This window comes from Pelophylax lessonae, assembly GCF_965119305.1.
Source record: "Pelophylax lessonae genome assembly, contig: HAP1_SCAFFOLD_339, whole genome shotgun sequence".
NCBI lineage: Eukaryota > Metazoa > Chordata > Amphibia > Anura > Ranidae > Pelophylax > Pelophylax lessonae.
The window spans coordinates 30,563-102,651 of NW_028120005.1; the positions used below are offsets into that span (position 1 = coordinate 30,563).

The following is a 72,089-nucleotide window of genomic DNA, read 5'->3' on the forward strand; positions in this document are numbered from 1 at the left end:
ATCTCTGACCAAACAATCAGAAACAGACTTCATGAGGGTGGCCTGAGGGCCCGACGTCCTCTAGTGGGCGCTGTGCTCACTGCCCGGCACTGTGGAGCTCGATTGGCATTTACCATTGAACACCAGAATTGGCAGCTCCACCACTGGCACCCTGTGCTTTTCACAGATGAGAGCAGGTTCACCCTGAGCACATGTGACAGACGTGAAAGGGTCTGGAGAAGCCGTGGAGAACATTATGCTGCCTGTAACATCGTTCAGCATGGAGGGACGCACAGACCTCTACAGGCTAGACAATGGCACCCTGACTGCCATTAGGTATTGGGATGAAATCCTTGGACCCATTGTCAGACCCTATGCTGGTGCAGTGGGTCCTGGGTTCCTCCTAGTGCACAACAATGCCCGGCCTCATGTGGAGAGAGTATGCAGCCAGTTCCTGGAGGATGAAGGAATTGACACCATTGAATGGTCCCCACACTCGCCTGACCTGAATCCAATAGAACACCTCTGGGACATTCTGTTTCAGTCCATCCGATGCCACCAGGTTGTACCTCAGTCTGTTCAGGAGCTCAGTGATGTCCTGGTCCAGATCTTGGAGGAAATACCCCAGGACACCATCCATGGTCTCATTAGGAGCATGCCCCAACGTTGTCAGGCATGCATACAAGCATGTGGGGGTCATACACACTACTGAGGACCATTCTGAGGTCCTGCAATGACATTTCACCAAAATGGACTCGCCTGCTGCATCATTTTTTCACTTTGATTTTCGGGGTATCTTTGAGTTCAGCCCTCTGTAGGGTGATAATTTTCATTTCCATCAAACGATGTGGCATCCTTTCCTTCCTAACACATTACCCAGTCCATACCAGTATAGATCCTAGCACATTACCCAGTCCATACCAGTATAGACCCTAACACATTACCCAGTCCATACCAGTATAGATCCTAACACATTACCCGGTCCATACCAGTATAGATCCTAACACATGACCCAGTCCATACCAGTATAGATCCTAACACATTACCCAGTCCATACCAGTATAGATCCTAACGCATTACCCAGTCCATACCAGTATAGATCCTAACACATTACCCAGTCCATACCAGTATAGATCCTAACGCATTACCCAGTCCATACCAGTATAGATCCTAATACATTACCCAGTCCATACTAGTATAGATCCTAACACATTACCCAGTCCATACCAGTATAGATCCTAACGCATTACCCAGTCCATACCTGTATAGATCCTTACACATTACCCAGTCCATACCAGTATAGATCCTAACGCATTACCCAGTCCATACCTGTATAGATCCTTACACATTACCCAGTCCATACCAGTATAGATTCTAACACATTACCCAGTCCATACCAGTATAGATCGTAACGCATTACCCTGTCCATACCAGTATCTAGGTCCTGAATCTAGGGAAGCAACTGGCAACACTGAAAAGAATCTCCATACTGAAGGAGAGCTGGGAACGTACCCATCAGGTACAGGCAGGGGCCAGCACAGAGGAGGGCAGAGATACAAGGGTGAAGGCATCAGAGGGAGGGTAGAAGAGAACAAGGCACTTGTCATAATCTCACCACATAAGGCCGGCACTGTCATGCACCTGGGCTGGAGCACCCCAATAAATACGTCCCGTTGTGTGATGTTGGGGAATCCAGTCAGGGACAACATTGCTGGAGTAGAGCGACGCCCCTAGCTGCCAGGGGAAGAACTCCTCCAGTGGGGGCGGGAGCAAGGGAAAGGAAAGACAGGTTCTGGTGGTAAAGGACACAGAATGCAATCTGTCAAAAAGACCGTAGGTGCCGAGCTGTCTTTTTTTTTTCACTGGGTTCGGCACATCACGGATCTGTTGGACAGATTATTGGGTGGGGTTGGGGAAGACTCAGCTGTCATGGTACACGTGGGTACCAATGACAAAGTCAGAAGGAGATGGAGAGTCCTAAAAAACAATTTCAGGGACTTCAAAGTTAAGGACTAGGACCTACAAGGTAGTATTTTCAGAAATACTACCTGTACCTCGAGCCACACCAGAGAAGCAGGGGGAGATTAGGGAAGTAAACAAGTGGCTGAGGAGCTGGTGTAGTAAGGAGGGTTTTGGGTTCCTAGAGAACTGGGCTTACTTCTCAGTCGGCTACCGACTCTTTAGTAGTGACGGATTGCACCTAAATGGGGAGGGTGCAACCGTACTGGGTGAGAAGATGGCCAACAAGTTAGAGGGGCTTTTAAACTAGGTGATGGGGGAGGGTACCGATGTAGAATTAGCCAGCAGGGAGCAAGGTTCAGCGGGCACAAATGGGGACATTAGCGGTAGGGTGTGCAGAGTTCCTAAACCCAAGGTGGGTATGGGGAAAAAATCACAAGAGCAGCCTAAAAACAACATCAAATGAGGATATAGTATCAAACCGGTCAAAATTACGAGGTTTGTATACCAATGCTAGAAGCCTGGCCAACAAGATGGGAGAGTTGGAGCTGCTGATGTATGAGCATGACTAAGATTTTGTGGTGATTTTAGAGACTTGATTTGACAGCTCTCATGATTGGCTGGCGACCATTCAGGGGTACTCCCTTTATCGCAGAGATAGAGAAGGTAAAAAAGGGGGAGGGGTATGTCTGTATATTAAGAACAGTATACAGGTGGCAGTGCGCATGCGCGGCGCGGGACGGATGGCGGCTTGAACTTGCTGCTCCACTCACTCTGGCCGTGATCCCGGCTACAGGGGCCATATACCACCGCCGAAACTCCTTCAAAGATCACCCCCTGGCAGCCACAGTTCCTGTGCATGTCTTCCTGCAAGAGGAAAAAACGCAAGACTCCTCAGAAGTCCCTCACCCACTACCTCCTAAGAGCCCGGGAGAAGTTTAACATGGAGCAAGATGGCGCCACCCCTCCTCCTCCTCCTGTGCATGTCGGCAGCAACATACAGACCTCAGCTCCTAAGACTTCCTTGACCCCTGCAAACTGTGAGTACCCTGCTCCCCTCACAAAACAAGACCTTGATAATAGCCTGGAAATTATGTGCACTAAGCTGATGGCAAAGTTCCAGGCTGAGCTCCACAAGACAGAGGCCACCCTTACACAGGAGATCTCTGCCCTTGGAGGAAGAACAGACAGGCTGGAGGCAAAGCATGATGAGTTGTCCCTAGCTTACAGAGAGCTGAGCAGAGATCATGAGCTGTTAAGCTCAGAATTTAACCAGCTGCAGGCACATGTTGAGGATTTGGACAATCGCAACAGGCGTAATAATTTGAGGTTAAGGGGGATCCCTGAAACCTATACCGATCTCATACCCACAGTAAATCGCCTGTTTAAATCGCTTTTGCCTGAAGTAATGGAGTCCCAGTTCTCTTGTGATAGAATCCACCGTGCCCTCCGTCCAAAACCCCCTGCTGATAAACCACCAAGGGATATTATCTTATGTATGAAGGACTTCCTGACCAAGGAGGAAATCCTCAGGGCTGCGAGGAACACCCCAAATATCCTTATCGACGGCAATAAAATTCAGATTTTCCCGGATATCTCACAGGCTACACTGGAGAGAAGACGCAATCTAAAAGAAATCACGACAATCCTACAAGTTGCACGTATACGTTATAAATGGGGTTTCCCGTTTAAGCTTGTAATCCCTCACAATGGTTCCACGTACGTGGCTACTAATATCCCAGAGGGTCGTGAAGTCCTTATTAAGCTAGGACTGATGGATCCCTCTTCTAACCCCTCACCCCCCCCTGCTCCTAGACCTTCACCGCTTTGGCAAACCCCGGCTTCTAGAAGAGGAAACAGAAGACCACGTAATGACAGGATCTGAGGCTTTCTGCTATTTTTCACATCAACTGATTCTTAGGAATCAAGAATTTTGCGGAATTATACTTGGAGATTCCTCAAAAAAACATTAAGCATGAGATTTATCTGACGTACTTTCTTTATTTTAATCCCTCATATTTTCTCTTTTCTTCCCCGTCCTCTTTTCCCCATTTCCTTTTAATTTTTTCCCATGCAGTACCAATATACTCCACAGCACTATTCACTGTTCAGTGGACAAAGGGAGACACCTAATGGTCAAATCCTGAACTGCAAGGAATCCTCATCTGAAGATCATTGACTCCAATCAATCTTTGCTCCTAACATCTATCAAGATCTTTTGGTGTTCTCATCCTAATCCGCAAGTTATTTTTTCCATTTTTTTTCCTTCTTTTTTTTAATACTCCTTATATTTTTCCACACGATCTTGAATTCATATGAAGGAAATATAATTGATATGGATTTATATACTACCAAAATGTATGCTTTTTGATCCTTTTCCCTCCTTCCCTCCCCCTCCCCCCCTCCCTTCCACACCCGCATCCCTCCCCCCCCAACCCTCTTATTCTCCCTATCTTTGTTGGATTTTTCTCGATGTTGTTCCCTTTAGGTTCTTTTAGAACCACCTATAACCAGACATTGCACTAATTTTGTTCCCTTCTCTCCTCGAAGGGATCCTTCAAGAGGCCTAAATGAGGTCCCGTGCTTGTACATGTTGTACCCACTCAGTCGACCGGTGGCCACTGGTGGTCGCGGGGAGGTCAGGCCCTTTCTGATTCCCGGTTATGGGCCGATTCTCCTTCTGCTCTGCTGCTGGCTCTCGGTCGCCTGTTTAGAAGGAGTTTATCCTTCATTTATGTTACTCTTTTATCAGTACCTTAACGGTTTACTGATCCATGGTTTATCTTATTTGTTAAACTTTGACCTTTATAGTTTTGCTTTTTTTAGTTTTTCATATTTATTAATGTATATCCACAGACATTTCAATACCTACAGTTATCCAGAATGCCTTTTATTAACATGTGCTTGGGTTAACCTTTTCCGGACACAGGATGTCCCTGAGTTACACAACCTAGACCTTCATCCCCCGGGTCCGCCCTCACTTACTCCACGGCCCTTCCAAATTTTGAACTCCACGGGTGGGTTCTTAGACACCTCGATCACCCTAAAACCCCACCATAGCAAATTCCACTTTCTCGCCTCAAAATGACCATTAGAATAGTCTCACATAACGTGCAGGGATTTAATTCCCCTAATAAACGCAGGAAAGCTTTTCACCAGTTCAAGCGTTTAGACGCCAAAATCCTGTTGCTCCAAGAGACGCATTTTGCTGAACACAATCACCCCAAATACTTCCATAAGACATATAACCAGGCCTTTTATACCACACACTCCTCTAAAAGTAGAGGTGTAGCAATATTCGTTCATAATTCTTTCCCGCTGGATGTCCAAGAAGTATATAGAGACACAGAAAGTCGCTTTATAATAATTAAGGGACGCATTATGGGAAAGGAATTAACAATAGCTAATATATATGCCCCTAATGGAGCCACAGTTAAATTTTTCTCAGATTTTTTTAACATATTGGAAAAACATCACTCTTCCCACATTATCCTAGGCGGTGACTTCAATATGGTCTCTCATCCCACCATGGATAGGAGCAACCCAAACTCGACTTCCAAGACGTTCCCCAGATCCTTGGAGCGTAGACTCAATAACTTACAGTTAGTAGATACATGGAGGTGTCTTAATATGGGCTCCAAAGAGTTTACGTTCTACTCTAACCCGCACAATTCTTCAGCTAGGATTGACTACATTTATTGCTCACAAGTGGTCTTAGCCAATTCGATCTCTGCTAGCATTGTTCCATGCGTGTGGTCGGACCACCACATGGTGCTATATGACACATCAGGAATAGGTCTATCTCCTACTCCCTTCTCATGGAGACTTAATGACTCCCTATTAGCCAATCCGATAGACTCTCAGGAACTCTCCGATTCCATATCCGAATTTTTTAGATTAAACCCTACTGTGGACACCTCAATCCCAAACACATGGGTCACTCACAAGGCCTATATAAGAGGTAAATTAATCTCGTTAGCAGTTAGAAAAAACCGTGCACGTACCGCTAAGATTCAAGATCTCACCAAGGAATTACAATTATTGTATAGAAATCATATTACATTACATGATCAATCCACCAGGCTATTAATTGACCAAAAGAGAATAGAATTAAATAACATTCTCTCAGATAATGCAGAGAAATCCCTCAGACACTCAAGATCCAAATTCCTACTATATGGTAACACCGCTTCCACAATGCTGGCAAGGAAATTGAACCAAACGTTAAAACCTCCACACGTATATAAATTAAATACATCATCAGGAATGACCACTTCTCATCCCAAGGAGGTTTTGAGCATTTTTGAAAAATTTTATTCTACACTACTTTCCTCCCCCTCTGACGCCACACCAATACACTCTCAAATCTGGTTTGATGAAATCCCTATCCCATCACTCTCTCCCTTGGATATAGAGCAGTTAAATGCCCCCATTACAGAAACTGAAGTAACTAATATGATTAAATCCCTTCGTAATTCATCTGCACCGGGCCCAGATGGCTTCAGTGCTTCATACTATAAAAAGTTTACTCCTATTCTATCCCCTAAACTTACAATACTCTTTAATCACATACTTAAGGGCAACGACTTCCCAGAAGAAATGTCCCTAGCAAACATGACTCTTCTCCCCAAACCGAACAAGGATCTTTCTAGCCCCCAAAACTTTAGGCCAATTTCGATTATTAATAACGACCTTAAATTATTCAGTAAAATCCTCGCTTCTAGATTATCCCAAATTATCCCAAAACTCATCTCATCATCGCAGTCAGGATTTATCCCCAACCGTCAAATTACGGATAACATTCGACTTGCATGCAACATTATACAAGACGCAAATTTATCTAAAAAACAATTGGTACTATTAGGACTGGACATACACAAAGCTTTTGACAGTGTCACTTGGAGCTATCTTGGAAAATTACTACCCAGATTCGGCTTCTCTAACGAGTTTCTAAATGGCTTTTCTGCTCTATATAAAAATCCTAAAACGAGAATTAAGATCCCGGGCTGTAACTCATCTTTCTTCCCTTTGGGCAGGGGCACAAGACAGGGCTGCCCCTTATCACCACTTCTATTTGCCCTTGCCATCGAACCGCTCTCGATTGCGATTAAAAGACATACTGGAATTTCAGGATATAAAAAGAACTCCGAGACATTCAAACTAAACTTATATGCTGATGACGCTCTCATGTACATACCAGACCCTTTCACCACATTACCCAATCTATTGAATACTTTAGAAAGCTTTGCAGGAATCTCAGGTCTTAGCATCAATTTATCCAAATCGGTAGCCCTACCAATTAACTTCTCAGAGTCCGACACCATACATCTGAAGACCCTTTTCCCGTTTGTCTGGGCCTCCGAGAAGATTTCATATCTGGGAATACAACTTAATAAACATTACAATTCTATTTTTCAATCCAACTATCCTCCGTTGCTTGCCAAGATACGAGGTATGCTCCAAATGTGGTCCTCATACCAACTATCTTTTCTAGGTAGGATCACAGCGATCAAAATGACCATTCTTCCTAAATTTATATACCTGTTCCGTGCGCTTCCCATTTACCTTACCAAAGCATACATCACCAAGTTACAATCTATAATCAATAAATTCGTTTGGGGCAACAAAAAACCCAGGTATGCAGCGAGCATACTATATCATCACCAACGTACTGGAGGTCTGGGCCTTCCTAATATATGGTTTTACTATATTAGTAGTAGATTGGCCCAAATGGCCCATTGGCACGATCGTTCCTCAGATCTACCTTGGATTAACTTTGAGGAAAACTCAGTCGCTCCATACCACTTAGCAGGGCTACTATGGGACCACATAGTCCCTATACGCAAAATCTCCTCCCGTAATAAAATCGTTTCTGACGCTCTCAGGATGTGGAGACTTGTCATCAAAAAATGGTCCTTCGCATCTCATCCCCCTCTCGGCACCTCCTTTTTGGGAAACCCCAGATTTTCTGAAGCATTTATTACCCCTGAGAGATTCGCATGGTGGTCCGGTAATAATTTGACTTCATTACTAGACTTATATGATGGTGGGACTTTCCTCTCTTTTGAGTCGTTACTACACACCAAAAATATCCCACTATCGGAAAAGCTCAATTATGACCTTATCAAAAACTTCTTTGAATCACACTACCCTAAGCCTTCAGGATCTCCTCTCAGCACATATGAACATATTTGTCTAAAAGATCTCTCAAGTAGGGGACATATCTCTACAATATATTCCTCACTTAACAATTGTGATCCAGATACAAAACTTGGTTACATGGTTAAATGGGAGTCGGAACTACAGACTGCTATATCAATAGCCGACTGGCGAGACATGTGGATAAATATGTGTAAGACAACCAAATCCCTAGGAGTGAGGGAAACGGCTATTAAAATATTCACGAGATGGTACTATACCCCCAAAAAATTGAATAAATTCTACCCCGAGATCTCCCCAAATTGTTTCAGAGGTTGTAATGAAGTGGGCTCTCTGATACATATTTTCTGGGAATGCCCCAAAATTAAAAATGTCTGGCAGGAAGTATTCAATCTAATAGAGAGAGTTACAGGATGTAAATTTCCACTCTTGCACCTGCAATGTCTACTTTTCAAAAATATTCCAGAAATTACCACAGACCTCACACGCCTAACACATACCATTTGCATCGCAATGCTATGGGTTATCTCCAAACACTGGAAAGAAACTTTCATACCCTTTGATCAGGTCATCAGTAGAATAGAAGATATAAGACTAATGGAACAATACCATCACACCATCACAAACACTAAGATCAAATTTGATCAAAAATGGACTCCTTGGTACATATACAAATGTTCCCTAACCACATGAATATCACATCAACTTAACCAATCAACATATGTTGTCTGTACAATTACTTGATGTCTCTGTTTTCCACCACACCATGCCCATGGTTTATGTTAGTTAGACGCCTCTCACTGAGGCGAAAGAGGTAATCTACTTATTGACGATTTCCCACGTATTCTGTTAACTTGCTCACTCTACTCTTGGATATTTTATCATTCTTACAACGCTATATTACCATCAAGAACGGATATACATTTTATATTTTGTTTAATTATTGTTTCTTTTTTATCGTTTGTATGTTTTTTTTCACATGCCTATTACTTAAAATATTTTATTGATGAAACACCTTTATGTAAATTTTACATTTACTTTACTGTTTGTATTGAATATATTTTTCAATAAAAGTTTATAATCAAGAACAGTATACAGGTAAATATGAGGGACGATATTAATAATGGAGCTATGGATGAGGTAGAATTCCTATAGGTAGAACTTTAAAGGGAAGGCACTATGGGGAAAGTAATATTGGGTGTATGCTATAGGCCCCCCAACCAGAGGGAGGAGGGGGAGGCGGACCTCCTTTCACAGATTGGATTGGCAGCAAGGATGGGAAATGTCATTATAATGTGGGACTTTAATTATCCAGGTATAGACTGCGCAGAAGGAACCGCACATTCATCCAAGGCTCGGCAGTTCTTAAATGTTTTGCAGGACAATTTCATGGGTCAGATGGTGAATGCACCGACAAGAAACAATGCTGTACTTGACCTACTGATTACCAACAATACAGACCTGATCACGGATATAGAAATACGGGCCAAATTAGGAAACAGTGACCATAGGTCAATTGGTTTCAGTATTATTCATAGTAATAGGAAACACAAGGGTAATATAAGGACACTGAATTTCAAAAGAGCCAATTTCCCTAAACTGCGCTCTTTGCTAGAAAATATCAAATGGGATAGAACCCTGGGAACAAAGAACACGGAGGAAAAAGGGGAGTGCTTCAAGAGCATACTAAACAAAGGGATTGGCCAGTGCATTCCAAAAGGGAATACATTTAAAAGAGCAAAAATAAACCCAGGGTGGCTAAACTCCAACATAAAAATGCATATTAATACTAAAGAAAAGGCCTTCAAAAAATACAAGGCTGAGGGGTCATTGGCAGCATTCCAACATTACAAAGAGTGCAATAAGAAATGTAAAGGCAAAATCAAAGCAGCTAAAATAGAACACGAGAGACATATAGCGGAAGAGAGTAAAAAAAAAAAAAAAAACAAGAAATTCTTTAAGTATATAAATAGTAAGAAAGCGAGACCAGAACACATTGGCCCCATAAAAGACAGCAAAGAGAATCTGGCCACAGAGGACAGAGAGAAAGCGGAAGTGCTAAATAATTTTTTCTCTTCAGTCTTCACAAAAGAATCGGGGGGCTACACTAACCCAGCTTGTAATGCTAAATGAAATAATACACCTCAGGAAATACCGCCATGGCTAACAGAAGATAGACTTAGAACTAAACTAGAGAAACTTAACATAAATAAATCACCAGGACCGGATGGCTTGCAACCGAGGGTTCATAAAGAGCTCAGCCAGGTGATAACCAGACCGTTATTCTTGATCTTTAAGGGTAGTCTACAGACGGGTATGGTGCCAGCTGATTGGAAAAAAGCCAACGTGGTACCAATATTTAAAAAATGTCCGAGATATATCCCGGGTAACTATAGACCGGTCAGCCTAACATCAGTAGTCTGCAAGATTTTGGAGGGGATGTTAAGGGACCACATACAAGACTTTAGTAATGAAAACGGTATCAGTAGTAGTAATCAGCATGGATTCATGAAAAATCGTTCTTGCCAAACCAATCTATTAACCTTCTATGATGAAGTGAGTTGCCATCTAGGTAAAGGAAGGCCTGTGGATGAGGTGTATCTGGATAAAGGAAGGTCTGTGGATGTGGTGTATCTGGATAAAGGAAGGCCTGTGGATGTGGTGTATCTGGACTTTGCAAAGGCATTTGACACAGTTCCCCACAAATGCTTACTGTACAAACTAAGGTACCTAGGTATGGACCATAGGGTGAGTACCTGAATAGAGAACTGGCTCTAGGGGAGAGTCCAGAGGGTGGTGATAAATAGGAAGTACTTGGGAGGGTGTGGAAAGTGGGGTCCCCCAAGGATCTGTCCTGGGACCAATCCTGTTTAATTTATTAATAAACGACCTAGAGGAGGGGATATCTAGCACAATCTTTGTATTTGCGGATGATACTAAACTAAGCAGGCCAAATTCTTCTATGCCGGATGTGGTAACCTTACAAATGGACCTGAACAAAATAATGGGGGGGCAACTACATGGCAGATGGCAGTGGCCATTTACTAAAACTAGAGGGAAAACGGTTTAACCTTAAAATACGTAAGGGGTTCTTTACTGTCAGAGCAGTGGGGATGTGAAGTTCTCTTCCACAAGCAGTGGTATCAGCGGGGAGCATCGATAGTTTCAAAAAACTATTAGATGGGCACCTTAAAGACCACAACATACAGGGGTATACAATGTACGGTTAACCTAAAACACACACACACATCATAGGTTGAACTGGATGGATTGATGTCTTTTTTCATCCTCACCAACTATGTAACAGTATAGATCCTAATACATTACCCAGTCCATACCAGTATAGATGCTAACACATTACCCAGTCTATACCAGTATAGATGCTAACACATTACCCAGTCTATACCAGTATAGATCCTAATACATTACCCAGTCCATACCAGTATAGATGCTAACACATTACCCAGTCTATACCAGTATATATCCTAACACATTACCCAGTCCATACCAGTATAAATATCCAGCATGATATTTTTCCCGATTGAGATCTGATGTGTTTTCAAAGTGTTCCTTTCATTCTTTGGAGCAGTGTATGTTGGTTGAGCATTTCAAAGTGTAAAAGAGATCTGTGGTGGAACTGGGTGCAATCACAACACCAAACTATGACAACTAACCAGATCAATGATACCACCCAACCAAACATCACTAAGTAAGCTTTAACCCATTCTTCCATAATTACCCGAGCTGATATCTGGAGAAGTTTCTTCCTCTTTAACTGCGTCCATCATCCCAACCTCCTCTGTAAAATGCTGATCACCCCTCACATACGTCTTTTCCTTTATAACCTCAATTTGTACATTTATCAGATCTTCATCCTAAACCAACAAAATGGCAGAAATAATATTAAATACAAAATAATAATAATAGAAGAATGATATCTCTTAGGGCTTGGGATCACTTTCCTACATTCTCATTCCCATCTACCTGATGATGGTGATGGATGGTGTGACCTTCCTGTGTGGAATCCTGGGAATACGGAGGACGGGGACATCTCTCTGGTGCATTTCTGTAACTGGATGATTCCACCATGGTGTCCTGGTACTGCTTTCTGTGACCATTTGGAAACTCTGCCTCCTCCATTACAAAATCCTCATCATCCTCCTCTTTTATTTCTTCTTTAATGTTGACCTGTGTGGAATCCCGGGAATACAGAGGACGGGGACATCTCTCTGGTGGGTTCCTGGTATTAGGTGGCTCCATCATATCCTTGTGTCCTTCTGAAAACTCCTCCATCACTCCATACTCCTCATCCTCCTCTTTATACTCTTCTTTAACAACAATATTATAATCACAGAGGTTTCCACTCTGAATATATAATAAAACATTCATTGTAACAAACACACTTGTGTATAAATCATAACTATCAGTAATTGTTCCTCATCTACCTGATGATGGTGAGGGATGGTGTGACCTTCCTGTGTGGAATCCCAGGAATACAGAGGACGGGGACATCTCTCTGGTGGGTTCCCATTACTGGATCCATCTGTAGGAAACACACACACTGACTGAATACATTGTTTCTATGTGTTTATCAGATGATGGGGGATCTAGGTGGATCCTCCGTACTGCTCTCTCCTTTACAATAAAGTCTCCTCTTACCCGGTGATGTGAGGGGTGGCTGATTCTCCATCATGACGTCTTTGTAGAAGTGGATCTACAGATCCTCAAACATCAATCCATATACCCAAACAGTTTTTGTATTTAGTGGCCATCACTCACCTGTGCTGATATCTGGAGAAGATTCCTCCTCTTTAACTTTGTCCATCATCCCAACCTCTTCCCTGAACTGCTGATCACCCATCACATACGTCTCTTCTTCCTCTTTAATCTCATCTTTTATATCTATCAGATTTTCATTCTAAACAAAAAAAATAGCAGGGAATGGTTGCTTTAAAATGTGAGCACAAATAACCTTATACCTAAAAGTAGAATATATCTTCATACAGTCAGATCACTTTTATGATCTCGATATCCATCTTCACCTACCTGATGATGGTGAGGGATGGTGTGACCTTCCTGTGTGGAATCCCGGGAATACAGAGGACAGGGACATCTCTCTGGTGGGTTCTCATTACTGGATCCATCTGTAGGAAACACACACACTGACTGAATACATTGTTTCTATGTGTTTATCAGATGATGGGGGATCTAGGTGGAGCCTCCGTACTGCTCTCTCCTTTACAATAAAGTCTCCTCTTACCCGGTGATGCGAGCGGCGGCTGATTCTCCATCATGACGTCCTTGTAGAGATCCTTGTGCCCTATGAATCTTCTGAGAATCCTCCACACCTCTCTGGTCAGGTCTGTGTTTTACTAATAAAAATAAGAGTGATGTCATGTGACCTCCCAGAATCCTCCTCACCTCTCCGGTCAGGTCTGTGCTTTATTAATAGAGATAAGAGCGATATCATGAGAGACGCAAAAGAAACCACGGTGGCAGCATTGGGTCTAAGTGAAAAGTGGGTGACAGAAGCATCAAATATGGGGTGTGAGGAGTGGAGATCTGCAATGTTGAATAAGGGAATGAGGAGTGGGGGACAACAGTGTCAGTGGGGGTTGTGGAATATAGGTGAGCAGTGTGGGAAGGGGGGTGAGTAGAGGGGAACAACAGTGTTGGATGAGGGATGAGAAGTAGGGAACAGGGGTGATAGATGGGGGTAAGGAATGGGGGACAGCGGTGTTAGATGGGGGGTGAGGAGTGGGGGACAGCGGTGTTAGATGGGGGTGAGGAATGGTGGACAGCAGTGATAGATGGGGGTGAGGAGTGGGGGACAGCGGTGTTAGATGGGGGTGAGGAATGGTGGACAGCAGTGATAGATGGGGGGTGAGGAATGGGGGACAGCGGTGTTAGATGGGGGGTGAGGAGTGGGGGCCCAGTTGGTGATGGGGTAGAGGACGGGATTAATGTTAGTAGTGACAAGGTAGGAAACCTGCTGAATATTTCCAGAGGTGAGTGTCGGGGTCAACCCGAGCTCTGCCTCTTCCCCAGATAGATTATGAGTACCTCGGCTCTGCCTGGTGAGGGCGCTACAGGAGAGCTGGAGGAAGTTTTGCTGCTCATCCTACTTATGTGATTTCACCGGGGGACTGCAATCTGATTCTCAGTGTTATGCGTTCCTCTGTTTCTGTTCCCCCGACATAAAACTGAAGGAGAACATTTCATTTATGTAATTAAATATTATATATAGAAAATAATATCTTATTACCTCCTCTGCTGCCACTTCCAGCTACATCTCCTCTCTACTTTCTCCCGACTCGCCTCTGAAATTCCTTTTTATAGCTGACATCACTTCCTGTCAGTATCTTACATCACTTCCTGTCAGTATCTTACATCACTTCCTGTCTGTGCGTTCTATCTGAGAGAAGTCAGGTCACCACCTTGTGGACCATATTGTAAGGTGACCAGATTTTTAAAATGAAAACCGGGGACATTTTTTTTTGGCAAACTATTTTATAACCATATTTCCTTGAAATGATCTATGCGTTGTATGTGGGATGTGTTTATGGAATGATTGTATGATATGTATGTTATTTCTCACATTTCATCCATGAGAAAAAAAAAAGATAAAGATACTTTTTAGAATTTTTGGGATAGGGCTACCAAATGTTAGGAAGATAAGATAGAGGAAAAACTTGGAGGGGGGGATGGGGCGGCTAAATTCAAATCCAATCCGGGCAGGAGTGATGATGTCACCCTCTCTGCAAAAGGTAAGAAATACTGCAGAGCTGCAATGTACAAATAGTGGTGAATCACCCAATATATAATCATAATAAAATGTAAAATATGCACATGAATTGTACTATTTAGTATGATTATATAGGGGGGTCACAACTATTTGCACATTGCAGCTCTGCAATATTTCTTACCTTTTGCAGAGAGGGTGACACCATCACTACTATATTGTAATACATTGGTGGATTTGCACAGGATATTCATTTATAGGTTTTACCATTATAAGTCCATTTGTAGAATTGTATTGCTGAAGTGTAGGGCAGTGCTGCATTTTTTGTTTTTTATTGTTGCGCGTTAGATGAGGGAACCAGCTAACAAGATTCTCTTATTGCTTTTGGGATTTTTTTTAGTTGCATGGTAGTAGTTTTACTTGATTTGTTATGTCCCCTGTGGACAGGTAACCAGTGGCCCTGCATATTGGTGGTCAGTGTACCCCCTGTATGCTGGCAGTCAGTGTGCCCCCTGTATGCTGGTGGTCAGTGTGCCCCTGTATGATGGTGGTCAATGTACCCCCTGTATGCTGGAGGTCAGTGTTCGCCGTGTATGCTGGTGGTCAGTGTGCCCCTGTATGCTGGTGGTCAGTGTGCCCCCTGTATGCTGGTGGTCAGTGTGCCCCTGTATGATGGTGGTCAGTGTACCCCCTGTATGCTGGAGGTCAGTGTTCCCCCTGTATGCTGGTGGTCAGTGTGCCACTGTATGCTGGAGGTCAGTGTGCCCCTGTATGCTGGAGGTTAGTGTGCTCCTGTATGCTGGCGGTCAGTATGCCCCCTGTATGCTGGCGGTCAGTGTGCCCCCTGTATGCTGGCAGTCAGTGTGCCACTGTATGTTGGAGGTCAGTGTGCCCCCTGTATGCTGGTGGTCAGTGTGCCCCCTGTATGCTGGTGGTCAGTGTGTCCCCTGTATGCTAGTGGTCAGTGTGCCCCTGTACTGTATACTGGTGGTCAGTGTGCCTCCTGTATGCTGGTGGTCAGTGTGCCCCCTGTATGCTGGTGGTCAGTGTGCCCCCTGTATGCTGGCGGTCAGTGTACCCCTTTATGCTGGTGGTCAGTGTGCCCCTTTATGCTGGTGTTCAGTGTGCCCCCTGTATGCTGGTGGTCAGTGTGCCCCCTGTATGCTGATGGTCAGTGTACCCCTGTATGCTGGTGGTCAGTGTGCCTCCTGTATGCTGGTGGTCAGTGTGCCCCTGTATCCTGGTGGCCAGTGTGCCCCCTGTATGCTGGTGGTCAGTGTGCCCCCTGTATGCTGGAGGTCAGTGTGCCCCTGTATGCTGATGGTCAGTGTGCCCCCTGTATGCTAGCGGTCAGTGTGCCCCTGTATGCTGGTGGTCAGTGTGCTCCCTGTATGCTGGTTGTCAGTGTGCCCCTGTATGCTGGTGCTACATGCAGGGTGCATGAGGATTCTACATACTGGAAGATACTATGCACAGGGTGAAGGAGGATGCCACGTACAGGGTGAAGGAGGATGCCACATGCAGGGTTCAGGAGGAAGACAGGAGTTCAATTGTACAAGACACAGAGGAGTCAATGGACCCTTCTGAGGAGTGTGAGGAGTCTCAACCTAGTTGTAGCTCTCAAGGGTTGGAAAGTGAATCTGAACCCAGAGATGGTTCGTTAAGGCTACGAAGGGAAATACACCCGCCAAAGAGACTGACGTATGATACCCTAGGAGAGAGTTATGAAGACCAAATTGTAATGCCCCAACGCCCCACACAAGTAACTGCCTCTTCTGTTGGGATTCCCAAGGAAGACAATCTTATTCCACCCGCTGACACTATTAGGTTGGCCACTGATTTCTTGTTGGCCTATTGTGAGAGTGACTCAGACCTTTCTAGTAATTTGTATAGTCAGCTGTTCCAAGGTGCATTTATTGACCAGTTGTCAGCTGCTATTAGTTCCACACAAAACTGCTGTTAGTTTTAATTCTGTGGTACTTTATATCTCAATGGAGTCTCCCACTTAGGAGTCCCATCATCTTTGGGGACCAAAGACATTCAAGTGGGGGGAGGATGTAGCCAAGTGAAGAAATCGTTACCAGCATAGTTAAGGCTTATATACTGTTCAGTCAGTGCGGAGTCAGATGTTCGCTCTCTTGCCTCGGGGACCGCGTGCGGTGTGGATGTGCCGGAGAACCGCTGTGGAGAGCAGAGCGAATAGAGGCTGTGGCCTAGTGCGGAGACACCTTGGAGAGGTGGCGGATGTCACAGAGGAGTGACTGATTTAGAGCGGAGACACCTTGGAGAGGTGGCGGACGTTACAGAGAGGTGACCAGCCTGGTGCGGAGGACTGTCGGAGAGCAGTGTAAGAGGATTGGGTGAGAGATACCTAATTGTAGTGAGCACAGCAGCTCACGGACACAGTGAAAGGGCCAGTGACGCAGCAGAGACACAGAGAGGACTTTAATGTAGTGGAGCGGATGCCATGGGACACTCCTGATCTTTCATATTGCTTGGCGAACCGGGAGGCCTCATCTGTGCACATACAGTGGTTTATACTGACTTCATTTTAAACAGAGCCTGGATTACAAATACCCCTTTTTCTCTTTGGATTACAAATATCATTCACGGAATGATTAGAGCTCCTACTGCTGATGAAGATTAGCAAGGCCATGCCCAGGAAGAGACTAATTTAATTCATAGGAAAGGGGGCCCCCTATAGGTGATAGAGTGCACTCTTTCAGGTTATATTTAAGATTGATATGGATTCTCTTGAGATATATCCATGCAGCTGAGTTAGTCAGATCTGTTTTATCTACAGTTAATATAGAGTCAAACATCTGATTTGTCACTCTCACACATTTATAAGAGGAATTGAATCATTATTATATTCATATTCTTCTTCGGTTAGATATTGTTATATCTAGTTGTAGCTGACATTATTGGCGTATGAGATTCTGAGTCTTGGGCAAATCAGTGATTCTGGGACTTTAGGATTCAGAATCTCACTTTGATTCCTTACACTCATATTTCCTGCTGTGTTGAAACTATATCTGTTCTTTTCCTTAAGTCAGTAAACTGATATATTGTTATTCAAGTGTCATTGTTGTTTCTCTGAACTAACATGTCAGAACCCATAGTGTCAAGCGGGTTGGAGGTGCCTCAGGGTCAAGGGATTGTGGAGGAAATGAACATACTCAGCAGCCCCTGTGGGGGACGCGCTACATATATATATATAATCTCTGTGCGCCAGTATCTCCTTCCTCCATTAGCAGAAACACAGGATCTCCATCTTCCCTACTAACAGAACGGCGATCTGCTCTGTTTACATTGGCAGACAACTGTTCTGCCTCTCTCAGGAATGATTGCTGGGTACCGACGGACACCGTGTCCGCCGGATCCGCTGATTGGCTCCCGGGCACCAACGGCATGTGTGCACGCCCCAGACCCGGAGAAGCAGATGACGGACAGGTAGGTGATTTTGCGCAGAATAGCTGCCCTACCGCAGTACATGTATGTGGGGCAGTCAAAGAAAAAAGTCTCCCTGATAAAGAGAGAGGTTAGGATTTGGTGGATTACATGCGGAACTCCTGGACCCAGCTGAGGACATTTAGGGCCTTAAGATTGAAGATGTGGTGGATGTCTCCTTTTGGTTTGGGAACTGTGGACAGAGAAGAACTCCTGGAACTCTTCTGGCCTTAGCTCAGTGAGATAGAGTTTGGAAGACTAATGTCATAGACAGGTTGCCAAAAAGTTTAGGGCTTTAGAAAGGGCCTCCAATGGCTGTCAATGTGGTGCCTTCTCCACTCTCCATCTCACTAATAAAACCCCAATGGATGACTCTCTATGAACTGATCACATTCCAATCACTGATCATCTAATCATTGGTAAAAAAGAAGACTCGGCACAGAATATTGTACGAAGAGTTTTTATTGGACAAGATCAGAATAAGCGATTACCACACAGTAATGATATGAATAAAATAAAGCTTAAATCTTTTATAATAGAATTAACAAATGTGTCAAATGTATTAATAATCATACATTGGTTGGACCAATAAAAAGCCGGCTACTTCAATAAATCTAAAGGAGCAAAAAAATTAAGCAACCAATCATCAGGTATGCATTCTTGACCGTGATGCAATTGAGGACCCTATAATCAATGCAAGGTCTCAACTCACCCCCCTTCTAAGAAGGATCACCAGTGAAAGATAAATCCTGATTGGCTGCTGTGGGTTAATGCATGTTACAGTGATCTTTTTCCATCCAGTAGGTTAGATCTATATACATATTTATAAGTAGAACACAAAAAGAATGTATTGTCAGAATTGTTTGTCTGCTGCCCCATGTATTGTCATGAATGCCCACTTGTTGCCCCCATGTATTACCAACAGGTGCGCACACCGTGGTGAAGAAGCACGATATTACGTGTGAAACGCGTCCACCTTTCTGTATCCCGTATTGACTGTCTGTAATAAATATCATCCCTATAACCTGTTGGAGTGCCACCATTTTCATTGGTTTTATGCCCCATATATTGTCAGGATTGCCCACTTATTATCCCATGTATTGTGCGGATTGCCCACCTGTTGCCCCATGTTTTGTCTTAATTGCTCAGTTGTTGCCCCATGTATTGTCATGGTTTCCCGCTTGTTGTCTCATGTGGGGAGGGATCGGAAAAGGTAGACAGTTGAGTCATTATTTTACCACCCCCCTTAAGCTTAAATGGCTGCCGGATGGGGCAGTACACATGGCACTGCAATTTGCGGCTGCTGCAAACCTCACACCCCCCGGTCACATTGGGCAATGCTATTCAACTGAATGGGGTTGTGCCGCAACAGCCCCGATGCATACGGTTGCGGCGTACTGGCGTGGGCTTTTACAGGGTTAGCATAAGGGCTCCCAGCTGCCTGCCAACCCCACAGCGGGTCAGAGGGCGATGCGGGTGTAAACCAACCCCGAGTGGACTGTGGTGGTTTCACATTTGTTTATGGACTAAACAGTTCCACCCGTTACAATCCAGCGTCCATTTCCCGTAGTACCAGCAGGGGGTGCACTCTGATGTTTCATTATATTTCCTTTATTTTTAAACATTTCCCGCACTCTGAACATGAAATAGGACGCTCGCCCGTATGAACTTTCTGGTTTCTAAGAAATAAACCTTTGTTTGGAAAACATTTCCCGCACTCGTAACATTAAAAAGGGCGCTCACCTGTGTGTAAGTAGGTGTTTTTTTTACTTAAACATTTCCCACACTCTGCACAAGATTAGAGACCCTCGCCTGTATGAACTTTCCAGTGTCTAACAAGTAAACATTTGAACGCAAAACATTTCCCGCACTCTGAACATGAATAGGGACGCTCACCTGTGTGTATTCTCTTATGTGTAAGAAGGTGTCTTTTATGAGTAAAACATTTCCCACACTCTGAACATGAATAGGGACGCTCCCCTGTGTGTATTCTCTGATGCCCAAGAAGGCTTCCTTTATCCTTAAAACATTTCCCGCACTCTGAACATGAATACGGACGCTCCCATGTGTGTATTCTCTGATGGCTAAGAAGGTTTCTTTTATTTTTAAAACATTTCCCGCACTCTGAACATGAATAGGGACGCTCATCTGTGTGTATTCTCTGATGGCTAAGAAGGGTTCCTTTTTGATTGAAACATTTCCCGCACTCTGAACATGAATAGGGACGCTCCCCTGTGTGTATTCTCTGATGCCCAAGAAGGATTCCTTTTTCCCTAAAACATTTCCCACACTCTGAACATGAATACGGACGCTCCCCTGTGTGTATTCTCTGATGGCTAAGAAGGTTTCTTTTATTTTTAAAACATTTCCCGCACTCTGAACACGAATAGGGACACTCACCTGTGTGTATTCTCTGATGGCTAAGAAGTTGTCCTTTTTGATTGAAACATTTCCCGCACTCTGAACATGAATAGGGACACTGACCTGTATGGATTCTCTGATGGCTAAGAAGGTTTCTTTTATTTTTAAAACATTTCCCGCACTCTGAACATGAATAGGGACGCTCATCTGTGTGTATTCTCTGATGGCTAAGAAGGGTTCCTTTTTGATTGAAACATTTCCCGCACTCTGAACATGAATAGGGACGCTCCCCTGTGTGTATTCTCTGATGGCTAAGAAGGCTTACTTTATGATTAAAACTTTTCCCGCACCCTGAACATGAATAGGGAAGCTCACCTGTGTGTATTCTCTGATGGCGAAGAAGGTTTCCTTTACAATTAAAACTTTTCCCGCACTCTGAACATAAATAGGGAAGCTCACCTGTGTGTATTCTCTGATGGCTAAGAAGGTTTCTTTTACGATTAAAACATTTCCCGCACTCTGAACATGAATAGGGACGCTCACCTGTGTGTATTCTCTGATGGCTAAGAAGGCTTCCTTTATTATTAAAACATTTCCCGCACTCTGAACATGAATAGGGACGCTCACCTGTGTGTATCCTCTGATGGCTAAGAAGGTTTCCTTTATTATCAAAACATTTCCCGCACTCTGAACATGAATAGGGATGCTCACCTGTGTGTATCCTCTGATGGCTAAGAAGGTGTCCTTTTTGACTGAAACATTTCCCGCACTCTGAACATGAATAGGGACACTCACCTGTGTGTATTCTCTGATGGCTAATAAGGCTTTTTTTGTGTTTAAAACATTTCCTGCACTCTGAACATGAATAGGGACGCTCCCCTGTGTGTATTCTCTGGTGCTTATGAAGGTTTCCCTTTTGACTAAAACATTTCCCACACTCTGAACATGAATAGGGACGCTCCCCTGTGTGTATTTTGTGATGGCTGAGAAGGTTTTTTTTGTGTTTAAAACATTTCCCGCACTCTGAACATGAGAATGAATTCTCTCCTGTATGGTATAAAGAAGATTCCCTGAGATGAGATGGTTTCCCGCACCCGTCGGCACTGTCAGATATTAGAGGACTATGTGAAGTATCAGGAGATTCCAATGATCTCCTCCAATGGTGAGGTCTGTCATGTATATTATGAGGAACGGGATTTACTTCTGGAGAAGATGCCATGTCATTATCTTCTGTAGTCACATCTTCCTCCGATGTCCTTCTATTCCCACCACAGAGTCCGTCTGTCAGAAGACAAGAAAAATGACCAAGAGTTTTCCACACTAATATACACTGCTCAACACTTTATAATCAGAGTATAGCATCAAGTCAGGGAAACTCCTGCTGGGATATTCATCTGGTCAGTGAAGTAGCAGAGGGGGTTGTTACCAACAGGTGCACTAGATGGGCAACAATGAGACGACCTCCAAAACAGGAATGGTTTTACAGGTGGAGGCCACTGACATTTTCCCTACTCATCTTTTCTGAGTGTTTTTTTCTTTTAAATCAGAAAAAGTTTTATTATAAAGAAAGAAAAGTCCATTCCATTCGGTACACAATATTTCCGCTTTGTACAGTCATAGACACAGCGATCGTAACCTTCATATATAGTCACTCCTGCATGTTTCCATTCACCACCTTCACTGACTCCACCCACTCCCCCAACATCTCACTGACTCCACCCACTACACCAACATCTCACTGACTCCACCCACTCCCCCAACATCTCACTGACTCCACCCACCCCCCAACATCTCACTGACTCCACCCACTCCCCCAACATCTCACTGACTCCACCCACTCCCCCAACATCTCCTTGGCCTGCGCCTTATCCTGTTCCCTCCTGGTTATTCATTCCTAGGACTCAGCTTTTTTTTAAATTATTTTTATTGATTTTTAAACATAGAAGTAAAAATAACACAAAAAATCAGACAAGAAACAAACAAGGCAACTAAAACAACTGCCCACCCCCCCCCCCCCCCAACCTCAGTGCAATGCTCATGTACTACAATACTTATAGGAAAATGGAAAAGGAGAACCTCCCAGGAGAACCTCAACGCGGCAGTGTATCCCCCACACAGACTCTCACCCAGGTCCATACCCCAACCTCCCCCACCCTCTCACCACTGCTTGTCGTCTGCTAGGCATAGACTTCATTTGTTACCTCCCTAAGTATCAGGGGACCTCAACTCACCCCCCTAAGGTGACCATCACCTTCACCGGTGGCGGACCACAATCACCTCCGAGAAGAGTAGATGGCCTCTCAGTCCAACCCTGCCATATAACACATCCTCTATTCAGGTATGTGGCTTTGTAAAATGGCAGCATCGTGTTCACTGGTGACTTCCAATACTCTACCGATGGCACTTCGGTCTTCCCCCAATGCAGAAGAATAGAGTAACCGATAATAAAATTAAGTGCCATCTTCTCCACCAAACCCAGCAAACACACTGTCAGCGTCAAAGGTGCCCTCAATGTGGTCCTAGGACTAATCTTTGAAGTGTTAATTCTCGTAGACCAAGGCCAGGGGTATCCAACCACATGTCCCACAACTTTTCAAATTCACCCGGACATCCACGTCTTTTAAAGATGTAGCACCCTCCTAGTCAAGTGCTAGAAAGGGAGTATAGTTTTGGCTCTGTCTGCCTATCAGAGAAGCAGCAGGTAAATTCTATATTGCACTCTGCTTATCAGGGAGCAGGATCTGTAAGTTAGGTCTGCTCAGTGTGCCCAGTGTGTGATTCATCTGGTCTAAGGGAGTGTCCCCAGCTGATCCAATGGGGAGGCACATTGGATGCTCGAGGAAACCTGGCCAATGACACACAGGCTTTTGGTACTGTCCCAGGGATTGGCATAGACTGGTTGTCTCGGTGCATTATGGGGCAGGGTATAAAAAGCCAGGGGACATGAGGTAGAGGTCTTTTGGCGGGAAGAAAAGTCCCAGAAGGAGGGTGGTGGCTGCCTCCTCTTCTGCAGCAGTGGGTGATGGTCACAGGCAGTCAGCCTGGTAAGAGGCTTGGTGTGATGAGGCTGTGTGGGACTTACTTTATATCCTGAAACCCCACCGCAACCAATCAAAGCCAGAGTTATGGAAAACCTTCCAAACTGTGAAGGCTAATTAGAACTTTGGGCAGGCCATCTATATAGACGGAGTGGAGGTCCACCGCCCAGATGGATTTGGCCAGGCTTAGTCGATCCGTGTAAGAGACTCAGAGGGGAAAGTTGCCACATCCTGACTAGGGATGATCGAACTTTTGAAAAGTTTGGTTCGACCAGAACACCCGAGTTTCCCAAAAGTTCGGTTCGGATTCCAGAACCCCATTGAAATCAATGGGACCCGAACTTCTGGAATCAAAAAACACAATTTTGAAGCCCTGAAACCCAATAAATGCCCCTAAAAAGTGCCTAGGGTTCTCGGTCATGCCCCAGGGACTATGAATCAGGCAAAAAAAAAGTTCTTCAAAATTGTAGTTTTTGATAGAGAGCCAATTATTAAAAAAATTATTGAAAAAAAAATTAGATTTCTTTGGATTAGTGTCGGGGGGGGGGGGGGGGGGTGTCTAAAAAGTGTACCTGTGAAGTTTCAGCTCTGTAGCATGTCCAGAACAAGAAACAAACAGATAATTTTTCTTAGAATTTAAGTAGCGCAGGGATGGTGTTACCCTCCTTTCACACCTGGGCGTTTTTGTTTCAGGCGTTTTTTTCTTACTTCTGTATAGGGGTATATATATATATATATATATATATATATATATATATATATATATATATATGTATGTGTGTGTGTTTGTGTGTGTGTGTGTACAGTATATGCATATACATATATATATATATATATATATATATATATATATATATATATATACACACACATGGCAGAGTTCGGTCACCCTGACATGGCAGAGTCAGATCACATTAAACTACACTATGGTCACCCTGACATGGCAGAGTTCGGTCACTCTTACATGGCAGAGTCAGATCACATTAAACTACACTACGGTCAGCCTGACATGGCAGAGTCAGGACACCCTAAACTACACTACGGTCGCCCTGACACTTTTACTATCCCTACAAAAACTAGATTTTTGAATCTAACTATAGTGGTATATAGTACCCTAACTACTCTGCATATCCCTTTCCTCACACTAATAATTGCAAAATGACACTGGAGCTTTACAAGCAGCAGGAGTAACAGAAATGCTTCCACTCTATTCCACAGCCTCTGTATTACAGTGCTAGTGGTTTGGCGGGCTATGTTATATACTGGGGGGCGTATTCATTCATGATTGGCCTCTGGACCCCCTAGTCACTCCAATCGGCTTTTACTGATGTTTCTGGGCCAATCACAGGCTTTTAAAGCCCAGTTCCTGTCCCATTGCATTTTGGGCGGTTCTGGTGGCCAAATTCCGAACTTTTACCGCAAAAAGTTCGGAATTCGGCCGAATTTCGAACAGCCAATGTTCGGGTCGAACCTATGGTCGACCGGAAATGTTCGATTATCCCTAATCCTGACTACTGTTGCTAAGGACACAGGATGCTGAGTTTAGTGAGGCTGGCTAGCCTGAGTTTGCTTACTTGCTTACAGAAGAAGAATGGCTGGAGAGCCCGAATGTAAAGTGTACAGTGATGTTTCAAGTTTCATCTTTGTTGCTAGGGCCCAAGCCCTATTTCCAATACCCCTTTCCCTTCTATCCTAGCAAAAGGGATTGGGAAATCTACAATTACCACTGCTGAGTGGTTCCACTAAAGAGGGTCAACCCTCCAACTTTAAAGAAGAAGAGACCCTTGCTAAAGGAGGACTCTAGTGATACTGTAATTGTGCTAAAAAGGAGATCCTTTGGGCCATCGGGCCAGGATCATGTACCACCTCAAGTTAAAAGGAGTATACTCTTTTGGACTTTGCTGGTCGATCCCCATATGTGGCGTCCTTCCCGTTTGCTGCCGTACAGTTGGCCCATACTGCCAGTTCTTTAGCGTTCATTTTCTCCTGGGACTTCAGGTGTTCACACTGGCTTGGAGACATAGGGGGGCCTATATATACTTCACACCACGGCAAAACCCAGTATACTGGTCATATCTGACCTATTGGGACATATAAAATCATGATGTGGATCCACAATTGCGGTGAAAGAGCTTGTTTTTAACTACCCTACAGGCTTTACATAATACTGCAGGAATAACCATAACACTTCCAAATATGAACCGCCCCTGAAGAAGGAAAGTGATTTTCCGAAATATATTGGGCACAGGTTCCTGTCATCCACATGGTTATGTTTGTATTCTTGCTGGTTGTATACTGCCTGTAATGTTTTTACCGTTTACATTTATATGTTTTTCACTTTAAAATAAATGATATAATTTTTGCATACATCTTTGTGTGCCTAAAAAATCCCAAACTCAGGGGAATTTCCTGTGTAGATCTGTACTTACAGAGGAGGATGTCTCCATACTTAGCCGTGGCCTCACTTTCGCCCCATCTACTAAACCCAATCCGTTTCAGTTATTCAAGGACCTTAATAAGTTTATAAGGAATCTCACTTTAAAAAGGCACTTTTCCATTCAGTCATCTAAAAATAAGAATAAAAATGATGACAACCTAGAAACTATGGAAAGTCAGGACAATTGTCAAAAACCTGTCAATAGTGACAAAGACATTGCACTTGCCATGTTAGAAGAACTCTATATAGAGGGTTCGACATCATGGGATCTTGAAGACATGTCTGGAGACGAAGTAGTCACCTTTACTCAACATCTCATGAGTTCTCCTCCCATCAAACACACACATCTCAAACCTAAATCAGTGTTTTACCCTACTCATTCTAAAGGCCCGTGCATGGAAACATTCTATCGAATTGTCTATTCAGATTTTTTGGAAATGTGTAACAATGCACATAAAACTAGCAAACATAGTTACAATCTCACTTCAGCTGAAAATAAAGCCCTAAAAAATCTCATGTCCAACCCCCATATTATCATCAAGTCTGCAGATAAAGGAGGGAGTATTGTAGTCCAGGACAAATTAGATTACATTAGAGGCCAAGAGGTTATTGGCTGACGAGAAAACTTATGTGAAACCTAAGAATGATCCACTACCAGAGTTCACTAGGGAAGCCACAGCCATTGCCCACATGGCACACAAAAATAACATTATCTCTAAGTCTGATATGTCATTCATTATTAGAGTATTTTCAAATACCTTATTTTTACCACCTCCCTAAAGTGCATAAGTGCATCTCTAATCCTCCTGGTAGACCCATTGTGGCTGCCATGGAAAGTGTTACAAGTGGCTTCTCGCAATATGTGGACGTATTTTTGCAACCTATAGTACAGAGCCTACCTTCGTATATTAGAGATGGCATCCATCTATTAGAATCACTTGCCCCCTATTCGTGGGATCCCTCATACCTCTGGGTATCCTTGGATGTACAATCCTTATACACATCCATACCACATGAAGTTGGTATGAGAGCAATAGAATTTTACCTGGGTAAAGATCCTTTTATCAACCCCCGACAGGCAGACTTTATTACGGAGGCTACATATTTTTGTCTAACCCATAATTATTTTATGTTTAATGAGGAATATTATCTACAAACCAACGGTACAGCTATGGGGGCCAATTTTGCCCCATCGTACGCAAATCTTATGATGGGGCATTGGGAAACCCGTTATATTTGGAATAATAATCCCTTTACTCCGCATATAGTTTTCTTTGGCCGTTACATCAACGACATCCTTCTCATTTGGGATGGGGATGCCTCTGTGGTCGATGAGTTCATAACCCATTGTAACAACAATGATATGGGCCTTTGCTTTACTTCTGTAGTGGATAAGGATCATCTAGCCTTCCTGGATCTGGACTTATACCATGAGAACCAGCTCTTGTTAGCAAAGAGTTATACCAAACCCACAGCTGGAAATTCTTTGCTACATTATAAAAGTTGCCACCATCCACGTTGGTTAAACAACATACCAAAAAGTCAATTCTGTAGACTAAGACATAATTGTAAAAAACTTTCCGATTATGAAGAACAAGGAAAAGCCTTAAAGAGAAAATTTGCAGATAAAGGTTATCCCCCAGACCTTGTCGAACAGTCATATTCTCAGTACATTGTGCCAGAACAAACTATGGGTAGGAAGTTTAGGGATAATGACAACAACTCACAAATGAGATTCACAACACAATTCCACAACCTCCATCGTCAGATGGAACAAGTGATGGGAAAGCATTGGCCCTTATTACTTCAGGATCCACACCTCAAAACACAGGTACCTAATAAACCCAAATTCTCATATCGCAAAGCATCGAACATCAAAGCTAAACTTGCCCCCAGTAAATTAAAAACGAAAAAATACCAGTCGCCATCTCTTTCCTTTTTCAATATGGTTGGAATGTACCAATGCCGCAAACCATTATGCCTGACATGTCAATATTTCACACATGGAAAAAAGGATTTCATGGTTAAAAGGGACCACGTATGGAATCAAGGAGTTCCATACCTGTTCCTCTGACTTCGTGGTCTATTGTGTCTATGTCTATAATGTAGTGTCCTACATTATGTAGGCAGAACTATACGTGCTCTGCGAGGCCGTTTTGGCCAACACAGGCGGTATATACAGGAGGGCAAAGACATACATAGTGTCCCTAGACACTTTTCACATCATCATGCCAAATCCACGGATGGCCTTTGTGTATGGGTGATTGAATAGATTCCAAGGAGTTTCTCTGCGGCTGAGAGGTTCAAGCGGCTCTGCCAAAGAGAAACCTATTGGATATATGCCTTAGATGTCCTCTCACCAGGAGGACTGAATGAGGAATTGGATGTTAACACCATTCTATAGGGTGTGGACCGTACTGTAAGGTTGGTTCTGCATCCCCTGCGAGCTGATGCTTGGTGTACTCATTTATAATCCACTTAAATAATATTTGGCCTATTTGGTATTTTTTATTTTATTTATGTATTTCTCTGGGAAGTATTATCCTTATATAATCAATTTCACTGATACATTAATTCCATTGATAATGTTCTATTTTTAACTTTTTTCCTTTAGATTTCATTTATTTATTTTATATTTTACTTTTTATTTAATGTTATCTTTATTTTATTTATTTATTTATTTGTTTCCCAAATCCTTTGGGGACTGTGTTTTTTGTTTTTTATTTATTTATATATACATATATATATATATATATATATATATATATTTCATTTCACTCTTCACTCTTTATTAGTTATTACTCTTTTTCTTTCTGATTGGTTATCCATTCATATTTGTATACTTTTTATATGTGCTTTTTATATGTGCGATTTTATCATAAACACACATTATACTTGTGTGATTTTAATAATGAAATTAATTCCTGTTCCCCATCTTCCATGTATCTTTCATAATGATTGTTTTCATTCTTAATGTTTACTATGAACTATGAATAGTTTTTAATGTTTAGCACTGGCATCTGAATTTTTAGTGAGTGTAGAATGCTCCGCCCCCCCCCCATTGTGACTAGCACAGCTAGCCTATATATGAACGCATCCTGTTCCGCATCGTCTGAAGAAGGAGCGTAGTGCGCATGCTCCGAAACGCGTTACGTCATTGATAGTGGACGAGCGGCTTACCGCCGTCCTTGGCTCGATCCGGTTCCCCCATTGGACTTCCCTGAAGTTACATCATCTCCCGGCTGCTGGTTCGGCCGGATGCGGAAGTACAACGTTATAGAAGGGATCTATGAGCCTTATGGAGAAGCCTGTGCCCTTGCTTAATGTAAGTGTGACATGTATGCTGTGCAATAAACCGTGATTGTTTTACTGAGTGACGCCTGTCTTCCATTTTTGTATGTGCCAGTGGGATTTTTGGCTTCTGCCTGCCTACAGCGCTGCCTTCCGTGACAACACTGGAATCTTGCACCATCTGGAAGTCTCCTCCTTTTCACTTTCATCCCAGTGCGGGCCCCATCCAGTCGGCACAAGCGCCCAACACATCCTCTTTTGCTTCTAGTCAAGCCTACTGGAAGTGATATCTGCCAGGATGTGTAGCTAGGGATCTTGGGTGAGAAGGTCACCTCTGAGGAGAGGGCATTCTCACTATATTAGGTAGAATGTTGTTAATATGCAAATGTTGAAAGTGCTAACCTTTAATTCTTCCTTTGCAGGCTTGCACGGGATGTCCGGGTCTGGCAAGGCCCTCCATTTTTGAAAAGTGAATGTTATAGTTAGCTAGTTAGTCAGGTTGACATGTTACCCACTCAAGCAGAGTTTTGTTTGGTGGGGGGTGCATTAAGTTGTTTTGTGAATATTTGTGCAGAATATCTATATTCTTTTACATAATTTATTATATGTACATTTGTTATTTCCCTTCCCCCCCCTTTTCCAGGTTTGTGGGATACTCCATTTATTTTTGTAGAAAATTTTTGTAGGGGGCGGCTACCCCAGAGCCAGTGAGGACATGGCTTGTTTGGTGGGGGGTGGATGTAGCACCCTCCTAGTCAGGTGTTAGAGATTGAGTATAGTTTTGGCTCTGTCTGCCTATCAGAGGAGCAGCAGGTAAATTCTATATTGCACTCTGCTTATCAGGGAACAGGATCTGTGAGTTAGGTCTGCTCAGTGTGCCCAGTGTGTGATTCATCTGGTCTAAGGGAGTGTCCCCAGCTGATCCAATGGGGAGGCACACTGGATGCTGGAGGAAACCTGGCCAATGACACACAGGCTTTTGATACAGTCCCAAGGATTGGCACAGATGGGTTGTCTCAGTGAATTGTGGGGCAGGGTATAAAAAGCCAGGGGCACATGAGGTAGAGGTCTTTTGGCGGGAAGCAAAGTCCCAGAAGGAGGGTGGCGGCTGCCTCCTCTTCTGTAGCAGTGGGTGATGGTCACAGGCAGTCAGCCTGGTGAACCAGTGGAGAGGAGCTGAACCCAGAGGTCTAGGAGAGCTGACTGGAGGAGTTGGGGCACTACGAGAATCTGGAAAAACTGTATCGTGAGTACAGAGGATCTTGCCCAGGGGTCTGAACAGGAAGGGAACCATCTGGAGTTTATAGTCAGTGGACCGGTGTCAGCTAGTACAGAGAAAGGGGGTACTGGGGATTACCTTGAAGAGAAACATCACTAGGAACACTTACCTCAGCTTCATTCAAGTGGCAGGATTAAGTAGCGGCCTTGCAGCATTCTCATACTAGAAGTCCTATGAATTGTGAATAGTTCAACAGTTGGAGAATCCCACTCATCCCTTCTCCTATCCCAATATAAGATAAAACCACAAAAACATCTACCCCTAGACTGATCATTGACTGAGCCAAGAACATAAAGTGTTAAGATTTCTGCACGTTCTGCAAGCAGTTGCTATGGGTAACCCAAGGGAATCCTTGAAGAGTGAAAATTCAGCAGTCCTCTAGGGGACAGTGCTACACCTTATATACCATTCTTCATTTCTTTCATTTTCTTATTCAAGAAGGCTGCCGGGCCGGGGGGAATCAGGGGCCCGTCCCTTGGCTCTTTCCAACCACAACCCCACATAGGCGCACACTCATTCATCCGGCTCCTTGCTGGTGTACGTCTTAGCATTTTTTTAACCATCTCTGAGTAAATTGAGGCCTCTCTCTGTGGGATTGCCCCCTTCTCTTTCACTCTCTCATATTCTTTGCTTGCCTGACTTTCCCTTCTTCCTCTCTCATACCATCTTTGCCTCCCCTCTTTATCTCCATTCTCTTCATACCCCCCCCCTCCCCCTACTACTTAGGGCAACACCATGCTAAACTGGATCTCCCAGATCTACTCTGCCCCTGTCGCCCAGGTCAAGGTGAACGGTATCTTATCGGACTACTTCACAATTACGAGTGGGACAAGACAGGGGTGCCCCCTGTCACCCTTACTCTTCGCATTATCACTAGAATCCTTTTTATGTAGAATACGCCTCCACCGGGATATCTCAGGCATGACTGCTGGGGTGACCTAGCAGAAAATATCAGCGTATCCAGACGACATGTTATTTTCCCTCATAAATCCCATAATCTCTCTACCGAATCTTCTTCACGAGTTTGAGGCATATGGCACTCTGTCCAATCTAACTATCAACTTTACTAAATCTGAAGCTATGGGAGTAGGCTTATCAAACCCCCTCCTCCACCAACTGCGATTTAATTTTAGGCTAAAATGGACGAACTCAGCGCTGAAATACCTGGGCACTCTCATACCACCCAAACTTTCACCCATCTTCACGCTCAACTTTCTCCCCTCCTAAACAAAGTCCGCATTCTATAAGATAAATCGAAATCTGGTCTCCATTCATGGTTTGGAAGATGCAACATTATTAAAATGTGCATACTCCCTAAGTTCCTATACCTCTTTCAAGCACTTCCGATATTCATCCCTTCACATTACTTTAAACAAGATGACACCCTACTAGTGGATTTTATCTGGGCACATAAGCGACCTAGGCTATGTAGGAGACTGCTCTTGCTTAAACGACTAGGTGGACTGGCAGTTCCGGACTTATGCAAGTACTATCAGGCTACACAATTGGGGAGACTCAGACTGGTGTCGTCATGGTGAAGCAAAGCTTTGGCCCAGACTAGAACAGGCCCAATGCGACATACCCCTCCATAGAGCTCCATCGTGCCACCATTCACTACCAGACTCCATAAGACGCCATCCCCTCATAGGTCACACGATAAGAACCTGCTCTAAATTATTCACACAACTTTCACTTTCCCCGACGCACTCGCCACTGACAACCATACTGGGGAATCCCCAGTTTACCCCGGGCTACCAAGATAAAACATTCAGGACCTTGATGGAGTCAGGCTATTTCCAAGCCTCCCATTTTTCAACATCATCTAGTTGGCCTGCACTCACAGACCTCATGGACTCCTCGGGACCCTACCGTCTAGATTTCTGGAGGGCATTGCAAATCCATAATTTCTTAAACTCATTGCCACCTCCCAGTGAACGCAACACACAACTTACACCCTTCGAAGAACATTGCTCTCAAAACAGAATTCTAACACAGGTATTATCCATGACCTATGCATTACTGATCACACCCCAGGGGACTTACCAACCCCCATTCTTAGCTAAGAGGGAACGGGATTTAGACTGTAACTTTAACCCAGACCAACAAAATCACATCATTCTGTTTATATTTACATCATCCATCTGCATGTAAATACAAGAAACCAACTTCAAACTCCTAACAAGGTGGTACGGCACGCCGTCAAGGTTGAGCAGGTTCTTCCCCACATTCACTGATCAGTGCTGGAGATGCCAGGAGGGGCCGGGGGACACTCCTACATGATTTTTGGTTGTGTCCTAAACTAGTGGAGTTCTGGAAGACAGTACATGAAATGTCTTAAGGGTTTATAAACCGACCGCTCCCCAATGACCCTGCTCTCTTCCTTCTCCATGCTTCTAACATCCCGGCCTATAAAAATTCTGTCATTCGCTCAAAAAGGTCAAAGAAATAAATAGAATGGAAAACCTTGTTCTCTCGACACGTCCCCAACACGAACGATACACCAAAACCTGGGGTCAATGGAATATATTTGTCCTCTCTGATGAAGGCTGCTCTTTAATTAAGGGTGGCAATACTAAAGAGACCTCATGTTGAGTTCGGGGGAGCTCTAAAATATTGGTGGAAAGTATTGCTGATGTAGGGCCATAGCTTTACCAATGCTAACCCTCCTACACCCTCCCCCCCCCCTTCCACACCTCCTACCCCCCTCCCCCCCTCATCCCACCTACTTATCCTCTTCTGCCTCTCTCTAGGTTTCTTTTACTTCCCTCTCTCTTTCCACTACTTATTCGCTTTACTACTTCCTTCTTCTTCTATACGTTATGCGAAACTGGAACAGACAACTCCGGGTACTTTCTAGTCCTGCATAACTCCTCCCATTAGAGGAATTGTAGAACACCTCTTATTCTACGACCGATGTAGATCTCAACCTTATGACTGAATTGTCTTCAATGTTGTAATACACTGTCTCAGCATATGTTCTATAAGGAATGTTACTGTTTATTATGCCTGTAAGTTGACTTTCATATAAATAAAAGAATTGAAAAAAAAAAAAAAAAGAGATCTGACATGGATCAATGATACAACCTTACCCAGCCAAACATCACTAAGTAATAATGCTATTGAAATGATGACAATTTTATTGTTTGGAATATGACGTTATATTGAGGATTGGAGATGGACCTTTCATATGTTGTACAGTATCTCCTCCTCATTTGTTTGGAACAAGACTTTAGACTCAGGCATGGGGCAGAAGACCCAAAACTCATAACCTAGGTGCCTATATCATGCACATTTTTTTTGCCAGCCGAATCCCAGAATCTCCATAAATCCAGTCTAGAGACATAAATTGTGTCTGCAGCACAGAGAAGGAAGATTATCCGAGAGAAATACAGGAATACAGGACGAGGAACACAGCTCAGGAAAGTGACCAGGGGATTACAGGCTGATATCACCCAGCCCCCGCCCTACTCTGGACCAATCAGTGAGCAGTATGGGTGGAGGAATGTATTTAGTGTTAATGACCCACCTGTGCTGATCTCTGTAGGAGTGTCCTCCTCTATAAATGTCCCCGTTATTCCATCCTCCTCCATAGACTGCTGATCATCCCTCACATACGTCTCTTCTTCTTCTGCTTTAACCTCAAATTCTATATCGATTGGATCTCCACTCTAAATCAAGAAAATGAAAGAATATCATCTGTAAAATATAAGATTTATTACTGTGACATCACATAAAAATACACACATTGTCTCCATGAGTCTGTGTTTTATAATCTCTGTCTCGCCAACCTTGTAACAGTGAGGGATGGTGTGACCTTCCTGTGTGGAATCCCGGGAATACAGAGGACGGGGACATCTCTCTGATGTGTTCCTGGTATTAGGTGGCTCCATCATATCCTTGTGTCCTTCTGAAAATTCCTCCATCACTCCATACTCCTCATCCTCCTCTTTATACTCTTCTTTAACATCAATATTATCATCCCCGAGGATTCCACTCTGAATATATAATAAAACATTTATTGTAACAAACATGCTGTGTATAAATCAGAATTACCAATAATTGACAATCATCTACCTGATGATGGGGAGTGATGGTGTGACCTTTCTGTGTGGAATCCCGGGAATACAGAGGACGGGGACATCTCTCTGGTGGGTTTCTGTAGCTGGATGACTCCACCGTGGTGTCCTGGTACAGATCTTTGTGTTCTTTTAGAAACTCTGACTCCTCCATCACCCCATCCTCATCATCCTCCTCTTTTATCTCTTCTTTAACCTCAACTTTAGAATCTCTCAGGTTTCCACTCTGAATATATAATAAAAATGACATCAATGGTAACAATGCAGATAATGTACAGATCCTAATGATACTATCAGTGATTGTTCCTCATCTACCTGATGATGGTGGGGGATGGTGTGACCTTCCTGTGTGGAATCCCGGGAATACAGAGGATGGGGACATCTCTCTGGTGGGTTCCCATTACTGGATCCATCTGTAGGAAACACACACACTGACTGAATACATTGTTTCTATGTGTTTATCAGATGATGGGGGATCTAGGTGGATCCTCCGTACTGCTCTCTCCTTTACAATAAAGTCTCCTCTTACCCGGTGATGTGAGGGGCGGCTGATTCTCCATCATGACGTCCTTGTAGAGATCCTTGTTTCCTTCTAAATACTCCCACTCCTCCATGGAGAAATAGACAGTGACATCCTGACACCTTATAGGAACCTGACACACACAATGATACAGTCACCATCCAGACACATCCCTTGTCTGTTACTGGATAATGTCCCAGAATTCCCAGCACCGCTCACCTCTCCTCCATGATCTCTCTGGTGACTTCTAGAATCTTCTTTGTATTTCTCTATTCTATCAGGGAGGGAGGTGGAGGCAATGTGATGGTCATATGATCTCCAGACTTCACAGGAGGAAAACTCTAGATCTGAACACAAATAGTAAAATCAAATGAAATTCCCAGAATCCTCCTCACCTCACCATTCAGTTTCCATTTGATTAAAGCCCCACCTCAGACTTAGATATAATTTACCCACACAGGACCCCCACACTACGCAGAATAAAAGCTTGTTGCAGGCATTCTGACATCATTACATACAACGCAGGACCAACAGACCCACTTTGCTAGTGAGGATGCCAAGGGACCACCCACATCCTAAGAGCATGAGGAAAAAAAGCCAGATTGGGGGGAGGAGCTGTGAGGTCAGTGTGATGTCATAGGACATATAGATTCCTGAATGGAGGGACATTTACATAGTAGGTGAGGTTGAATAAAGACAATAGTCCATCCAGTTCAACCTGTGTAGGTGTGTGTGGCTGTAATCATCTCACATAGCTCTTAATGTCCTGATCCTTGAGATGTAAGTCTAAAGCCCCATACACACACGCAGATTGTCGTCATACAAACGTCGGCGGACGAAAGATCTGCCGATTGTATGCGTGTTAGTATGGTGCCTCCGACAGATGTCTGCACACAATCCGCGGACAAGAGTCTTTCTTGCAAACATGAAAATTTTTGTCTGCGGACACCAGAACGGACAATTGTTTGCCTGTCAGTACAGAAATCAGCCGACAGACCGCAGATTTGCAAGACTGGGCATGCTCAGAAAATAAAAAACACAGGGAAAGTTAACCATTACATGACATCACTTCTGCAGTCAGCTGAAGTCTGCGGACAAAATTCTTGTGCTGTCCTTGTGCTGTCTTTGCACTTTTCAACAGACACCGACATCCCGGGGAGAAAAGACGAACATTTGTATGACGACGATCTGCGTGTGTGTATGGGGATTAAGAGTCTTTTGAAAGCCACCATACTTCCCGCAGAAACCACCTCTTGTGGTAGAGAATTCCACAATCTTGTAGCCCTAACAGTAAAGAACCCCCCTCGTTGCCTGAGTTTAAAACGCTTCTCCTCTAATCGCATTGTATGTCCTCGAGTCCTCATGCAATCCCTTCGAATGAACAGCTTTTTTTCTAAGCTGAGATCCCCATTAAGATATTTATAAATTGCTATCATGTCCCCCCTCAGACGTCTCTTCTCCAGGGAGAATAAATCGAGCGATTGCAGCCGCTCTTCATAGTTAAGGTCCTCCAATCCCCTAATCAGTTTAGTTGCCCTTTTCTGGACTCTCTCCAGCTCCAACACATCCCTCCTGAGGACTGGCGACCAGAACTGGACAGAATACTCCAGATGCGGTCGAACCAGAGTTTTATAAAGTGGAAGGATTATAGTCTTATCTCTGGAATACATCCCTTTCTTTATGCATGCTAATATTCTGCTGGCTTTGGCAGCTGCCGCTTGACATTGCATGCTGTTGCCTAATCTATCATCAACCAAGACTCCCAGATCCTTCTCCATTTTTGATTCTCCCAAGGGTTCCCCTCCTAACGTGTATTGTGCTTTTATGTTTTTAGTCCCCAAGTGCAAAACCTTACACTTCTCCACGTTAAACCTCATTTGCCATGTTGTTGCCCACTCCGTTATTTTGTCCAGGTCATCCTGTAGGATATCTGCTTCATGCTGTGCAGTTATTGCTCTGGCCAATTTTGTGTCATCTGCAAAAACTGATAACGAACTACTGATCCCGTCCTCAATGCTGTTTATGAATAAATTGAACAAGGTTGGTCCCAGGACTGAGCCCTGGGGCACCCCGCTTACTACCTCAGACCAGTCTGAGTATGCGCTGTTTATTACCACCCTTTGGACACGGCCTTTTAGCCAGTTCCATATCCAAGAGCAAACCTTGCTGTCGATACCTGCAGACCTTATTTTATAAATTAATCGCTTGTGGGGAACTGTATCAAATGCCTTAGCGAAATCCAAGTACACCACATCCACTGGTCTGCCCCTATCTAGCTCACAGCTCACCTCCTCGTAGAATGCTAAGAGATTGGTTTGACAAGAACGCCCATTTGTAAACCCGTGCTGATTACTGCTGATGATGTTGTTGTCTTTAGCAAACTCTACGATATAGTCCCTTATCATCCCCTCCAGAAGTTTACATACTATTGATGTCAAACTGACAGGCCTATAATTTCCCGGGATATGCCTCTGGCCCTTTTTGAATATCGGAATCATGTTAGCCTTCCTCCAATCCCCTGGTACATCTCCTGTCCTAATACTGTCAGCAAAGATCAGGAACAGTGGTCTAGATATAACATTACTGAGTTCTTTGAGTACTCTCAGATGTACGCCATCCGGGCCTGGTGATTTGTTTGTGTTAAGTTTATCCAGCCTTTCCCTGATTTCCCCCTCTGTTAGCCATAGTGGCAAGTCCTGTGTATTACTACTAACCATACAGTCATGGTCAGTGTACCCCTCCGTTTCCTGTGTAACGACTGACGAGAAAAAAAACATTCAGCACGGTTGCTTTTTCAGTGTCCTCTGTAACCATCCCCCCATCATCATTAATTATGTGTGCAATATGCTCTGCCTTAGTTTTTTTGCTGTTGATATATTTAAAGAATTTCTTTGGTTTTTTTTTACTATCCTCCGCTATTTGTCTCTCAAAGTTGATTTTAGCTATCTTGATTTCTTGTTTACTTTTCTTATTTGTCTCCTTGTATTGCTCGAAAGCCGATACTGTGCCCTCTGATTTATATTTCTTGAAGGCCAATTTTTATCCCCTAATAAGTTTTTTGACGCTACGGTTTAGCCAGCCAGGTTTGGCTTTGTCTCTTCTAAATTTATTTCCCATAGGAATGCACTGCGAGATGCATTTGCTTAATATGTTCCTAAAGCATTCCCATTTTTCCTCTGTGGTCAGTGTTCCTCCCCATTTAGATGGGGAGATTTGAGCGGGTCCTCTATATGAGTCTCCTGTGCTAACCAAATCATTGTTCCCGGGTGCCTCCCACTTCTCCTAAAATAAAGAGTGAACTTTGACCTTTACCATACAAAAATCTGTCAGGAACGTGTGAAATAAGCTCTCATGTGAGCAGGTGACGCGCGGAGGAACGGAGTGTAAATTGCAGACAATTTTCTCCAGAGCTCCTAATGGTGGGGATGGATTTTGCTGCATGCTGGTGCCAAGTTTCCACCCCCCAGGGTCACTGCAGGTGTGGAGAAAAGCTGTGTAAGAGGATATGGAGGAGAGATGAGGAGGAGATCCAGGAATCAGGATAAAGTTCAGGACAAGCAACAGACGAGCGCATCCAAGAGATGAAGCCGGGGTCACTACACAGAAAATCAATCCAAGGAAACAACAGGCAGGACAAGGAATAGCAAGAAGGAGCTCAGAGACAAATGAGAATATTGCTCAGCCAATGGGAGATTATCTCAGCATGACTTACATAATGAAGGAGATGAGGGGGAGGGGAGGAAGTCACTTAAGGTGACCATAAATACATGGAAATTTAGCTGGTTCAGCAGCGATCGGTCACATTTCCATCCATGTGTGGTCAGCTTTGGAAGCAAGATATATTAATCATCAACTGATCCCCTTGAAGGGGTTAATCTACTTATTACCTCCTCTGCCGCCAGATCCTGCAGTGTTTCCCTCTACCTTCTATGGAACGTCCTCTTTACCTAACATCACTTCCTGTCTGTATTCCATAGAGACTTCCTGTCTGTATTCCATAGAGACTTCCTGTCTGGGTAGAAGTGAGATCACCACCTTGTGGAGCTCAGAGGAACTGCAGCCCTGAGAACCGTCTGGTAGTGTGAACACGGCCTTGTGCTGTGTGTGTATGTACTGTATATCCTTCCCCTTTCTCTCCTCCCTGAGTGTGTATGAAGAGGCGGAGCTCCTGCTGGAACAGCAGTCGGAGGAGGAAGCCGAGGCTAGGAGGGAGACTGACAGAAAGCACAGCAGACTTGCAGGAGTGAGCAAGGAGGATCCAGTTCCTTTGCCATCGGAGGTGAGGAGAGTGTGAAGGATGTTTGTGACTCTGGTAGCTGAAAAGCTGGGAGTCATATTGCTCTGGTGAATGGGGAAGCACTACTAAGGGGGCGCCCTCACCATCACGTGTGTAAGAGGTGGAAGAAGGCGTGGCTACACTACAGCTGGCACAGTTTGGAGCACGGAGAACTTTCACACCTTATCAACTTTTCATTCATTTGTGGACTTTTTGGAGCAACAGAACTTCGTTGAAGTAGATGCAAAGTGGAAGCAGTGGACTTGCAGAGAACACTATATTGAGCAAAAAATATTGTATGATTACATGAATTTGCACAGGTTATTACTTTATAGAAAATAGTATAAGATAATGAAGTAGGTGTAAAGTGGAAGCAGGAGATATTCAGGGAACAGCATCTTGAGCACAAAGCACTTTATGTTGTATATGAATTTTCACATGGATCAGTTTACTTAAATTATTGATAAACACCATAAGATCAATGAAGTTGGTGTAAACCTAGACCTAGGGAACACAAGGGAGGTGGAGCGTGGAATCCTCCTATCCTCACAGAGCTCCTTCCAGGTTCTTCCCTCTCCTCCCTCTCATCATTTGAAGCTCACTGTATACGTGTACTTTCTCCAATTTCCTCAAGAATTGCTGTGATCTATCGGCCCCTGGACCGGTATTAACTTTCCTTGATGACTTCTCTGCCTGGCTGCCCTACTTTCTCTCTTCTGAAATCCCCACAATAATTCTCAACAACTTCAACATCCCTGTTAATACATTATGCCCTCGGGATGCCCCTCTTCACTCCACCTTGCAGTTTTACAAGGCACTTATCACATTGCAAGGCCAACCCTACCCAGATTTCTTACACAAGTGGGAACTGGACAATGGATCTCAAATTTCCGATAATCGGAAGGACAAAATTCTTGCATTGGCTCACATTTCCTCTCTCTCCACCAAGGTGGCGGAATCCAACTACAAGCTATTGTCCCATTGGTACTATACCCCGCGGAAAATGCACATTATTTCTCCGCCCATCTCCCCGTTATGTTGGAGGGGATGGGGAGATACTGCATCGCACCCACACATCTGGTGGCACTGTTCAATAATACAACCGTTCTGGTTGGAAGTCCTTCGGCTTATCCAAGTAATCACGGAAGTTGCTATCCCATCAGATCCTTGGGTTGTCCTGCTGCATGGAACTAACATGCTGCTCTCTAAGTACAAAAGATCAATGATCCCTCATATGCTTAATGCGGCCAAAGCCCTGATCCTCGCCTTCTGGGGCTCACCGACCATTCCCACGATACGTCACTGGCTACGGAAAATTGATATGACATACCAATTAGAGGAACTTACTTTCATAGCCCGTGACAAACTAGACCGTTTTCACTCTGCTTGGCAACCTTGGTCTTCTTTTAAAAGCACTTCTTCCTATGTGGCCCTGCTCACTGAGGACACCCCCCTTGGTTTATCGCCTTCTAATGTAATCCTATCTGGTTAAAGCTTTTATTATCTGGTACAAAAGTCACCCGTGGCCTACTCTCCCACCCCCCTCTTACCTTCTTTCTCTCGCAGCTGCTCTCTCCTCTTCTCTCTCTTTCTTTTCTGCTTTTTGCTATCCTTTCACTTTCCTATAGGCTCTCTCTGACATTGGTTTTATGATGCAAGATGTTGTATTATCATTATGTTTTCTCAGACTTTTCATGACTGGGTGTGGTTGACGCGCACTGAGATGTTCGTGTACTCATTGATATTGTTCCATGGCTATTTGCCGTATTTAATGTCGGATTGTATAGTCTATGTTCTGTTTTTCTTTGTCTTCTTAAAAATTTTTTTCAATAAACAGAAATTAAACAAAAAAAAACATCCCTGTTAATACGAACACCTCTGCTACTTCCAAACTTCTCAGTCTAACCTCCTCATTTGGCCTGAAGCAATGGATACGCAATGGATAGAGGCTTCTATTCACTCTGATGGCAACACCCTCAGCCTTGTATTCTCCCACCGATGTACTCCATGCATCCTCTCCAACAATCCTCTCCCTCCCTCTAAACACCACTAGGGATGGGCGAGTGGTTTGGGCCGAGGAGAACTTCACCAATCACCCGAATTTTCTGTGCGCTCGGTGTTTTCATTTTTTTTACTACTTACATCCCGCCAAGCGCACAGTCAATAGGTTGTTAAGGAGGGAGACCGGGAAGCCTGTCGCTGCGTCCTTAACAATGAATGAGTCATGAGCTGTCAGTGGGCTTCCCCACTGATAGCAGAATGTAAAAAAAAAAAGAATTGCCAGCAAGAAAAAAATCGGGGAAAAATCGGCGTAGGGTCCCCCAAAATCCATACCAGGCCCTTTGGGTCTGACATGGATTTTAAGGGGAAATCCATGCCAAAATTTAAAAAAACAAATGGCATGAAGTCCCCCAAAATCTATAACTGCCCCTCATCCGAGCATGCAGCCTGGCAGGCCAGGAAAGGGGGGGACGAGCGAGTGCCCCCACCTGAATCATACCAGGCTACATACCCTCAACATGGGGGATGTGCCCCAAAGCACCTTGTCCTATGTTGATAGGGACAAGGGCCTCTTCCCCAAAACCTTGGCCTGTGGTTGTGAGGGGCCTGCAGGCAGGGGGCTTATCAGAATCATGAAGCCTCCTTTAACAAGGGGGCCCCCAGATCCCGCCCCCTGTGTGAATGAGTTTGGGGTACATTGTGAGAATAAATGAGGCTATGAGCCCATTTTCATGACACCCACTGAACCTCTGGACCCCAAAAAAGAAAACACTCCACCCTCAAGGAATGACAGTCTAACAGTTCTTAAAAAGGTAAGGAGCAGGGCCACCTGGTGACATCATCTGGGGGCCCGCCCCATTTGTGATGTAAATGACTGGTGCATGCTGGATCGTGACATCATAAGGGGCAGGGCCACCAGGTGACATCACCAGGTGGCTCTGTCTATTACCTATTTAAAAACTGTGATAAAGAAATTATGAATGGTTCATAATTATTATATGTGTATATGTATTATAATCATGTATGCTATTCTAGAACTGCATATTTCAGCAGATTCTGCTAATAATTTAAACAGTGGATATAGCATTTCCTGCCATATGGTCCTTGTTAAGACCTCATAAGAAGTCTTCACACTTACAAAGACTTACTATATGTCTTACTGATGCATATCCTGTCCAGATGTTTAGAAATAATAGACTGCTGTTCAACCCCCTTCCTTAGGATATATTAAAGGCTGTCAATCATTGTCCAAAGAAAGGGGGGGGTTCAATTTTAACTCTGTCTGAAGCATATATAAAGACTGCAGACACTATGCAAACTAGGCAGGTTATAGAAGCTCGCAGAAAGCATGTCGATATAGCCTGACTCCTTGTATACGAGAAATAAATGAATTCTTCTTTGAATCAGCTTGAGGTCTAACGGTAATTTCCAGTACATTTGGTGCCAAAACGTCCGGGAATCCAAAATCCTGTTGTGAAGGACCAGCATTACTAGTGGCCGATACTGTACAGGGGAATTTCCGGTTCAGGCGGAATTCCTATCTTAAAGTCCTCCGTCTGAATTGGCGTTATCAGAGGCCGGTTATCTGGGGCTGGTCCGCAGTAACAGGTGACGGGTTTTCCACGAATCAGTAAGAAAGAGACCCAATCTGGTTCAAGGTAAGAACTTTTTATTTATATATGCATATATATATATATATAATCGATAACACTAAGAATGTTAGTTGTGTAAGTGGTTAAAAGGTTTATTTGATTGTCTATGTATATTATTTGTTTGACTTGTCCTATTCTTGTTGAGAGGAAGTGAGTTGTCATGCACTCCTCGTTCCAAACATCTGTGGCCATCTTGGATGGGCAGATAGGTGACCGATCTGCATTTTGGTAAGACGTACTCAGGGCGTCCTGAGTAGACAGTCGAGCACGGCAGATCAATTTCTCTATCTCCTCCTGTTGTCTTAGCTTGATACAGAGGTATGGTCTCTAATAAGTGCCAGGCAGCAGTCAGAGGAAATTTGTAGGACTTTTTAAGTCCAAAGCAGCCTTGTAAATCTGTAAAAAGCCCTGTGCAGACAACATAAATATCTCTGGATCAAATAAATAAAATTGAATGACTGTGTATAGGTGTCAAGAATACCAATATTTTTTAGTAGAACACAGAACTCTTATGGAGTCTGTGTCTGACTGCGAGATGACAAAAATGTTGTGTATAAATATAGGTCTGACCATACATGATACAATTCTCTTACAATTTTCTGTCCGGTTTTCTTGGGATTTACCTTAATACCAATGCTTTTTAGTAGGACATAGAACTGGAAGATTGAAGGAGTATAGTAAGTTTTCCAGAGATCTGTGGCTGTCTGCGAGATAACAAAAGTATTGTGTGTAAAAAAAAAAAAAAACTGCATGCCTGTATTGTGTGGTTTGTGGTGAATCTAACAGAAAATTGGACAACAAAAGTTGAACATGTATGGTCAGCCTAAGAATGTCAATACTTTTTAGTAGAACACAGAACTAGGAGGGTTGAAGAAACCGCTCAGAGAGTCTGTGTATGTCTAAAGCCCCGTACACACGTACCGATGGTCGGCTTACAAATGTTCCTCTTTTCTCCCCGGGATGTCGGTGTCTGCTGAAAAGTGCAAAGACAGCACAAGGACAGCACAAGAATTTTGTCCGCCGACTGCAGAAGTGATGTCATGTAATGGTTAACTTTCCCTGTGTTTTCTATTTTCTGAGCATGCCCAGTCTTGCAAATCTGCGGTCTGTCGGCCGAATTGTGTACTGACAGGCGAACAATCGTCCGTTCTGGTGTCGGCATACAAATATTTTCATGTTTGCACGAAAGACTTTTGTCCGCGGATTGTGCGCAGACATCTGTCGGAGGCACCATACTAACACGCGTACAATCGGCAGATCCTTCGTCCACCGACGTTTGTATGCCGACGATCGGTACGTGTGTACGGGCCTTTAGAGTTAACGAAAGTATTGTGCATCAGTGTCTGTGTGAGAAGACCTAAACTAACTCTGTGCGCACGCCAAAAAGGCCAAGGTTAATTGTGTGAGAATGAACCAGAAATGTGTGAAACAAGAAGAAATAAGTAAGAATATATGTTATTTGAGTTGAGTTTGGACAGAATAGATTTATTGTGGTGTCTGCATCTTTAAGTGTTAAACTTCTGAAAAAAAAAAAAAAAAATGAAAAGGTGTCCGCTGGTGCTATGAGAATCTATCTCTCGTATGATTAAATGTAGATCTGTCAACTAATAGTTTAGCACTCCCATGGGTTTTCAGGGAATACAGATTTGACATAAAGTATTTAAGGGTGGGATAATTAAATTGCCTGCCATATACGCCTCCTTCCCACCAAAGAAGAGGGATGATTTACGACTGAATCCTACTGTGTCTTTGCTCACACATAGAACAACAACTCCCAGATAGCCAGAATGGCGGGGGAAGGGGAACAGGGAGAAATTCTAAGGGAAGATAAGGCTGTAACAAGCACTTCATTGTCTGATTCCATAGTACATTATGAGCGAAAAGTAAGATCAGTGATGCGTTTTCCATATATTATAATGGGAAATTGTGTGGTAATTAAGCCCATAGATACACCTGAACAAAATTATATAATAATTGACAAAATATAAGGTCTGACTTAGACTCAGAGTTGACTGGACACCAGCTTGCAACTATTGGTATCTGGATGGTAGAAGTTTCAGAGCAATGAGACTTGGTTGGATATAAAAAAAAAACAACGATGAGCTGACTGCTCAGATTATAAAACTGCAGTAATGTAAGATATGTGTGTATGTCCAAATTGTTCATAGCTAGCAAATGTTGAGAATAGGGTACTTATAATATGTGAAGAAGATGTGTCTGAAAAACTTTTTGTGGAAGACCCACAAACAAAAGAAAAACAGAGTGTAAAATTGTGATATCTAAAGAGTGTCCGATTAACCCCTTCTCAAAATAGCAGAAGAAAAGGTTAAAGGGAGAAGCGATAAAGGGTTAACATAATTTACACTGCATTATGTTTTTTAAACATTTTATAGGAACTGATGTTGATTATGAAAGAAAATTGGGTAAATTTTCAGGGGTCAGAATTACGTTGAAAACTTTATGCTTGAATCAGGAGGGAAACAGCGTGGCCACCTGTCTCCTTCCTGATGAGATATTCAAGTTACATAGGGGAAGAATTGTACCCCATGTATCAATTACTTGGAATATCTCGTTAGATTGGTATGAGTTAGGGGAACTTTTGACCGACTGGGTACATATGACATCTGAACAACAGACAATAAAGGGAATCCAGTCTTTCAACCTTAATTGGGTCACACAATGTACTCCAGGAGTGCACCTTTCAGGAGGGTACTCAAAACGGTAAGTGAAGTACAAAGCACCCCTAAAAAAGTACTATGTGACCCTGTTAAAAAAAAAAAAGGTTCCAGCTTCCCCCTTTCAACCCCCCTTCCTCCATGAACACATCCTGTGTGAGATACGAGACTGTGTGTGTTAAAAATAAAAAATAAAAACTTTGTAAGGTAAAGGAAATGTTTAATGATTTTGTAGAAGTGAAATCTAAGTTGAAATGGTTAGTTTTGCCATGTGACTAAAGGATTAATTAGAAATAAAGAAAATAGCTGAATAGCTAATTGTGGTCGATATCCTTTAAATTCCTAAATGGTAGACATGATTTTTTATACTAATCTAAATGTTTAGTTCTGCATTCCAGCCTACTGGGCGTGGAAGGAGAGAAGGCTCCACCCACTAATAAAAACCTGGCTGTATCCTTTTTTGTACCAGCTAGTTGAACAAGAGAGCTGACCAGACAACTTCTGTATAAAGAGTGACAGTGTGAGATAGGACAACGGAAGATGATTACTGGAACTGGGTCTGTTTTAGGTTGTGCTCAATAGTGATTATTTTAAAGTATGATACGTTAAAATACAATATTAATGATTGCTTTATTCGTTTTGATAAATACAGAAAGAACCAGATCTGTTCCTAGAAGTATTCCAAGTTCTGTATAATTGGGTTTGATTAAGAGGCTGTGATCGTTACTCAGTATGAATGGTGATGTATAATTTTGAAAAAGTTAGTTTTTTTTTATAAAACAATAGCTTTATTACACCCTCTTATTCCAGGATAACATTTTTATTTACCCCCAGCAAGACATTTGTCATGTATGACCACTCTCTGAGGGCAACCTCACATCGCTTATGCTTACACCCATTGAAGGGGGTTAACATGACCAAATAACTTAAATTGATGAAAGAATATGTTTTATGAAAAACCGCATGGATGGGTTATTATAATGTTGTTATTATTTGTTTTGTTGATGGTTTGTGTAAAGAAAAATGATGCAGGTACAAATCAAACAGCTTTTTTTCAAGAACTGGCCCCTGACATTCCCCTGGAACGCCTGGAATTTGATAGGATTCACAGATCCCTGGCACCTAAACCTACTGAGGGTCCCCCCCGAGATGTCATCATCAAATTTCACTACTACCGCACTAAGGAAAGACTTATGCAAGCAGCCAGGGAGCACCCTGATCTCTCCTTCCAGAGCTACTCACTTCAATTGTTTGCGGATCTTTCCCCAGCCACCATAGCCAGACGGCGGTCCTTGAAGCCCTATCTGCAGATCCTGCAGACCCATAAAATTAAATACCATTGGGGTTTCCCCTTCAAGCTTTCGTTCACGGTACAGGGCCGCCAATTCCATGCTATTTCCCTGGCTGACCTGCGTAGCCATTTCCAGGAACTGAACTTGGATCTCCCCTCCTCTCAGGCGACCCCCAAGTCCTCATCTTCAGCTTCCAGGACAAGACCATCCACATCATCCCCGCCTTCCAAGCTGCTATCTCAAGGTTCCCATCATGGCTCCCAGGCCCTTCCTTCTCTTCAGGCTCAACGTTTCCATGAGGTTCCCATCAAGTGATAATCGCCGGACCCCATTTTTGGGTCCTTTTTTTGCTCTCATTTTCTATTTACCAGGTGCACCCCACCGTTGGATGACTTTTTAGGGGTCCCTGGGACGTTTCATTGGACTGGGTGCCCCCCCCCCCCCTGTGACACCCTCCTAGTCGTGGGGGGCAGGGGGTTCGCATCCTGCTCCTGGTTGCCCTTTTGTTTTGTTTTTTATTCTTGCTGTGTTATTCTTTTTATGCTGTGCCGTTTTGCACCCACTGGTTGTAAATCTCCCCTGTTTTTGAAAGTGTATTTCAATTACTTTATGGCAATAATGTACTGTGGGGGGGGGTCCATTTTGTACTTCCTGTTTTTTTTTTCCTATTTTTGGTGCCTTATGATGCTTACATGACGATCCCTCTTTTTGATCCTCTTAAGCAGTCGTCCCTGCAGTGCTAATTTTTCTCTTTTTAATGGGGTTTTTGCGACGCTTGGGGGTTTGGTGCTTTTGTGCCCCCCCGGGTGCCCGCAAAGGCTCTCTATTTTTTTCTCATCTCGTCTGGTGGATGTAAGATTCTGGTACCTTCGGTACCCTTATTGCCCATTTTCCATTTCATATTGCGTCCCACCTTTTCAGTTAGGTGGAACGCATATACCTTTAAGCCGCATGACATCATCACTGAGCGCCGCTCTGAGCGGCTATTTCAATCGCCGGCTTTCTCTCACAGGTTGTTCGTTTAAACCGCATGCTTAACAGCCTTGTCATATGCTGCCGGAGCCTCCAGCTATTCTCTTTACCTGGAACAGACCGGAACCTCGCTACTGATCCCGTATCTCGCTACCGAATCACTCCCTTACTACCGGACCCTTCTACTTACTAACCTCACTAGTGATAAGTACCCCACAGGGGATTCCTCCATAACTAACTTACACTATCTACTTCTGCACATTAAGGACTGTTACTATCTATGTATTACTAATTCTATCATCTGCACTGTTACATAGATTGCTAGCTCTTGAGTCTACTACCATCTATCCTTGCACTGGGTTAGTCACTCCTGTATGTCATCTGCTGTCCTTACCACCTGTTACCATACATGATTACTAACCTATCTGCATTCTACCTATTACCATCTACTACTCTCCTGAACATTACTATCAAGTGCTTATCATTGCTATCACTGTTCACACCTGTCCCTTCAGCACATCACCTCTATACTGTCATATACATCCTATCACTCCAGGAACATCTTATTGAGTGTGTGTATATCTGTATGCTGAAGCAGGCGGGTCCACAGTGATGAGTCTGGAGAGTTGGATCTGGTAATTCAACACATCTCTACATGACTACTGAGTGGAGATTCTGCAGCTGCAAATCCAGCTTACTATAAAAACGCAGGAGCGTTACAGATTGAACGAACCTAAAAATGGATTCAGCAGAATTACCCACTCAAGTGATACAATTAACACAAAAAGTAAATGCATTAATACTTGCTCTTACTGAAGTAAAAGATGAAAATCAGACTCTGAGACAGCAGATAACCCATCTTTCACAGCTTACTGCTGCTCAGCCCCCTGAACCTAAAATAAACCCTCCTCTAGTGTTTACAGGTGATCGGAAAAAATTTCATGAATTCAAAAACGCATGTCAATTGCTTTTTTTGCTAAAACCTCGTACTTACCCCACTGATCAAATTAAAGTCTTTACCACTATTTCATATTTAACGGGTGATCCACGGGCCTGGGCAGACTCTCTCTTTGAGAAAGATGATCCTCTTCTCAAATCCTATACTTTATTCCTAGCGGAACTCGCTAGTTTATATGATGACCCCAATAGGCAGAGTACTGCTGATATCCAATTGAGGGCTTTAAAACAAGGAAGGAGACCTGTTGAAGACTTTGCAGCAGAGTTCAAAAGATGGACCCTTGATTCAGGGTGGAATGATACATCTCTGCGGACTCAGTTCAGACTCGGGTTGTCAGAAGCCGTTAAAGACGAGCTCGCCCGAGCGGATTTACCTGGCACCTTGGATGCCTTAATCCAACTCAGTATCAACATTGACAGGCGACTGCGAGAAAGAAAGGCTGAGAAGATGGGAATGCCATTGTCCAGTCCTTCTCGGATTTCGGCCGTTGACCCTACTCCTATGGAGGTAGGAACCATACACCCACCTTTATCGACTACTGAACGAGCCAGGAGAAGATCCAGAAATCTCTGCATGTACTGCGCATCCCCGGATCATTTGATAAGCGTCTGTCCCCTTGTCCGCAAAAAAGAGGGTGAGTGTTCACATGTCTTGCTAGGGGGATTAACGACTTCCTTTTCTAATCCCTATCTCTTTGTTCATTTGACATTGCAGTGGGACCAGACTAGGATCACCACCAAGGCTATGATCGACACAGGATCTTGTGGGAACTATATCGATACACGTTTTGTTACTTTAAATAAAATACCTATTATTTCAAAACCTAAACCTGTCTCTGTTAGTTTCATTAACGGTATTCCGTTATCTTCTGGTCCAATCACCAATCAGACACAAGCACTCCTTGTCACTGCTAACGAGTCTCATATGGAGACCACCACTTTTGATGTACTACCTTCACCACATTTTCCCATTATTTTGGGACTTCCCTGGTTACACATACATCAACCAACCATAGATTGGAAAACACGGACTCTAACCTTCCCTTCTCACTATTGCGAGATCACGTGTAACCTCCCATCTTATGGAAAGATCCTGTCTGTGGTGTCAGATGAGATTACACCACTATGCTATCAGGATCTGTCCGAAGTCTTCCTTGAGAAAAATGCTCAAGGTTGCCTCCCCATAGGGACTATGATTGTTCTATCGATCTACTCCCTAATAGCAAATTGCCTTTCGGTCATGTTTATCCTCTTTCACAGGATGAACTCTCTCATCTCAAGGAATACTTGGATGAGAATTTGGCGAAAGGGTTCATCAGACCCTCTACTTCTTCCACAGCTGCAGGACTTTTCTTTGTCCGCAATAAGGATTCAAGTCTTAGGCCTATTATTGACTATAGGCAATTAAATACCATTACGATAAAGGATCGCTATCCTTTACCTCTCATCCCTAAACTCATTGAACAAGTGCGTGGGGCTACCTACTTTTCTAAATTGGACCTAAAAGGGGCATACAACCTAATCCGAAACCGTGACGGAGATGAGTGGAAGACACCATTCAGAACCAGATACGGATTATTCGAATATCTTGTGATGCCTTTCGGGTTGTGTAATGCTCCCGCAGCTTTTCAACGATTCATAAATGACATCTTCAGAGACTTACTTGATGTCTGTGTTGTGGTATATCTGGACGATATACTTATCTATTCTCGATCTCTGTCTGAACATATAAAACATGTAAGACTTGTGTTATCCAGATTACTCGCACACAATCTATACGTGAAATTAAAAAAATGCCTATTTCATAAAGAAGAAATATTATTCCTAGGATACATCATATCTAAAACCGGAATCAAGATGGATATGAGCAAGATATTGTGTATTCTAGATTGGCCTATACCAACATCTCGTAAGGCATTACAGCGATTCCTCGGATTTTCAAACTTCTATAGGAAGTTCATCAAGAACTTCTCTGCTATTGTGAGACCTCTCACACAACTCACAAGTATAAAGAAACCATTCAAATGGTCAGAAGAAGCAAATGGAGCTTTCCGCTTGTTAAAATCAAGCTTTACTTCTGCTCCCATATTACGCCATCCAGACCCATCCCTCCAATATATTCTGGAGGTAGATGCGTCAAACATGGCAGTAGGAGCAGTTCTTTCCCAACGACCAACAAATACTTCACCACTCCACCCAGTTGCTTTCTTCTCTAAATCACTAAGCAGCCCAGAGGTGAATTACCCAGTGGGTGAAAAAGAGTTGCTTGCCATAAAACTGGCACTAGAGAATTGGCGACATCTACTTGAAGGTACTCGATTACCAATACTCATCTATACAGATCATAAAAATCTTCAATACCTTCAGACTAACAAAACTCTTTCCCACCGGCAGGTACGATGGTCATTATTCTTCCTAAGATTCAACTTCCTAGTGACCTATACACCTGCAGACAAAAACAAAAAAGCGGATGCGCTATCACGATTAACCGAAGAGAACTGCGCTGAAATTCCTTCTATTCCTATAATACCCTATGAACGTATTATTGGTGTTGTTCATTCCCTGAAGGAAGAGATTTTGCACAGTATAGGACTGGATTCACCTCCACCACAACTAAGTACTGATGCAGAAGGCTTCCTCTACTACAACGACAAACTCTACATACCCCCTACTATGCGCACCAAGATCTTGGAATTGTCACATGATGTGCCTATGGCAGGACATATGGGTATGACTAAGACCCTTAATTTGCTTACCAGGCAGTTTTGGTGGCCTGATATGAAGACGTCTGTACAAAAATTTGTTTCTTCATGTGACATCTGTGCAAGGTCCAAAATTGACACTACAAAACCATCTGGTCTACTCTGCAGTCTACCAATACCCCAGGTTCCATGGGAAGTTGTGTCTTTAGACTTTATAGTGGAACTACCACCTTCCAAAGGATTTAATACCATTCTAGTGTCAGTGGACCATCTGACAAAGATGGCACATTTCATTTCTATTCGCAGACTACCTTCATCTAAACAAACAGCGGAATTACTAATGAAACATGTGTTCAAGTTACATGGAATTCCAAAGACTCTTTTATCCGACCGTGGTTCACAGTTCATCTCCAAGTTTTGGCAAGCTCTATGTCACATACTACGGATTGAGCGAAAGCTCACTTCTCCTTACCACCCTCAGACCAACGGACAGACTGAAAGAGTCAACCAGTGCATTGAACAATATCTACGTTGCTACACCTCATACCTACAGGATGATTGGGTGGACCTCCTCCCTCTGGCGGAATTTGCTTATAACAACGCAACCCACAGTACTACTAAACAAAGTCCGTTCTACTTAAACTATGGGTTTCATCCCACACTTCTTCCACCACGCCGCATCCTACCATCAAGTAACCCAGTTGCCTCGGATTATCTTACCCAAATAAAAGACTCTCTGGGTTTACTTAATACCACCATCTCACACGCTCATAGTCAACAAAAAAGGTACTACGACCTCCGTAGAAGACCTTCTCCTCAATATGCTATTGGGGACCTCGTTTGGCTATCGACGAAAAATTTAAGGTTAAAGATCCCTAGCAAAAAGCTTGGACCTTTATTTCTGGGACCCTTCCCAATTAAGAAACTCATTGGAAAAGCTGCAGTGCAACTCACCTTACCGGAAGATCTCAGAATACATCCCATCTTTCATGTGTCGCTACTAAAACCACATGTTCCTAACCAAGGAATAAGGCCTACCATCTTGCCTCCACCTCCAGTACAAGTTGAAGGCGGAGAAGAATTTGAGATTAGGGAGATTTTGGATTCTCGTATCCATAGAGGAAGACTCCAATATCTCATAAGATGGAAGAACTATGGACCCCAAGACGACACTTGGTTGGATACTTCTGATGTTCACGCACCTAGGCTTATACAAAGGTTTCACTCTAAATACCCGGAGAAACCAGTGCTATAGGCCTTCCGGAGCCGGCCTTAAGGGGGGGGGGGTACTGTAAGATTCTGGTACCTTCGGTACCCTTATTGCCCATTTTCCATTTCATATTGCGTCCCACCTTTTCAGTTAGGTGGAACGCATATACCTTTAAGCCGCATGACATCATCACTGAGCGCCACTCTGAGCGGCTATTTCAATCGCCGACTTTCTCTCACAGGTTGTTCGTTCAAACCGCATGCTTACCAGCTTGTCTTATGCTGCCGGAGCCTCCAGCTATTTTCTTTTACCTGGAACAGACCGGAACCACGCCATTGATCCCGTATCTCGCTACCAGATCACTCCCTTACTACCGGACCCTTCTACTTACTAGCCTCTCTAGTGATAAGTACCCCACAGGGGATTCCTCCATAACAAACTTGCACTATCTACTTCTGCACATTAAGGACTGTTACTATCTATGTATTACTAATTCTATCATCTGCACTGTTACATAGATTGCTAGCTCTTGAGTCTACTACCATCTATCCTTGCACTGGGTTAGTCTCTCCTGTATGTATCATCTGCTGTCCTTACCACCTATTACCATACATGATTACTAACCTATCTGCATTCTACCTATTACCATCTACTACTCTCCTGAACATTATTATCAAGTGCTTATCATTGCTATCACTGCTCACGCCTGTCCCTTCAGCACATCACCTCTATACTGTCATATACATCCCATCACTCCAGGAACATCTTATTGAGTGTATGTATATTCGTATGCTGAAGCAGGCGGGCCCACAGTGATGAGTCTTGAGAGTTGGATCTGGTAATTCAACACATCTCTACATGACTACTGAGTGGAGATTCTGCAGCTGCAAATCCAGCTCACTATAAAAACGCAGGAGCGTTACAGTGGACCACCGCCCTCCTGTTGAGTCGGATCTTGTCCAGGATCATGGTCCTGGCCAACCCCCGCGCATCGGTGGTCCTTCGGGTCCACGCCTAGATGCATTTATGCGTTACCATTTTTGTGATTATGCTATGCTTTTTCTTCTTTGTGTCTCTCTGTTTCCCTTTTTGTCTCTGTCCCCCTCTTTTTGTGTTCCCTTCTCTTCTTCTCCATCTTGTCTCCTTTCCTTTTTCCCAGGGGCTGGCGGTTCGGGGTAAGTTGCTCTTTTTTTGTATTTCTTTTTAAATGACGCCTAATTGGTTATCCTTGAATGTGCAAGGTCTGAACTCTCCCCAAAAGAGGGTTAAAGTTTTTTTCGGTTTCTCCGCCAGAAGCATATAGATATAGCTTGCCTCCAGAAAAACCCATTTTTCTTCCTCATCACACCCCAAGTATTTTGACGCTCAATATATTCAAGTGTTTCTGGCCAATGGTCAAACTAAGCAACGGGGGATATTGATCGCATTTCGCAAAGCTGTCCCCTTTCGTTGTGCTAAACAAATAGCGGACCCTGAGGGTAGGTACCTACTGCTCCAGGGCCTTCTTCAGGACACTGAAGTGACTGTTTTGAGTTATTATGCTCCCAACTCTAATCCGGGCCCCTTCCTGTCCCATGTCTGCTCCCTTCTAACGTCTCATGCCAAGGGCACCCTTCTCCTGGCAGGAGATTCCAATACTGTATTGAATCCTTCCCTGGACAAATATCCCCCAGAGAGAGCTGCTCCCTCATCTGCCGCCAAGCGCTTTGCCTCCTCCTTACAATCTTCTGATTTTGTGGACCTGTGGCGAGAGTTGCACCCAAGCGGTAGGGACTATACGCATTACTCCCACCCTCACTGTTCCCACTCCCGGATTTGATCATGTTTTTATGTTGCGGAAACATCTTCCCCTGGTTCACTCTGTTTCTATTTTGGCAGTCCCCTGGTCGGATCACGACCCTCTTTTGGTGGAATGCAAGTCCATTTTAAGTATGCCTCAGCGTTCCTCCTGGATAATGAATGACTCCCTGTTATCTTTTGCGGATATCCAAAATGAGCTTTTACAAGCCTCCAAGGACTATTTTGACCTCAATATGGGCTCGGTTTCTTCCCCAGTGACGGTGTGGGAAGCATATAAGGCAGTGCTGCGGGGCCGGGTTATTCAAATAGCTTCCAGACGGAAGCGGGAACGGCTGAAACTCCAGCAAACGTTGGAGGCTCGTCTGGACCATCTTTCCTCCGCCTTTAAGCAGGCTCCAACTCCTACCAACCATAGACTATTGGCCCATTGCCGGACTGAGCTGGACTTATGCCTTACTGATAAGGCGGAGAGAACCTTGCGTTGGTCTCGCCAAATGTGGAACGCCAAAGCTAACAAACCAAACGCAATGTTGGCTAATAGATTGCGGACCTTTGCCCCTAAATTTACCCCCGTCACTTTGCGTACTCGCCATAATGTGCTCACCAGTATCCCTCTTCGGGTCCTGGAAGAATTCCGTAGTCGCCTTGCTGGGCTGTATTCGGCCCCGGCACAAGATGACTCCCATGCTGCGGATACCTTTTTACAAAGTGTTTCCTTACCCACACTTTCGACCTCTCACGTGACACTTATGGATCGTGATATTCAGGAGTCCGAAGTTTTGCAATGCATTAAGGAATTGAAAATAGGGAAGAAACCTGGACCTGATGGTTTTACTGCATTGTTTTATCAAAAATTTGCCACTGTCCTGGCCCCTCCCCTGACTGCAATGTTTAATGCTGTTAAAAATGGACAATCCCTTACTCCGGATCTGTTGACAGCTAACATTGTCATGCTGCCTAAACCAGATCGGGATCACTCTTCGTGGGCTAATTTTCGCCCGATTTCGCTTATCAATATTGATATGAAATTGCTGACCAAAATATTGGCTACGCGCTTGAATTCTTTCCTTCCTCGCCTGATCAAGAAGGATCAGGTCGGTTTCGTGCCCCGTCGGCAGGCAGGGGATGCTATTCGGCGGATCATCCAATTGCAGCATTTCGCTCTTCAACGACGCCTACCCGCTATGCTACTGTCCTTGGACGTGACCAAGGCTTTCAACACCCTGTCTTGGCCTTATCTTATGACTGTTCTCTGCCGCTTCGGCTTTGGCCCCTCATTTCTGTCCTGGCTTTCTGCCCTCTATGACTCCCCTCAAGCCCGCATTAAATATTATGGATTTGAGTCGCTCCCTTTTTCCATTGGCCGGGGTACACGGCAGGGGTGCCCGTTATCCCCCCTTCTATTTGTTCTGGCTTTGGAGCCCTTAGCGGAAGCAATATGTACCCACCATGACATCTCGGGCATTGAAGTGGTGGGCTCCCTGCATAAAATATCGTTATTTGCGGACGATATCTTGCTGACTCTTACTTCGCCTAGGATTGCCTTGCATAACCTTTTGGCCTTGCTGGATTCGTTTGCCGTTTTCTCAGGTCTGCATATCAATCCTGTCAAATCTAACGCAATGTCAGTTACTTTGCCTCCTGAGGACGTGGTGGCCCTTCAAACGGCCTTTCCTTTCAAATGGCACCCTGCTTTACCCTACCTGGGTATTAAACTATCTCCCACGTATGAAGGTCTTTATGCTGTTAATTATCCGCCTCTCTTTCGCCACTTGACGTCCCTGCTTTCTTCTTGGTCTCACCTCTCTTTGTCTTGGTTTGGTAGGATCACAGCCGTTCGTATGACCTATCTTCCTAAACTATTGTACTATTTCCGTGTGTTGCCGGTTCCGATCCCCTCTCATATCTTACGTATTCATCAACGCAAAATTCTGAAATTTATTTGGGGTTCCTCTAGACCCCGTATTAATAAACGCGTTCTGTATGCTCGGAGGATTTCTGGGGGTTCTCGGTTCCGAATCTAAGGGCATACTACACTGCGGCGTCGATAGCCCCTTTCTCTCATTTACACGACACGTTTCAAATGCCACTATGGGCCACGATTGACCTGATGGATGCCTGCCCTGTCCCCCTTTCTTCTATCCCTTGGCTCCCTCCTAAATTTCGACCACCGGACCTGCGTCCTTGCCTCCTTCACTCTCTTCGCCTCTGGGACTCTGTCAAGTACTCGGCCAATTTGATTTCCCCCCACTTACCTCTACTGCGACTCTTCCCTTGCCCTATGTTTCCACCTGGTCTTGATAATCCACGCGTGTTTTCGTGGTGGACGGACCATGGCTTAGTGGATGTCCATTCGTTATTTACCCCCACAAGGATACTTCCTTTTGGGGCCCTCCGCTCCTCGCATGATATACCCTTGCGGGAACACTTTCGATATATGCAACTCCGTAATTTTCTTCAGCAACTCATTAAACATAGACCTTTACCCTATACGCTTACGCCATTTGAAAGCCTCTGTAGGGCACGGCCTCACTCGCCGGGACTCATATCTCTCCTGTATGCCTCCATTATTGCCTGCGATGCACCCCCTTTCACGGCCTATCATTCTAACTGGGAACTAGAATTGGGGGTGGGTTGGACAGGGAAGACTGGCGGCACATGACGGCGGCTCTCTCTAAGTGTTCCAGAAATGTCTTGATTTGGAAAATGCTTATAAGGTATTTTATAGGCGGTACTATACTCCGGCTAGACTGGCTACATTTATACCCGCATATTCCCCCCTGTGCTTCCGGGGATGCGCTCAGGAGGGGACCATGGCGCATATTTGCTGGACGTGCCCCAAGGTGCGCAGACTGTGCATTAGGGTCTATGCCTTGCTCCGTAATATTTTTCAAATCACCCTGAAGAAGGACCCGTATGAGGCACTCTTGTGTAAACCTATACCTGACTTAACCCGTGCACAACATCAGTTGGCTCAGCATTTGTTTACAGCTACGAAATTGACCATTGCCCGATCTTGGAAGACCCCGTTGCTTAGTTTTGAGGCGGTCAAGAACCGTATGAATGATATTCTCATTAATGAAAAGTTGACTGCAATAGTATCTGATTCTCACGCTAAGTTTCTTAAGGTGTGGGACCCCTGGATCTCGAATGTTGCCCCTTTCAGATTCCAGACCACCCTTCTCTCTCTTTAATGCCCCCTGGCCGCTCGCCCCACAGGACTCACTCCCCCCTCTTCCTTCTCCCTCTTCCTTTTCCCCACCCTTCCTTTGGTCTTTTCCTATTGTCGTTTCTTTTTTTGTTTGTCATACTTTCTTCCTCTTTCCTTTTGTCTTTTGGTGTTGTTTCCCCTCCTGGCTCGGTGCTCTCAGGCCCAGCCCTTGTTTGCTCATTGGAACATAATAGAACTTCCTCTTTTGATAGTCTTGCTGCATTATAAACCACTAGGGGGGACTTTAGGTCCCTATTTATGCATTATCGCTTGTTGATACCCATTATTGGGTCCGTGCTGTTTTCAGGTTGGCTTACGCTCTATTTCTGTATCACGTTTTGTTGCTACCTGTTTCCATGCGTTCCATTTTCTTTTATCAAAATGTACACATATACTATGTTTTGATGTATATTTATGCCTCTTCTTAAAATAAAAACTTTTGTACAAGAATGTAACAGATGACCAGTGCAAAAATGAGATGGGACAACAAGTAGGGGGGCTACCCTCATCTTACTGCCCCCAAAACGTACCAATCACAAATTCACCTTACCAAAAGACATGGTTTGAGGATCAGGAGAGGCAATTAGCTGATGTATGGTGGTTATGCGGGGATATGAAGCTTAGGCCTAAACTCCCTCCCAGGTGGAAAGGGAGCTGTGCTTTAACACACTTGCTTCTTCCTTTCTATATGATACCTGTAGGTGCTTAAGTAAAAATACCTCAGTTGAAGAAACACCACTTTCGCATGAAAAGAGAAACACCTCGAAGATCGTTTGACAACCGAGTCTATGTTGATTCCATCGGAGTGCCACAAGGAGTCCCTGATGAGTTCAAAGCACAGAACCAAGTATTAGCCGGACTCACCTCCATCTTCCTATGGGTACAGCCAAACAAGAATGTTGACTGGATAAATTACATCTACTATAACCAATAAAGGTTTGTGAACTATACCGAGACGCTCTTAAAGGACTAGCCAGCCAACTGGATGCAACTTCGTTGGTAGCCTGGCAGAATCGTATTGCTCTCGATATGCTGCTGGCGGAAAAAGGAGGTGTGTGTAAGATGTTCGGAACTTTTTGTTGCACCTTCATTCCTAACAATACAGCTCCTGATGGTAGCATAATGAGGGCTCTGCAAGGATTGCAGATGCTATCTGAGGAACTAGCAGAAAATTCTGGGGTGGAAAACCCCTTAACTGGACTCTTTGAGACTTGGTTCGGTAGGTGGGGTGAACTGGTGAAAAATGCATTGATTTCAATAACAATGGCCGCCACAGTGTGTGGTTGCTGTTGCATTCCCTGTGTTCGAGGACTCCTCCAAAGTTTCATTGACACCTCTTTGACAAAGACTATGTACTTACAAGGGAGCTCAAATTAACTATACTCTGGATTTGGTTCAGAGTCAGATGACGACGAATTCAAGGACACTGCCCCCATCTTTCATGTATGAACTATATGATGGATCTTGGTAAAATCTGGGAAGCCAGGATGCTGATAAGCCAGACATAAATGATTATAATTAGGGGGGAATGTTAAAGAAATTATGAACGGTTCATAATTATTATATGTGTATATGTATTATAATCATGTATGCTATTCTAGAACTGCATATTTGAGCAGATTCTGCTAATAATTTAAACAGTGGCTATAGCATTTCCTGCCATATGGTCCTTGTTAAGACCTCATAAGAAGTCTTCACACTTACAAAGACTTACTATATGTCTTACTGATGCATATCCTGTCCAGATGTTTAGAAATAATAGACTGCTGTTCAACCCCCTTCCTTAGGATATATTAAAGGCTGTCAATCATTGTCCAAAGAAAGGAGGGGGGTTCAATTTTAACTCTGTCTGAAGCATATATAAAGACTGCAGACACTATGCAAACTAGACAGGCTATAGAAGCTCGCAGAAAGTATGTCGATATAGCCTGACTCCTCGTATATGAGAAATAAATGAATTCTTCTTTGAATCAGCTTGAGGTCTAACGGTCATTTCCCTTACATTTGGGTAAATCCACACTCCAGGTTGATAGGCAGGGACAGAGTAAATCCACACTCCAGGTTGATAGGCAGGTACAGGGTAAATCCACACTCAAGGTTGTAGGCAGGGACAGGGTAAATCCACACTCCAGGTTATAGGCAGGGACAGGGTAAATCCACTCCTGCGGATTGGCAGGTAGGATTGAAGAGGTCACGCGGGAACCAATAGGAGAGTCTGTGTTCTTTGGCCGCAGCCTAGTGACACACAGTCTGACAAACAGCAGAGCAGACACAGGTGGAAATCTCCTTCCAGGACCCTGCTCCACTGTCTAAAGGCCCGTACACACGATAAGAAAATCTGAAGGGAAAATTCATCCGACGACCGATCTGCCAATTTTCGGATTGTTAGTATGGTGCTTTCGACAGCCAACTCCGACTTTTCGCCTGACAAAATCCTGATGTGCAGGCTATATAATTTTTGTGGTCCGTAATACAACGTCCGATTTTTGTCTCATTAGTGCAGTTTTTGACAGAAAAAAATCTTAAGAGCAAGACTAGGCATGCTCAGAGAGAAAGAACACATACAAAGCAATCCAACACATGACATCACTTCTGAAGTAGAATTCTGTCGTACGGGAAAATTCGTATGAAAATAACCTCTTCACTTTCCAAATCAGACTAGCATTCCACAAAAGACGGACGAGCGGTCGGAGGAAATTTGTAGCGTGTGTACGGGGCTTAAGAATGGAGCTGCACTCATGCTGTTGGCCTCGGCAACCAGCCCCACCCCCCCCCCACTGCTTTAGCCCACACAAGGAGTGTGTCCTTTGTTCCCAGGGGGGAATCAGACTTTTCGGTGCCTGGCTGGGGAGGGGAGGACAGCACAGTGGGGGGGGGGGGGGGAAGGAATCCCTTGCTGGGGAAGAGAGCAAAGTTCTGGGAGTGCAGGAAAGAGAAAAATTAGGGGGAGGAAAAAAGTAGGGCCTGTGACAGAAACACTAAAGTTAGCCCAATTTTTTAATACAATGTAAAAGATGATGTTACACCAAGGAAATAGATACCTAACATGTCACACTTTAAAATTGCGCACACTCGTGAGATGAAAATCTCCACAGGTGACGCTTTAAACATTTTTATGGGTTACTAGCTTAGAGTTGCAGAGGAGGTCTTGGGCTAGAATTATTGCTCTAGCTCGAACGTTCGCAGCGATACCTCACATGTGTGGTTTGAACGCCGTCTACATAAGTGGACGCAACGTACATATGCTTTCACTACTGCGTGCAAGTAAATGGGGACAGGGGTGCTTTCATTTTTTTTTTTTATTGTTTATTTCATGACATTTTTTTTATTTATTTCCTTTTTTTTTTTTTTTTTTTACACTTTCCCTTTACATTTTTTTTTTTGATCACTTTTATTCCTATTAAGAGGAATGTAAGCATCCCTTGTAATAGGAATAGGGCATGACAGGTCCTCTTTATTAGAGCTCCAAATCTCTCCTCTGGTCCCCCCTGCAGCCGATCAGACTGAGATTGGATGTCCAGGTAAACAAAGGGGCAGAACCGGAAGTGGGAAATACTCACCACTCCTGGTTTCCAGGGTTACAGAGCGAGGGTAATGATGTCAGTTCCTATCTCTGTGTACAGGGCAGCCATCACCGCCGGCCACATCGCTCCCTACCACCACGATGGGACCGGAGAGCCCGGGAGAGGCGGTGGGAAGGGGGTGGAACCTCCTTCTATCACCCGCAGAAGTGATCAAGTGGCTAATTAGCCACTCAGTTCACTTCTGCTTTGTACAGAATCGGTGGCAGAAAAAAATGATACGGGGATGATGCCTGTAGGTGCACCCACCACCCCGCTATTACCACTGAACCCCAAAGACGTATGGGTACGTCCATTTGGGGGAATGGTTAAAGTGTATTTTTCCCAAAAAAATTGCGTTTGCAAAACCGCTTCGCAAATACCGTGTGACATAAAAATTACAATGACCGCCATTTTGTTCTCTTTGGCCTCTTCTAAAATAAAAAAAATGTATAATGTTTGGGGGTTCTAAGTAGTTTTCTAATACTAAATACTGATACTGTTGGGAAGAAGATGAAGGGAGAACACCCTGAAGGCCGGTCCTGAAAAGTTACCTGTTAGAGCAAATAACCAAAACATCACCGAGAGAACTCAACTGTTTTGCTGCAAGAAACAAATACGCCTACAATCACTGTAATTACACTAAGTACAAAAATCCCAATATGGTCCACAAGGTGGTGACCTGACTTCTCTCAGATGGAACACACAGACAGGAAGTGATATGGGGTACAGACAGGAAGTGATGTAAGATACTGACAGGAAGTGATGAGTATAGAGAGGAAGTAATGTAAGATACTGACAGGAAGTGATGTAGGTCCACAGAGGAAGTGATGTCAGATATAAATAGGAATTTCAGAGGCAAGGCCAAAGGAAGTAGAGAGGAGACGTAGCTGGAAGTCGCAGCAGAGGAGGTAATAAGATATTATTTTCTATATATATATATATATTCTTTAATTATATAAAGAAAATGTTCTCCTTCCATTTTATGTCGGGGGGAGCAGAAACAGAGGAACGCATAACACTGAGAATCAGATTGCAGTCCCCCGGTGAAATCACATAAGTAGGATGAGCAGCAAAACTTCCTCCAGCTCTCCTGTAGCGCCCTCACCAGGCAGAGCAGAGGTACTCATAATCTATCTGGGGAAGAGGCAGAGCTCGGGGTGACCCCGACACTCACCTCTGGAAATATTCAGCAGCTTTCCTCCCTTGTCACTACTAACATTAATCCTGTCCTCTGCCCCAACACCAACTGGGCCCCCGCTCCTCACCCCCATCCAACACCGCTGTCCCCCACTTCTCTTCTCGCCATCTAACACCAATGTCCCATACTTGCGAACTGTCCTGTTTTTTCAGGGACAGTCTGGGCAAATTGGAGCCTGTCCTGGGTAATTTACATTATCCCGGCAAGCGCCCATCACCCGTTACGGGCAGCCGGTAACCGTAGAAAAAATTGTTGCGGGCCGACATCGTAACTGTGCATGCGCCGTTCCAATGCCTGCCGGGCACCGGAAAGCTCATACAAGCTCAGCCTGGCATGCGCATGCGGATTTATGTAATGGCGCCATTAAAACCTAATTATACCAGATAGTATAATTAGGTTTTATCGTACTTATTTACACTTTGCACTTTATTTGTATTTACATATTACATTTTATTGTATGGTCACACCTGAGCACATTTCACACTTTAGAAGTGCAGGAAATTGGGATGAGAATTTTAAACTTTAGTAGTGCAGCTGAATGGGAGAATTATTCCAACTCTGCTACTTTGGCCTTAGGTTTGAAATTCCATTTTCAATTTCCTGTAATTCTCTCTTTATTGAGTAGACCCTATAATCTGATGATAAGTGGGCGGAGATTAATTATCTGTAGTGGGCGAGGCTCCAGGGAAGTGGGTGTGGTAAGTAACTGATAGCTGTGCTGCAAAGTGTCCCTGGAAATTTTTTTCAAATGTTGGCAACTATGCTGTCCCCACTTCTCACCCCCCCCCCCATCTAACACCACTGTCCCACCCTCCTCACCTCCCATCTATCACCGCTATCCCCCACTCCTCAGCCCCCATCTAACACTGCTGTCCCCCGTTCCTCAGCCCCCATCTAACACTGCTGTCCCCATTTCTCTCCCCCCCATCTAACACCACTGTCCCCCGCTCCTCAACCCTCATCTAACACTGCTTTCCACCATTCCTCACCCCCACCTATCACCCCTGTTCCCTACTTCTCATTCCTCATCCAACATTGTTGTTCCCCTCTCCTCACCCCCCTTCCCTCACTGCTCACCTATATTCCGCAACCCCCACTGACACTGTTGTCCCCCACTCCTCATTCCCTTATTCAACATTGCAGATCTCCACTCCTCACACCCCATATTTGACGCTTCTGTCCCCCACTCTTCACCCAGACCCAATGCTGCCACATTGCTTTCTCTCGCTTCTCTCATGATATTGCTCTTATCTCTATTAATAAAACACAGACCTGACCGCAGAGGTGAGGAGGATTCTCAAAGGAATCTTAGAAGGACACAAGGATCTCTACAAGGACGTCATGATGGAGAATCAGCCGCCCCTCACATCACCGGGTAAGAGGAGACTTTATTGTAAAGGAGAGAGCAGTACGGAGGATCCACCTAGATCCCCCATCATCTGATAAACACATAGAAACAATGTATTCAGTCAGTGTGTGTGTTTCCTACCGATGGATCCAGTAATGGGAACCCACCAGAGAGATGTCCCTATCCTCTGTATTCCCGGGATTTCACACAAGTTAACATTAAAGAAGAGATAAAAGAGGAGGATGATGAGGCTTTTGTAATGGAAGAGGCAGAGTTTCCAAAAGGTCACAGAAAGCAGTACCAGGACACCATGGTGGAGTCATCCAGTTACAGAAATCCACCAGAGAGATGTCCCCGTCCTCTGTATTCCCGGGATTCCACACAGTAAGATCACACCATCCCTCACCATCATCAGGTAGATGAGAATGAGAATGTAGGAAAGTGAACCCAAGAGATATCATTCTTCTATTATTATTATTTTTTTGTATTTATATTATTTCTGCCATTTTGTTGGTTTAGGATGAAGATCTGATAAATGTACAAATTGGGGTTATAAAGGAAAAGACGTATGTGAGGGGTGATCAGCATTTTACAGAGGAGGTTGGGATGATGGACGCAGTTAAAGAGGAAGAAACTTCTCCAGATATCAGCTCGGGTAATTATGGAAGAATGGGTTAAAGCTTACTTAGTGATGTTTGGTTGGGTGGTGTCATTGATCTGGTTAGTTGTCATAGTTTGGTGTTGTGATTGCACCCAGTTCCACCATAGATCTCTTTTACACTTTGAAATGCTCGACCAACATACACTGCTCCAAAGAATGAAAGGAACACTTTGAAAACACATCAGATCTCAATGGGGAAAAATATCATGCTGGATATTTATACTGGTATGGACTGGGTAATGCGTTAGGATCTATACTGGTATGGACTGGGTAATGTGTTAGGATCTATACTGGTATGGACTGGGTAATGTGTTAGGATCTATACTGGTATGGACTGGGTAATGAGTTAGGATCTATACTGGTATGGACTGGGTAATGTGTTAGGATCTATACTGGTATAGACTGGGTAATGTGTTAGGATCTATACTGGTATGGACTGGGTAATGTGTTAGGATCTATACTGGTATGGACTGGGTAAATGTTAGGAAGGAAAGGATGCCACATACTTTGATATAAATTATCACCCTACAGAGGGCTGAATTCAAAGACACCCCGAAAATCAAAGTGAAAAAATGATGCAGCAGGCGATGTCCATTTTGGTGAAATGTCATTGCAGGACCTCAGAATGGTCCTCAGTAGTTTGTATGGCCCCATGTGCTTGCATGCATGACAATGTCGGGACATGCTCCTAATGAGACCACGGGTGGTGTCCTGGGGTATTTCCTCCCAGATCTGGACCAGGACATCACTGAGCTCCTGAACAGACTGAGGTGCAACCTGGTGGCATCGGATGGACCGAAATATAATGTCCCAGAAGTGTTCTATTGGATTCAAGTCAGGCGAGCCTGGGGGCCATTCAATGGTATAAATTCCTTCATCCTCCAGGAACTGGCTGCATACTCTCACCACATGAGGCCGGCATTGTTGTGCACCAGGAGGAACCCAGGACCCACTACACCAGCATAGGGTCTGACAATGGGTCCAAGGATTTCATCCCAATACCTAATGGCAGTCAGGGTGCCATTGTCTAGCCTGTAGAGTTCTGTGTGTCCCTCCATGGATACGCCTCCCCAGACCATCACTGACCCCCCACCCAACCGGTCATGCTGAACGATGTTACAGGCAGCATAATGTTCTCCACGGCTTCTCCAAACCCTTTCACGTCTGTCACATGTGCTCAGGGTGAACCTGCTCTCATCTGTGAAAAGCACAGGGTGCCAGTGGTGGTCCTGCCAATTCTGGTGTTCAATGGCAAACGCCAATCGAGCTCCACAGTGCCGGGCAGTGAGCACAGCGCCCACTAGAGGACATCGGGCCCTCAGGCCACCCTCATGAAGTCTGTTTCTGATTGTTTGGTCAGAGACATTCACAGCAGTGGCCTACTGGAGGTCATTTTGTAGGGCTCTGGCAGCGCTCATCCTGGTCCTCCTTGCACAAAGGAGCAGATACCGGTCCTGATGATGGGTTAAGGACCTTCTACAGCCCTGTCCAGCCCTCCTAGAGTAACTGCCTGTCTCCTGGAATCTCCTCCATGCTCCTGAGACTGTGCTGGGAGACACAGCAAACCTTCTGGCAATGGGATGTATTGAGGTGCCATCCTGGAGGAGTTGGACTGCCTGTGCCACCTCTATAGGGTCCAGGTATGGCCTCATGCTACCAGTAGTGACACTGACCCCAGCCAAATGTAAAACTAGTGACAAACACTCAGAAAAGATGAGTATGGAAAATGTCAGTGGCCTCCACCTTTAAAACCATTCCTGTTTTGGAGGCCGTCTCATTGTTGCCCATCTAGTGCACCTGTTGGTAACAACCCCCTCTGCTACTTGACTGACCAGATAAAAATCCCAGGAGGGAGTTTCCCTGACTTGATGCTATACTCTGATTATAAAGTGTTGAGCAGTGTATATGAGTGTGGAAAACTCTTGGTAATTTTTCTTGTCGTCTGACAGACGGACTCTGTGGTGGGAATAGAAGGACATCGGAGGAAGATGTGACTACAGAAGATAATGACATGGCATCTTCTCCAGAAGTAAATCCCGTTCCTCATAATATACATGACAGACCTCACCATTGGAGGAGATCATTGAAATCTCCTGATACTTCACATAGTCCTCTAATATCTGACAGTGCCGACCGGTGCGGGAAACCATCTCATTTCAGGGAATCTTCTTTATACCATACAGGAGAGAATTCATTGTCATGTTCAGAGTGCGGGAAATGTTTTAAACAGAAAGGAAGCCTTCTTAGACACCAGAGAATTCACACAGGGGAGCGTCCCTTTTCATGTTCAGAGTGCGGAAAATGTTTTAGTCGAAAAGGAAGCCTTCTTCGCCATCAGAGAATACACACAGGGGAGCATCCCTATTCATGTTCAGAGTGCGGGAAATGTTTTAGTCAAAAAGGAAACCTTCTTAAGCACCAGAGAATTCACACAGGGGAGCGACCTTTTTCATGTTCAGAGTGCGGGAAATGTTTTAGTCAAAAAGGGAGCCTTCTTAGCCATCAGAGAACACACACAGCTGAGTGTCCCTATTCATGCTCAGAGTGCGGGAAATGTTTTAAACAGAAAAGAAACCTTCTTAGCCATCAGAAAATACACACAGCCATTATAGAGGCCAACTATAAAGTTCTGCTACGCTGGTATATGGTGCCAGCTAGAATTGCCACCTTCGTACCAGGAGCATCTCCTCTGTGCTTTCGGGGCTGCGGCCAGGAGGGCTCTATGTTCCACGTCTGGTGGCTGTGTCCTAGGGTGAGACGTTTCTGGATCAGGGTGTACAATTTTGTGTAAGCCTTGACGCAGGTGAACCTAGTTAAATCTCCGCAACAGGCCCTCCTGGGTCAGAAAGTGGAGGCGGCCACGAAGGCTCAGAGGAGGCTTATTACCTTTATTTTTACAGCAGCAAAAATTACTATTGCCAGGTCCTGGAGGTCTCCTGTGATCCCGTTCGAGCAGTTGAGGCATAAATTGTCCTGGATCATGGTGAATGAGCGACTGTCGGCTCAGCTGGACGACAGGATGCGTAGCTTCGACAGGGTATGGGAGCCATGGCTCAGCTATCTGACGGGGCCGGCCTGAGAGGGGTCTTTGGGGTGGGGGGGCGGGGCGCGGAGCTGGGTCCACTCTTTTTCCCCTTTTTCCTACTTCTTCTTTTCTCTCTTCTTCTTACCTTTTTCCTTTGTTTTTTTGTATTTTTCTACGTATCACTGGGGGCTCCGGTACGAGGGCCTATTATTGCGAATATGTGCTCTTTTACCTGCTCAGGGAGTAACGCTTGTGTAGCATATTTTCTGTGTCTAAGCTTGAAGGTTGAGTGTGTAACCACTGTTTTCTTTTTGTTTGCCCTGGGTACTGTTACAATTTGTTGAAGTGATGGCCTAGCCCCTACGAGGCACTCTTTGTTCTTGTTCTGATGTTAATGCATAAAACTTTCAATAAAAATTATTGAAAAAGAAAATACACACAGGTGAGCTTCCCTATTCATGTTCAGAGTGCGGGAAATGTTTTAAACAGAAAAGATACCTTCTTAGTCATCAGAGAATACACACAGGGGAGCATCCCTATTCATGTTCAGAGTGCGGGAAATGTTTTCGCCAAAAAAGAAACCTTCTTAGACATAAGAGAATGCACACAGGTGAGCTTCACTATTCATGTTCAGAGTGCGGGAAATTTTTTAATTATAAAGAAAGCTTTCTTAGCCATCAGAGAATACACACAGGTGAGCGTCCCTATTCATGTTCAGAGTGCAGGAAATGTTTTCGCCAAAAAAGAAACCTTCTTAGACATAAGAGAATACACACAGGTGAGTGTCCCTATTCCTGTTCAGAGTGTGGGAAATGTTTTAATTATAAAGTAAGCCTCCTTAGGCATCAGAAAATCCACAAAATCGCCCTCTGACCCGCTGTGGGGTTGGCAGGCAGCTGGGAGCCCTTATGTTAACCCTTTATCTTCCATTGGTGAACCTTTTTTATTTGTTGCTTCATGTTGTTGCTCCTTTTTGATTTATTGAAGTAGCCGGCTTTTTATTGGTCCAACCAATGTATGATTATTAATACATTTGACACATTTGTTAATTCTATTATAAAATATTTAAGCTTTATTTTATTCATATCATTTACTGTGTGGTAATCGCTTATTCTGATCTTGTACAATAAAAACTCTTCATACAATATTCTGTGCCGAGTCTTCTTTTTTACCAATGATTAGATGATCGGTGATTGGAATGTGATCAGTTCATAGAGAGTCATCCATTGGGGTTTTATTAGTGAGATGGAGAGTGGAGAAGGCACCACATTGACAGCCATTGGAGGCCCTTTCTAAAGCCCTAAACTTTTTGGCAACCTGTCTATGACATTAGTCTTCCAAACTCTATCTCACTGAGCTAAGGCCAGAAGAGTTCCAGGAGTTCTACTCTGTCCACAGTTCCCAAACCAAAAGGGGACATCCACCACATCTTCAATCCTAAGGCCTTAAATGTCCTCAGCTGGGCCCAGGAGTTCCACATGTAATCCACCAGGTCATAGCCGCTCTCTTTATCAGGGAGACTTTTTGTTTTGACCACCCCACATACATGTACTGTGGCAGGGCGGCCGTTCTGCACAGAATCACGTACCTGTACATCATCTGCTTTTCCGGGTCTGGGGCCAGAACAATTCAACAAGTTCTAATCCTATCACAGTTCCCAAACCAAAATGAGACAGCCACCAAGTCTTCAATATTAAGGCCCTAAATGTCCTCAGCTGGGCCCAGGAGTTCCGCATGCAATCCACCAGGTCATAGCCTCTTTATCAGGGAGACTTTCTACTTTGACCACCCCCCATACATGTACTGCGGTAGGGTTGGCCGTTCTGCACAGAATCACGTCATCTGCTTTTCCGGGTCTGGGGCGGGCAGATGCTCCGCCGCCGCCCAGCTCCCGCTGGACACAGCAGGAGCCAATCAGCGGGTCCGGTGGACACAGTGTCCATCTGTACCCGGCAATCGTTCCATAGAGAGAGGGAACAGTTGTCTGCCAATGTAAACAAGGCAGATCGCCATTCTGTTAGTAAGGAAGATGGAGATCCTGTATTTCTACTAATAGTGAAAGCAGATACTGGCACACAAAGTTTATATAGTCCAGCCAGCAATAAATATCTAAAAATACCAAAGTCCAGGGTAGAGAGTAATCCAGAAAACGTCACTAGTCTTTGGTTATGGGGGTATAATAAGGGAATGCACAGGACCACCTATGGCTGCTGTCTTTGTGACTGGCTCTGTATAGACTAAGAGGAAAGCCCTGTAGAAGGAGCCAAATACTCTGACTGCATAGCCTTGCTTATCTTCTCATCTGGTACAGCCTATCCTTCCGGTGATGGCACTTCCACTGTGCCTTCCATGCTGGTTAGCGGGGCTTCTTGGGGCTCCTCCAGGCTCCTTAGCCAGCCATCTCTCTGCCCAGCAGCTGAAACAGATGACAGCGGTCCTGCAGGACGGTTCTAGGAAGATCCACAGTCTCTGACACCAGATGAGCACTTGTATATTTTACCTCTTGTGAGTGTTTTAATTCTTTGCTATTAAAACCCTTTAACCAGGATACTACACTTTGCTGGGATCGGACTACCATATATATATATATATATATATATATATATATATATATAACGTGTATACATACTCCGGTTTGCCGTTATGTTGAGGTGGTTAAAGTGTCCCTTTAAGGCAGCTTGCAGAAGAGGAGCTTTCACAGGAAGTATGCAAACTGGATTGTGAGAGATGTAGTTCTAAACTGAATGCAGACTGTGTTTTGGATTGCCAAGGAAACGATACTCCCAGGGAGCATTGGGAGAGTGGAGGATCATGGGAGAGTCAACAAACCTATCTGCTAGACAGTGAGCGCGCTCCCTTGCTTCCAGGACTCAGTGAGGAGAGGTCAGCCTGAGAGGTGTGCTGGGACACTGTTGGTGACGGAGGCCCAGGGCGTGCGGCCTAGAGAGAGAGCGGAGCCCATCCTCAGTGGTGCAGATGCTGGTAATCACACAGCGGTGATAGATCCAGTGGGGCTGAGTAGATAGCGGGTGAAGCTGAACTGACTGACCGGGACAGCCGAGCACCGATCATCCCCAGTGATGCAGAAGCGTGGGAGAGGACATCGCCCGGGTTGCAGAAGAATCACAAGTGGACACTGAAAGACGAAGGAGTGCCTGGTGACATCCTAATCACAACTATAAATCTTCATCTATGACACACTGACTGCAGATAGGAACATACATACACTATTATCCTGGGATTACAAATATCACGCTGAAGAGTGATATGAGCTCCAACTGCCGGTGAAGACTTAGCAAGGCCTTGCTAGGAAAGGGACATCAGCACAGGCTGTCTTAAAGGGGACCTGTTATTATAATATTGAGTCATTATTAGCGAGGATTAGATATTACTAGACTTTACATCAGATGTTTTCAGCTAAAGTCATAAGCTAATATACAGTATCTCACAAAATTAATTACACCCCTCACAGTTTTGTAAATATTTTAGTCTATCTTTTCATGTGACAACACTGAAGAAATTACACTTTGCTTCAATGTAAAGTAGTGAGTGTACAGCTTGTATAACAGTGTAAATTTGCTGTCCCCTCAAAATAACTCAACACACAGCCATTATTGTCTAAACCGCTGGCAACAAAAGTGAGTACACCCCTAAGTCAAAATGTCCAAATTGGGCCGAAAGTGTCAATATTTTGTGTGGCCACCATTATTTTCCAGCACTGCCTTAACCCTCTTGGGCATGGAGTTCCCCAGAGCTTCACAGGTTGCCACTGGAGTCCTCTTCCACTCCTTTATGATGACATAACAGAGCTGGTGGATGTTAGAGACCTTGCACTCCTCCATCTTCCATTTGAGGATGCCCACAGATGCTCAATAGGGTTTAGGTCTGGAGACATGCTTGGCCAGTCCATCACCTTTACCCTCAGCTTCTTTAGCAAGGCAGTGGTCATGTTGGAGGTGTGTTTGGGGTCGTTATCATGTTGGAATACTGTCCTGCGGCCCAGTCTCTGAAGGTAGGGGATCATGCTCTGCTTCAGTATGTCATAGTACATGTTGGCATTCGTGGTTCCCTCAATGCACTGTAGCTCCCCAGTGGCGGCAGCACTCATGCAGCCCCAGACCATGACACTCCAACCACCATGCATGACTGTAGGCAAGACACACTTGTCTTTGTACTCCTCACCTGGTTGCCGCCACACATGCTTGGCATCATCTGAACCAAATAAGTTTATCTTATTTGCTCCATATCTTTTGGT

The 72,089-nt window shown here is 44.2% G+C and overlaps 2 protein-coding genes across 2 annotated transcripts; both read right to left on the reverse strand.

Moving 5' to 3' along the window:
• Positions 1–5,106: 5,106 nt before the first annotated feature.
• LOC309543745 (uncharacterized protein) lies at positions 5,107–13,435 on the reverse strand (the record flags this gene model as incomplete). The annotated part of the gene is made up of 6 exons (XM_082276188.1): positions 13,358–13,435; positions 13,144–13,241; positions 12,877–13,015; positions 12,543–12,640; positions 12,108–12,462; positions 5,107–5,294 (listed from the first exon to the last, which is right to left on the reverse strand). The coding sequence occupies exons 1-6, from the start codon at positions 13,389–13,391 to the stop codon at positions 5,107–5,109; spliced, it is 912 nt and encodes a 303-aa protein (XP_082132314.1). The 5' UTR covers positions 13,392–13,435.
• Positions 13,436–20,087: 6,652 nt separating this feature from the next.
• Positions 20,088–39,199, reverse strand: LOC309543746 (uncharacterized protein; the record flags this gene model as incomplete). The annotated part of the gene is made up of 7 exons (XM_082276189.1): positions 39,179–39,199; positions 35,511–35,638; positions 35,301–35,424; positions 35,087–35,184; positions 34,770–34,997; positions 34,499–34,690; positions 20,088–21,698 (listed from the first exon to the last, which is right to left on the reverse strand). Exons 3-7 carry the CDS (start codon positions 35,383–35,385, stop codon positions 20,088–20,090), a joined length of 2,214 nt encoding a protein of 737 aa, XP_082132315.1. The 5' UTR covers positions 35,386–35,424; positions 35,511–35,638; positions 39,179–39,199.
• Between the last annotated feature and the right edge of the window lie 32,890 nt (positions 39,200–72,089).